The 60,267-nt window shown below is 36.3% G+C and overlaps 2 protein-coding genes and 2 pseudogenes across 3 annotated transcripts; 3 read left to right on the top strand and 1 right to left on the bottom strand.

Moving 5' to 3' along the window:
- The first annotated feature begins 7,719 nt into the window (after positions 1 to 7,719).
- LOC132632670 (chitin-binding lectin 1-like) lies at positions 7,720 to 8,997 on the top strand. The gene has a single exon (XM_060348705.1). It carries the CDS (start codon positions 7,755 to 7,757, stop codon positions 8,838 to 8,840), a length of 1,086 nt encoding a protein of 361 aa, XP_060204688.1. The 5' UTR covers positions 7,720 to 7,754; the 3' UTR covers positions 8,841 to 8,997.
- Positions 8,998 to 14,057: 5,060 nt separating this feature from the next.
- Positions 14,058 to 23,449, top strand: LOC132610178 (putative UDP-rhamnose:rhamnosyltransferase 1; annotated as a pseudogene).
- A 2,302-nt stretch (positions 23,450 to 25,751) lies between these two features.
- On the bottom strand, positions 25,752 to 42,773 carry LOC132632659 (mechanosensitive ion channel protein 1, mitochondrial-like). Of its 2 annotated transcripts, none has more exons than XM_060348684.1 (8): positions 42,543 to 42,770; positions 40,087 to 40,917; positions 39,694 to 39,971; positions 37,792 to 37,892; positions 37,121 to 37,228; positions 31,343 to 31,564; positions 28,977 to 29,111; positions 25,752 to 26,352 (listed from the first exon to the last, which is right to left on the bottom strand). In XM_060348684.1, the coding sequence occupies exons 2-7, from the start codon at positions 40,836 to 40,838 to the stop codon at positions 29,010 to 29,012; spliced, it is 1,563 nt and encodes a 520-aa protein (XP_060204667.1). In that variant the 5' UTR covers positions 40,839 to 40,917; positions 42,543 to 42,770; the 3' UTR covers positions 25,752 to 26,352; positions 28,977 to 29,009. The 2 variants fall into 2 exon arrangements, with proteins under 2 accessions (XP_060204667.1, XP_060204675.1); XM_060348692.1 differs by lacking the exon at positions 25,752 to 26,352 and adding an exon at positions 26,877 to 27,518 and having other exon boundaries at positions 42,543 to 42,773.
- Positions 27,091 to 28,457, top strand: LOC132610169 (putative UDP-rhamnose:rhamnosyltransferase 1; annotated as a pseudogene).
- Positions 42,774 to 60,267: the final 17,494 nt, after the last annotated feature.

Raw genomic sequence — 60,267 nt, 5'->3', positions numbered from 1 at the left:
AAATGGAGAGTAGCAAAAAGAATTAAAATCTTTATTTATACTTTGACGAATTAAAAATTACAATTTTGTATTAAATCTGTTATTATTTCTATATGAAAAATACTAACAACAACAACATACAACAACATATCCAGTTGAATCCCACAATGTGGGGTCTGGGGAGGGTAAAATGTACGCAGACCTTACCCCCACCTTGAAAGGTAGGAGGCTGTTTCCAAAAAATACTAAATAGGAAAAAAATTATTGAAATCTCATAGTAGAAAAAATGTACAAATACGAGGATAAAGATGTCAAAGTACTTAAAAATGCATAACAATAAATATGGTTCAGCAAATCATGAAGTATATTAAAAAAAACATTATAGTGTAGAAATATATAAGGATAAGGCGTAGTCGAATATGAGTTAAAAGTTAAATGACATGCAAATAAAATGTCATATAGCAATATACGTAGTAATAACATCATCTATAAATTATAGAGTAAGAATTGAACTTTATGAATTTTAAATTCTAAGATAGCGACGTGATAGTAATTAATAGGTTTTGAATTTATATGTTTGTATATATAACTTCTTAAGGCAAATATAAAATTTGATTCAGAATACTTGATCCGGCGAATACGTATATTGGCTTCTAAGTCGCCCATTATAAACAAGGCACAAAAAGAGAAAATTGAAAAATCATGCACAACAGTTAAAAAAATATTTCAGGAATTAGAAAATATACGTGTACCTTATATTATAAGAAGAGTAGTGGACGATGATACTACATCAAATGACAAACTAATAGTCATAGCAGCAATATAATGATACTAATAGAGATAAATAAAATTTTAAAAAATAAGGAACAAAGAAGTTATTTGATGACTATATAATTGGTTTTCTTTAAATTTATAGTTATTGGGTATACTGTATTGAGAAATAAAATTACAATTAAAATTTAAAATAATTGATCTATTATGTTCAAATAAACCACATTATAATGCGCGGGTACGAATATTAGTTGAGAAAAAAACTCAAACTAGTAGTGTAATAATTTACTTCATCTATTACTCTTTGATTGCTCACTGGAATAATTGGATGGTTATGTTAATTAAATATAATCAGATCTCTTATCCAAAATGGGCGGCTCCCTTCCATTAGTTCATGCTCAAGTAATCACCGATATAGTATCAGATGGCTGCCACATATATTTGTGTATTTTAAAGATTAGGATCTGTTTTAAATTTACTTATACAGCTAGATCTCTTACCCAAAATAAGAGAGCGGCTCCGTTCCATTAATTTATGCTCAAGTAATGATCAATATAATTTTAGATGGCTGCCACATTTCTTTGTGTATTTTAAAGGTTAGGATCTGCTTTATTATTGATTAAATTTCTACTATTGGTAAGACTTAGAAGAAGAAAAAAAATCTGGACAAAGAATCTGTGACTTTCTTATTTTTTGATATATTTTTGCACTTGTTCAATTTAATGAACATGATATTTATTTTTAGACAAGAAATTCCCTTATTATTTTATGACTTAGAATATTTATTGAGATATCTTGTATAAATGTTTATTTAAATATTCATTATTTTCATATATAATAAAGATGAATACAATATTTTCAGAATTTGAAGCTCCAACTAAACAAAGATCATATTAGTCTCGATACACTTTTAACCTGATATATGCATTATTTAGTTTACTAGATTATTTTCATTTCTTTTAAATTTTGAAGTAACTTTTTCAATCTTTTTGTCTCTTTGGTTTTTTACCATTTGATTATTTATTCACAAGTGTGGTGTAATTTGACATGTAAATGACTATTATACTGAGATCAAGTTATAGGGAAAAATTAAACAAATACTATAAATTGGATAAAATGAAAAGTTAACGCACTATGTCACTTCTGTATTACTTAAAATAGTTATTATAGAGAATAAATATAAAACAGATCGTAACCTTTTAAATACACAAAGACATATGGTTGCCATTTAAAGCAGTATTGATTATTACTTGACCAAAAACTAATGAAGCACAGCCACTCCTGTTTTGAATAGTATTAATATCAAAACGTGCTAATGGCTGATTGCTTGATTAAAGTAGTGGCTGCATTTTTTTCTGCAGATTTTCCCTAACCTTTATGGCTTTGCGCACTTCACAATAGGTCTAGATGTAGAGCCGGGGCCAATCTTAATACAATATTAATTCGAGAAGATTTGTGTAGGAGGCCACTTTCAAGTTTCAATTGAGAATAAGGTCACTTAATTTCTTTTTCAATTATTTTTTGGTAAGGATTTTAAAAAAGGGGAATGGGGTATATTTCATAATTTTAAATTTTTTGGAGATTTTAAGTTATACACTTAAGTTCTTATGACTTGTAATAAAATATACAAAGCCCCTCTCTCTTTCTCCTAAAACATGCGTATGTCCCCTTCTCTCTCTTCACTCTCTTCTCTATCAAGACCAATCTCTCCAGTCGATTTTTCTTCTCTATAGAGCCCAGAAGCTCTCCAATAGTCGTCCTCAGGTATGTTAATTAATTTTGCATCAGTGGCAAAGCATTTTAAGATCCATATTGCCTATTTAAAAATATGGTTTGATTAATTTTTTTTCCGATCTCGATAAAAATCTAGTGTTCATAAAGTTCTACTTTTTTTCAAAATCTTTGAAATTTTGCCTGTTTTTCCGTCGAAATGTGTGTTATTTATACTTTTTTTGCTTGTTTCGATCTTTTTTTTTTTTTGTGCTTTTGTTTTTTGTAAATTATGGTCTATTAATGGATTGTTGGTCGATTATTCTTATTCCCTATCTGAAAAATAGGCAAAATAAAGTCAGGCAAAATAAAGTCCCTATTTGAGGATGGTTCATATACAACAGCCACATCCCTATTCAAGATGGTTCAGATACATGATTCTGATACAGCTAAGAGTTGAGAGTGATGGTTCTTATATCGTGGTTCAACAAAGTCTGTATTGTTTATATATAGATCATAAAAATGCCCAGGTGTAGAGGAAGAAGAGGAAAGCTACTCCCCCATTCTGGTGATATGGTTCAAACCCGTTCTACTGCGGATCATAAGGATAAAAAAAGAAGAAGAGATGAAGAAGTTAGCCGAGATGTAAAAAGAAAAAGAAGTGCACAAGCTGAGAGTGAGTCCTACTCAGACCCCATTGATGAGTGTAGTATTGATGGTGATGAAGGAGATAGAGCTGACAGTAGAGTTGAGAATGGTGGTTATGTATCCGAGAATGGAGGAGTTGATCAAGAAAGATAAAGGAGGAGTTTGATCAAGAAAAGAAACAATGGAGGAGCTTGTTCAAGAAAAAAGACAATGGAGGAGTTTGAACTTTTGGTCGATTTTATATAGGGAAGGATGTATTGTTAAGGTTGTAAATTTAAGAATTTTTTGTTTTATTAGCATTATAGAGAAATTTGTAGTCCGTCAGTCGAAATAAAGCCAAGTGTGTTGGGTCAATTATAAGTCAAACCAGAAATAAACCACCTTAGTTTATAATAACTCACTGCTTAGGACAATTTTAGATCATTTTGGTCGATGATAAACCAGAGAAATAAAGGCGACCATTGGAATGAAAAGCATGCTGAATTTGCACTAGTTTAATGGATTTTTTTTTAAAAATAAAATAAAATAAAACCCCAACCCCAAATTGCACAAATCTAAGGGATCGTGGATAGGTATATCATAAACCGACCATCGTCAATAGCTAACAGTTATCATTTAGGCTCAACTTCACGCATGGTCAATAATTATCCACATGTTATATATAGAACAAGGACAATATTTGTCTACAAATCCTTAAATAATAGAAAAAAGGACATGTCATTATTTAAACTTTATAATAACACTTTAATACATTATATGAGAGTCCCCATCCATTGAGCACATGATCAAAAGAGTTTTAAGACAAGTAATGGTACTTAAAAGGCCAATATTTGTCTAAAAAAAAGTCATAAATAAATAAATAAAATAAAAAAAGGATATTAAACATTATAATACCTCTTTAATACATCATAGGAGAGTTCCCATCCATTGAACACATGATCATAATAGTTTTAGGACAAGTAATGATACTTAAAAGGCCAATATTTGTCTAAATAGCCATAAATAAATAAAATAAAATAAATAAAAAGACTTGATACTATTTAAACATTATAATAATACTTTAATATATCATATGAGAGTCCCCGTCCATTAGACATAGGGCTGTTCACGGTTTTGGTTAAAACCAAAACCAAACCGAAAATTTAACCAAACCGAATAAAAAACCCGACATTTGGTTTGGTTTGGTTTTAAATTTTAAAAACCAATAATATTTGGTTTGGTTATGGTTCTATTAAAAAATAACCGAATAAATAACCGAACCAAACCGATAAATTATATACATAAATTTTATAATTATTTATATGTATAATATTAGTTTTTCATAAATAATTATAAATATTTTATACCTTTTAATCATTAATTTGATTTTTGGTCTACTTATTTCACATGATTGTTTAAGGAGAAAAGAACAACTCTGTAGTCGAGACCCTAGCCTTGGGGATAGGGTCTGAAGTTTGGGATCATTATACAAAGTTTTTTTAATAAAATGGGAGAATTGAGGGCAAAATGCAAGTACTGCCCCAAAGTTTAGGATCATTACACAATTTTTTTTTATTTCATATATTTTAATTTTAATTTTAGGTAGTCTTTATGTTTAATTTATAATATGTATGTTTGTAAGAACAACTAAAAGCTCTTACGCTCTACTTTATTTCTAGGTATGTGTATTAAGATGACAAAAATGGTGCAGCCACTACTAAGTTAGTTTTAGCTTTATATGTAATAGTTTAGCAACTTTGAATAACTTGAGTGCTACACTATCACTAATACTGAAAATGTTTCTATGATGTATGTTCCACCTTAAACTATAAATAAAAGTTATCGTTTGAACCAAAAAAAGACATGTCTTTTTCAACTTTTTAATGTTTTACTGATAAGTCTCATGGCTGCTAGTCATAAACTGAAAAATTGAACCAAACCGACAATAACCAAACCGGTGGTTATTATTTTATTTGGTTTGGTTATGATTTTAGACATTTAAAAACCGACTAAATTGGTTTGGTTATGGTTCTAATCAATAACCGACCCAAACCGAACACATGATCCAAAGAGTTTAAGCACAAGTAATGGTTATTCTTAGAACAAGGTTGTGCTTTGAGAATAATAACTTGTTGTCAGACTAATTAGATAGTAGTGTTATGATTATCATTACTTGTCCTAAAACTCTTTTGAGCATGTGTTCAATGGATTAAGACTCTCATATGATGTATTGAAGTGTTATTATAATGTTTAAATAGCGGTATGCCCTCTTTTTATTTTATTAATTTATGGCTTTTTTAGACAAATATTGGTCTTTTAAGTATCATTACTTGTCCTAAAACTCTTTTGATAATGTGTTCAATGAATGGGGACTCTCATGTAATGTATTAAAGTGTTATTATAATGTTTAAATAGGGACATGTTCTTTTATTTATTTATTTTAATTTAATTTATTTATGGCCTTTTTTTTAATAAAAATTGGCCTTTTAAGTATCATTACTTGTGCTAAAACTCTTTTGATCATGTGTTCAATGGATGGAGACTCTCATATGATTTATTAAAATGTTATTATAATGTTTAAATAGTGGTATGCACTTTTTTATTTTATTTCATTTTATTTATTTATGGCTCTTTTTAGACAAATATTGACCTTTTAAGTATCATTACTTGTCCTAAAACTCTTTTGATCATGTGTTTAATGGATGGAGAATCTCATATGATGTATTAAAGTGTTATTATAATGTTTAAATAATGGTATGTCCTTTTATTTATTTTTTTAATTTACGGCTATTTAGACAAATATTGGCCTTTTAAGTACCATTACTTGTCCTAAAACTCTTTTGATCATGTGTTTAATGAATGGGGGCTCTCATATGATGTATTAAAGTGTTATTGTTATGTTCAAATAGTGGTATATACTTTTAAAAAAATTATTTATGGCTATTTAGACAAATATTGACCTTTTAAGTACCATTACTTGTCCTAAAACTCTTGTGATCATGTACATGTTTAATGGATGAGAACTCTCAAATGTTGTATTAGAGTGTTATTATAATGTTTAAATAGTAGTATGTCCTTTAAAAAAAAATTGTGGTTATTTAGACAAATATTGACCTTTTAAGTACCATTACTTGTCCTAAAACTCTTTTGATCATGTATTCAATGGATGAGGACTCTCATATGGTGTATTAAAGTGCTATTATAATATTTAAATAGTGGCATGTACTTTTATTTATTTTATTTTATTTACTTATGACTTTTTAGACAAATATTGTCCTTGGTCTATATATAACATGTGAAAAATTATTCACCATGCGTGAAGTCGAGCCTAAATGATAACTATTAGCTATTGACGACGATCGATTTATGGTATACCGATCCACAATCCCTTAGATTTGTGCGATTTGGGGTTTGTGGTTTTTTTTTTTTTTTTTTGTGTCCGTACACTTTTCGTCATCACTATCAAGATCATCCTGTCACCTTGCTCATACAAATTCAATTCCAACATTTTGAGGTTTCCTCCCATCCACCTATGTAATCACCACCTACTATAATATATTCTGCAATCGACGCCATAATAAATCTGTAATAGACTACGGTTATGGTTTATGACTGTAATCGATACCATAATAAATCGATAATAGACTACAGCTATGGTCTATGACTGCAATCGACGCCATACTAAGTCGTTGGGGACTGATTTTCCGATGAAAAGCCGAAGCTTTTGTCGGAATTTTCGCCGGAAACGGGATCTGAATCGGGAGCTTTTGGAGGGAAATATTTTTTTTTTGGTAATTAAATTGTTGGGGCTTGGGGGCCAAAGTGTAGTTTTCAAATTTTAAGGCTGGGATTTGACACAGCACATCTCTGACATGCTGACGTCATAAATGGTGGCCAAAGTACCAATTTTTGAAGACTTATGGCCTTTTGGCAAAATAACTTTTCAATATGGCCTTTTGGCCAACTTCCCCTACTAAATCAAACGGAGCTCAACCGAACTTGCTATAGTACTAAACCAAGTTTAAATTGATAATTGAAATTCAAATGCGATTGAATTTTATAAAATAAAACTTTCAAATAATGTAAATAAGCAATTTAGCAATTAAATTTAAAAGGTTTTACTAAATTAAAATTACATTAAGTTTTGAATTCGTAAATTCAAATTTTTATTACCTAAAATGGGATTTTTCAAACAATTAAATGAATAGTTAGGCAACAAATTCAAGTTGTTTACTGAATTAAATCTCATTAAGTTATTTTATTACATTTTAAATCACCCCTAAAGTAGTCTTAAGTACTAATACCGAGTATGTAGTTAAAATGTTCTCACTCCATTTTATTTCTCGGTTGTGTAAACAGATCTTTTAGTAGTTAATTGCTGTTGATTAGCAGCAATTTATTTTATATTCTAAAGTCTTATGTTCTGCGCAAATATTATTTAGTCTAGCTATTATTTGAAACCACGCACTAAGGATATTGTCCTTTCTATGAAACAAAGTTAACATAATTTATACTATTGGCGTCAAGTTTTTCTCCCCATGATTCAAAAAGTTAATGTCTATTCTAGCGAAGCGAAAGAGACTGCTATTGGGTGCCCTGAAATTTTTGCTATATATACTTGAGCAAGAGACCACGTATAACCAATTCAGTCATCCTTATCTATACAAATGATGAGATCAATTAGCCTAATTTTATTGTTCCTCCTAATTATAATTAAGGTCTCATCAGCTGGGGAGCTATCTCTTCCTCTCAACGAAACCCTTGGCCTTGAACAAGGGGAACAATGCGGATATCAAAGTGGCTATAAAAAATATTGTCCTCCTAAACAGTGTTGTAATCGATGGGGTTTCTGTGGAACCACACGCGGTTATTGTGCCGCACAAAACTGCCAAAACCAATGTCCAAGACGGTGCGGCCAAGGCTCTGACATTCTAGCATGTCCGCCAGGATTCTGTTGCAGCAAAGATGGCAGGTGTGGAACTAGTTCAAGATATTGTGCTCCTGAAAACTGTCAAAGCCAATGTAATACGACAGCACCCCCAATCCCAGAGGGACGATGCGGAAGGCAAGCTGGCGGTGTATATTGTCCTATCGGACAGTGTTGTAATAACTCTGGTTGGTGTGGAACTACACCTGATTATTGTGATCCTGATAACTGTCAAAGTCAATGTTATACTCCAGTCGCACCCCCACCTTCGCCCTCACCTCCACCTCCACCCCCATCCCCACCCCCACCTTCGCCCTCACCTCCACCTCCATCCTCACCCCCAGCTTCGACCTCACCTCCACCTCCACCCCCATCCTCACCCCCACCCCCACCTTCGCCCTCACCTCCACCTCCACCCCCATCCCCACCCCCACCTTCGCCCTCACCTCCACCTCCATCCTCACCCCCAGCTTCGACCTCACCTCCACCTCCACCCCCATCCTCACCCCCACCTTCGCCATCACCTCCACCTCCATCCCCACTCCCACCCCCACCTTCCCCCTCACCTCCACCTCCATCCCCACCCCCACCTTCGTCCTCACCTCCACCTCCATCCCCACCCCCACCCCCACCCCCGTCAGGACGATGTGGAATTCAAGCTTTTTTTCGAGCATGTCGTATTGGAGAATGTTGTAGTGTATTGGGTGTGTGTGGAACCACATGGGCCTATTGTGCTCCTGGACTGTGTCAAAGTCAGTGTTTTCTAACCTCGCCCGCCAATAATCGTATGAGAGGTATTGAAAGCTTAATGCTTAATGTTGTGTAGATGCTAGCTCTTGTATTTCCAATTACTAGCTCGAGGATGTACTTTTACTCCTCTATTGGAACTGGTGAAGTGATCAAATATTAATGCATGTAAAATAATGCATATGAAATGTATTAATTAATATAATAAATAAAGGACTTTTGTCTAAATTAAAATAGCGAATGAGGTTCATTCTATAAGATCTTTACCGTCACGTTTCATAAATTATGCTCATACTACCATTCCTAGCTAGCGACCGTCAAACCGCACTCGCCACCTTTGATGAAATATTAGAGCATATGTATAAAAATATCGACATAATTTCAGATATGCTAATGTGTGTATATATATTTATTTTTTATTTAGAGGATTTTTTGTTGATGCACCAACCAAATTAAATAAGTTAAATATCAACATAATTTACTTGTGAAAAATGGTTATGTGAACCTTTTTATTAATATTTTTAAAATTTTTTTGTTAGGAGATGTTTTACCAAATTTCTGATTTGTTTTTATAATTGATTGACCAACCTAATATGTAGATGAGCATGCCTAGCTACCTGATTCCTACTGCAGTCTCTACTTGGAAGGAAAAATGGCAAGAGATATTGCTTATCAAACTTGGCGAAGTTAAAAGCGTCAATATTTTTTAGGCTTACCTTGAGAAGATAATATACATTATCCATACCAACAAATTTAGAGCAACACCAGCTACCTGGTGAAGGGGCATGGGTTCAATGCACATGTGCTCCTCTTCTTTAACCATATATTTCAACGCTATATTTATTAAAAAAAATGTGGTTATCAGATGCACTTCTATAAGTGATGTTGGAGGTTCAAATCTATTGTCTTTTCTATGTTTCCTTTCCTTTTGGATAACATGTATAGTGTTCATTCTTTCGTTCTAATCAAGTATTTTCAATTTTTATTTTGTAAGCGTTACATTTTATATGATTAAACCAAAATGCAGTTCATTCCAACATTTTCAACACATAATGTATATCTATATATATATATATATATATATATATATATATAAAACATTGTTAAAATTTCAAAAACAAAAAAGAAAATTAATTTTGAGCCTATGATTTCAAAAGTATAATGATTTTAAGAACCTAAATATTAAAGCTGCCACATAAAAATCCAGAATCTATTTCTTCGTAATAATGCACACATTTTTTTTTTTTTGAAATTCTAAGACTTAGCTTTAACCATTTCTGTGTTAGACATCATCAATGGCTTCAATCAAAATTGTCCATGAGTTCACTTTTGACGTCAAGTTTTTCTTCCATGATTCAATATATAAATGATTCCTGTCTCACACCAAAAAACATTAAAAAATCGCACAATTGAGAGTATTATACCAACAAAACAAAGTTAATGTCTATACCAGCAAAGTGAAAGGGCGCTGTTGTGGCAGCCTGAAAATTTTGCTATAAGTACTCGAGTATGAGACCACATATAACCAATCCACTCATCCTTATTCTCAATTAGCCATGGAGCTATCATCCCTTCCTTTGAACGAACCCTTAGCCTTGAACAATGAGAACAATGCGGATATCGAAGTGTATATAAGCAATATTGTCCTCCTAAATAGTTTTGTAGCTGCCGCGGTTTTGTGGAACCACAAACGGTTATCGCGCCAAAGAAATCTGCCAAAGCCAATGTCCAGGACGGTGCAGCAAAGGCTTTGGCATGCTCGCATGTCCGCCAGGGTTCTGTTGCAACAAATTATATGGCTGGTGCGGAACTAGTTCAAGCTATTGTGCTCCCAAGAACTGTTAAAGCACAATATAATACGCCAGCACCCCCAATCCCAGAGGGATAATGCGGAGTGCAAGCTAACGGTGTATATTGTCCTATTGGATAATGTTGTAATAACTTTAGTTGGTGTGGAACCACACCAGATTATTGTGATTTTGAAAACTGTCAAAGCCAATGTAATACGCCAGTCCCACCACCACCCCCATCCCCTTCATTCCCACAGGAACGATGCGGAAAGCAAGCTGCTGGTAGAGCATGTCCTAAATGTGTTGTAGTGAATCTGGTTGGTGTGGCACCAACGAGACTATTGTGCTGTTGGAAACTGTCAAAAGTCAGTGCATCGATGCACATGCATACGATGCAGAAAGCAAGCTGCTGGCTATCAAGTATGTCCTAATTGTGAATGTTGTTGTGAATCTGGTTGGTGCATGTGGAACCACACAAGCCAATTGTGCTCCTGGAAACTATCAAAGCCAGTGTATCGATCCGCAAGGACGATTTGGAAAGCAAGTTGCTTTACGAGCATGTCCTACTAGACAGTGTTGTATTGAATCTAGAATTGGTGTTGAACCACACGAGCCCATTGTGCTCATAGAAACTGTCAAAGTCAGTGCATCGATCCAACTCTTTTTTTCAAAAGTCTAACCTCGCCTGCCAAGAATCACGTTAGAGCAGAGGCGAATTTAGTATTTCAAGAGGATTGGTTCACCATTACTTTTAACATAAGATATAAAATTTTATAGTGACATCAACTTAGCGAGCAAAACATTAAAAGCTGCTTAGAAATTTAAAAGAAAAAAAAGATGCAAAAGTGCATTTACTAGGATTGGGGATACCTTAAGGGATTAAACCCAACACTTAACCAGTGCTCCACACAGTCTTGTTTTACTATGTATTCCTTCAGTTAATATTAGACATATTTTAAGAATTACATATATAATATACCGAGTTAAGTTGGTGACCGAGGGGTTCACATGACCCATTTTTTCAACATAAATTCGCCCCTGCATGAGAGGTATTATATTCTTGCTCGACCCGTCTAGATGCTACCCTTTATATTGGTATTGATGAAGTAATCTAATGCGTGTAATCATATTAATGCATATGAAATTAATTCAAAATCATTAATAAATGAAGGACTTTGTGTGACGACCCGTTTGGTCATTATGCGCATTTTCACCATTTTACCCTGTTGACCCTTCTCCTAGCCCCGTTAGAGTGGTTTTGACCAGCAGGGATGGGCAACACTATTCCCGAGGTCATTGGGCGAGTTTGGTAGGATTTGAGGAAATTAGAACCTTAAAGTGGAAAATATTTGACCAATAGTTGACTTTTGGGCAAACATACCTCTTTCGAAATTTTGTCGATTCCATGAGGTTCGGAGAGTCATTTAGGAAAGGGTGGGGGTGTTTGGTTCAGTTCCCGAGGCTTTTGAGGACGTTTTGTACCCTTGGTTTTGGCCGTTTGGGGGTTGCTTGAGTCAAGACGACCTCTGTTGGGAATTCTGAGGGCACGGTTGAGTTCGTAGCACATTTTTACTTGTGTTTGCATATTCAGTTTCTATCCGGGAGGTCTCGGATGGATGTCGGTATTTTGGGTGAACTTGGTGAAAACTAGATTTTTCTAGTTTTCTGATGTGTCGCTTCTGCGAGGGTTTGTCCGTGTCTGCGAGCCCGCCCAGGAGAGGCCTTATCCGTAGATGCGAGTCCCTATTGAGTCGAAGGTGATCTGGTCTAGGTTCATCTTCGAAAGGAGCCTTCACCCTAGCATAGGATAGTCTCTCCTCTTCAGCAGTCGGTCTATCAGTACAGATTGGCTTACCCAAATAACTAACAATTCTGCCTAAGTTTTCAGTCAACCAATATTGCACAAGTAAGTTGGGAAAGGTTACCCATATAGGCAAATGCCTAATGGACTCTGCACCCATATTAAATTCTACAGACCACCTCTTTAACACTATAGGTCTATAATCAAATGTATAGGGGCCATGCTCAAGCACATCCAAAGCATCATCCTCAATATTGAACTTAAATATGTAATATCCCTCATTGTGAAGAAAAACCCTAGGAGTCCTAACAAAATTCCATATGGCATAGACAAATTTAAGCATTTGTTTGCATGGGTAGTTTTTACCAACAACATACCCTATCAGTGCAAAGTCCCATTTCCTTTTCTGCTGCTCTAAGTCATCTAGATTAAGCTTAACCACCTTTTGACCATCCTTAAGCATCAGAGGAAAGTAATTCAGCTGTTTGCCTATTTTTGGAGCACGATTATTTCTTCTAGGCTCAGGTGTGTCAATTGGAGCTCCTTCAGCAGTGAACATCAACTTACGAGCAGTTTGAGCTGCAGATGTACCTCCATCTGGGATTGGATCAGGGGTAATTGCTGGTGTGGGAGGGATAGGTCTATACGATACCATTTTCGTCGGTGCTTTTTGTATCTTCGAAGCTAAGCTCGTACCCGACAACCATTGCGTAAGCTGCACTGGTTCCAGCACTTGTGGCATTCCATTCTCAAGCGTAACACCTCTCCGTGAGCTTCGATGGTTCTACTTGTTTATCACTGGGTGTAGATTTGACCGGAGCAGTGGTAGTGGTGGTGTTTTGTGCGCACGTTTTCTGGCCATTTGGCTCACGTTAGCAATCGTCGCTTAACGTGCACCAAAGGACTTTTCAATTTGTGATCTTAATATCGTAGGGTTGCTAGAGATTACTCTACAGTCTATGGTACTATTATTTTGGTGCACATATGGGCATGACGGGGTCCTGTCCCGTCTTTTTTATTCCATGCACTCTATGTAGAGGCTCGTAGACAGATGTATATAGTTGGATGTTCCATAACCATACCGGTTCATATTTTTGCAGGCTTTTTCGGCTTTTGTGTGTGTGTGTATATATATATATATATATATATATATATATATATATATATAGGCATAGTTGATGACGATCATATAGATGAGCTTTTATTTCTGTGGATTCATGCCCTTATAGATTATAATATTCATAAGTTATCTTTCATGGTCCACCTAGAATGATGATGAGAAGCATGTTAAGAGGTGCTCAGTAGGTTAGCTCCGGGTTCCCGTCGTGGCCCTCCGGTTGGGTCGTGACAAAGGTGGTATCAGAGCAGTTCGTCCTAGGGTGTGTCTACGAGCCGTGTCTGATAGAGTCTTATTTATGGGTGTGAAGCGCGCCACACTTATAAACAGGAGGCTGCGGGGCATTTATTGACCTTTCTTTCTCATCTTAGACCGTGCGATAGAGCCATGTTATAAGGACTTTTCTTTCCTGACCGTATGTTATGATTTCAACGATGCCTGTGAAGAGAAAAGCGACGGCGGCCCAGAAGGGAAAGTCAGTGGCAGGTAGGAGGACTGAGCAGGTGTCGTCTATAGATATAGAGGAGGGCGAGTCCTAGAATGGGGTTCCATCTCGGACCTCTCACACTCCGCCCTCTCCAGAGGATCATGGAGGGGCCTCAGCTCCAGCTCCAGCACCCCCAGTTCCTCCATCGGATGCCTTATGCCAAGAGGTGAGAGAGGCCATTCAGTTGTTGACCCAGTTAGTAGCCACTTAGGCTCAGCGGCATGGTGTGGGCCATGGTAATAGGGGTCAGAGGAAGAGGGCCAGGTCTTCAGGGTTTGACAACGTGTTCAAAGGGAGTCAGAGGCAGCAGTATTCTAGGCACTCAGGTTACCCAACTGCTAGTGCGCCTCCACAGTTTCCTAGACCCAGGTTTGATAAACCCGCTCGTTTTGGGCCAGCTCACAGTCCTAAAGCTTCCAGTTTTCAGATCAGGAGTGGTTCCAGTCAGATGAGACCACCTTTACCACGATGTATTCAGTGTGGTAAGCTACATTGGGGACAGTGCCAATTAGGTTCAGCTGTTTGTTATGCCTGCGGCTAGCCAGGCCATATCATGCGTGAGTGTCCATTTCAAGGTGGTAGAGGTATGGTTCAGCCTACGGGATCAGCAGTTGGTTCTTCATCATCGGTATGCTCTTTGGGGCAAAGCTCACAGACACCAGAAGGCCGCGGTAGAGGTAGAAGGGGAGCATCCAGTTTGAGCGGTCCTCTGGCTGGGTGATAGGATCTGGAGTCTTCCCCCGATGTTGTCACAGGTATATTATCAGTATCTTCTCACAATGTATATGTATTGATTAATCCAGGTTCTATATTGTCATATGCTACTCCTTATATTACCGATCGGTTCGGGGTGAAACCCGAGTCGATTAAACCTTTCGAAGTGTCTACACCCGTTGGTGACCCACTGATAGCTAGAAGGGTATATAGGGATTGTGTGGTTATAGTCTGTGATCTTTGTACTATGGCTGAATTGATTGAACTAAATATGGTAGATTTTGATGTTACTATGGGTATGGATTGGTTGGCTTCATGTTATGCCAATGTTGATTGTAGAACATAAATGGTTCGTTTCCAGTTTCCAGGAGAACAGTTCTAGAATGGAAAAGTAATACAGCATCTCCGAGAGGTAGGTCATTCCCTATCTCAAGGCAAGGAAGATGATTGCTAAGGGGTATATTTATCATCTAGTCCGGGTCTAGGACACAGAAGAGAAGCCACCGACTTTTTCAATCTGTCCCAGTAGTTAATGAGTTTCCAGATGTATTCCCGGATGAGCTTCCAGGACTTTCACCAGAACAGGAGATTGATTTTGCCATTGATGTGTTACCGGATATGAGCAGTTATGTAATGAAGAAGAGGAGGAATATTAACAATCAGGTAGATTTTTGGAGAATAAAATTTTGTGCTAGATACTATTACAGCGATTAAATGGGAAAACGAGTAAAGGAGAAGGGTGGTTTTTGGAAGAACGATAAGGAAAATTATGCAGATCTCTTCAATGAAAGATTAGACCCATCCAGGGCCAATACATCTATAAAAGTATATGACCCTTTATATGTGCGTGCAGCCGACCAGACAAACACAGAAGATGAACAATTATGGTTAAGATTAGTCGCGAAAATTACTGGGAGTATGTACCTGCAGGAAAAAAAAAAGCTCAATGGGATGTCAAATGCAGAGTAGTGGGTTGACACCTTAAGGGGGGAAGACGAAATGACAAGTATGAGATCAAAAGTATGCCTTGTTAGAGGATGGAAAAATAATAACACAGGAAATGGAAATCAACTCAAAAGGACATTACACTAGCAGGCCGATAAGGTGTAAGACGATTTGACGATAGACATAGCCAGCCAGTCATATGCATGACTAAATAAAGATTGGGAAATAGTACTCTAAGAAAGGAATTACTCAAAGTTTTAAGCTAAGGGTATAATGGAAAGGTCAGTAATGAAGGAATGATCAGCATGAATGCTATAATTGTAAAGGATCATATAAGCTATCTATGGAATTGTCCAGTTAAGATGCCCAGTTCTCTACTGGCACCTGAAGATCAGTACATTCATAGAAACCTGAAGAATATAGGTTACCTCAGTAATGACCCCCCCCCCCCTCCCCTCACCCCACCTTGAGATAAATAAGTAGATAGGACACACTTTTCAAACGTCCCAGGATATATATTATGAACATGTGTGCTAGACCTTTAATAAAGTTGGGAAGACCAGTTAGTGTGGCTTGGAATTTGCATATCCAGATGGCCGTATGAAGCTCTATAAGAATGGGAGAGTATCATATGGTTTGAGATTTGGAATTTCATTCTAAAGAGATTTATAAGAATTATTAAGCAAGACAAGTTTACCCTTGGATACTTTAGACTTCATAAGAATATACGCAGGATGGGCTGAAGAGCTTCCTAGATTTATCCTTAGAATTGTAATCTGTATATCCAGTCTTTTACACGTTTATGTTCCGCAAGTGTATTGATAAATCCCCCACAGTTGTACCAATTGATGATATCTGGATTATAGAACAGTTATGGTATGAGAAAGTTCCTACTATCCTCTCAGATTGCCAAAGTTTTAGGATTGTGGATTGAGAACCAGAGATGTGACCTCGGTAATAGTACTATGAAAGAATGTGAAAATAGAAGAGATGACTTGAGAAGCTAAGAGAGATATGAGATCTAGATATCCGCATTTGTTTCCATTACCAAAGGAGATCTAGACCAAGACATCATAACCTTCAGGTATGTACATGTTGCAAGTTACTATCATTGGTCGTGTGGGGCCATTGTTATTACTGATTGTTATAGCCTTGGGTGGCATTGTGTTGTTGGGTTGCTGTGTGGCAGGTTGGTAGTGGTACAGTTACAAAGGAAGCTTTGTCAAAATTTTCATAGATGTTCTGAGAGCCTAACATTCGAGGATGAATGTTTCTAAGGGGCGAAGAATGTTACACCTCGAAAATTATCGTGTCATTTAGCGTCCTAAGTAAACTAACTTAAGTCCGGAGAAGTCATGGAACCCTTATAAGGTTAAGGAATCCTTTTAACAAGTGTTAATCAAGTGGCTAAAGGTTATGGGATCAAGTGAATCGAAGAAATTAAGTTTGTTGAAAATTTGGGAAGACTTAGCAGAATTTCGACAGGAAATTTTGGTCCAAATTGAGAGAGACATATCTCCTAGAATAGTAGGAGTTACGGAATCCACAACCTATGTAAATTGAAGTTCTGCGAGTCTTCTTTCCAATGCAACTGACAGATCACATTTCTGTAAAGTACGGGATGAAGTACGGTCCGTACAAAAATGTACGTTCCGTACATTTTGGACGTACTTTACTTGAAATTTTCAGAAAGTTGAAAAATTTGAATTTTTTTTTACCTCCAATGTACGGGATGAACAGTAACCCATACTTTGCCCGAAATTTCTAGAAATTTGAGTCGGTGGATTTTATTTTTCTCTAAGGCTATAAATAGATGTTTCCAAGACTTGGGCCTCATTTTTACCCCAAAATAAATCCCTAATGTCTCTCTAAGATTCCCTTAACATCCATAAATACTCCAAATCATCCCAAATCAAAATCAAGAGAAGATCAACCTTGAAACCTAAGTTAATTTATAGAAGTTAGATGTTCTTGCTTTCACTTAGGGTTGTGGGGATTAAGTATTGGAGCAAGTTGTGTGAGTTGAAATTCTTCAAATTCAAGGTATGTTCTTCACCTTACCTCTTATGTTAAGTTGATTTGAAGGTTTAGCAAGTCTTAAAAGTGGAAAGAGTTATGAGGAAAAGTCATAAAGTGTTGTGTTGTAGTTGTTGGTTATGAATTCGAAAAGAAGTTTTTGAGAGATTTGAGTCTAGTTTGAATGTAATTTCTTGGGTATGATATTATTGATGTTGTTTGATAATTATGCAACTTTATTGAAGAAATAAAAGGTGAAAAGAAGTCCAAACATGAGTTAGGAACTATGTTGAGTTCAAGGACTGTTTTGAGCATCTTGTGGTTGTATTGTTAAGTTAATTTCCATGAATATGAGCAGTATCTAATGTTGTTGATGAGATTATACTCCTTGGTTGGGAAGAAATAAAGTGTATATTGTTATTGTATATTGGTATACTTTGGGCTGTTTGGAGTGTATTCTTTATATGGACAGTAAAAGGAGTATTTAAGGACTTTTGTCAGCTTGTTGTTGTTATTGTGGGACTATTGTCCATGTCGAGGTGATTGGAGAGTAAGGGGAAATGCTGCCCGATTTATTTTAGAATCAAGTTATCGTGGATATACATGATATACTAGCGCCATCTAAAGATACCAAAGCTTATAGTTCTTGATGTTCTCGTGATATTATTGAGCTTGTTTCATGATTACTGATGTTAATCATTGATGTTGATCTCAACTTATGATTTTGTTCCTTCAAGGTTAGATATGTTCATGATGATAGCTCCATAATGATAATCGGAGGTTTACAGACCTTACATCACTCCAATAGATTTATAGCTTTTATTTGGGCTCTCATGCATGCTTTACATATGTATGTATTTTCTCACACCGCGCTACTCTATAGTCAGCCGGGCAGGCATGTAGATGTGCACACCACTGCAGTGGGCAGCTTATAATATCATCCAGGATGCGGGATGATGATAATATGATGATAACACTGTGCCTATATGTCCAGACAATATACTATATATATATATATATGTATGTATAAGATGTTTTTTTTAAAGCTAAGTATGCATGACATCCGCCTTAAAAGGCATCCAGATGTACTGGTTATCTCTCTTATCTCATGTTACTTTCCACATCTTTATTATGTTATTATTCATGATTTACATACTCAGTACATTATTCGTACTGACGTCCTTTTGCTTGTGGACGCTGCGTTCATGCCCGCAGGTAGGCAGGGAGACAAATCAGATCCTTAGGAGCTTCATCAGCGATTGTACAGGGGGGCTCCATTTATTTCGGAGCTACAGCCTATGGTACTATTCTTTTGGTGCACATATGGGCATGGCGGGTTCCTGTCCCGTCTTTTTTATTCCATGCACTCCATGTAGAGGCTCGTAGACAGATGTATATAGTTGGATGTTCCATAACCTTACCGGTTCATATTTTTGTACATCATTTTTTGCAGGTCTTATCGGCTTGTGTGTATGTATGTGTGTATATATATATATATATGGGCATAGTTGATGATGATCATATAGATGAGCTATTATTTCTGTGGATTCATGCCCTTATAGATTATAATACTCATAAGTTATCTTTCATGGTCCACCTAGAATGACGATGAGAAGCATGTTAAGAGGTGCTCGGTAGGTTAGCTCCGGGTGCCCGTCGTGGCCCTCCGATTGGATCATGACAGTAAAATCCCCATGTAATTCAAGCACTTGATTTAATGTGTTGTTGTACTCATACTACATTTATTGCACTTTTTGTGCAGGTTCAAGTTAATGTAATACTAGCAGAGTCCGTGAGTGAGTTTCCAGCTCGAGGTCGTGTTCCTACAGTGGCCACAAGGTGTATTTTCTCCTATTTTATTGCATTTTTATTCAGTAAGACTATATATCTTTCTGACACGGTGTATTTTCATTTCCAGTTCTCATGACAAGCATAGCCAGTCACGCATTGAGATGTATTTGGGTTACGTGTCCGTATTCTACTAAATTATTATATATCTCTACCTTGATATTTATTGGTGTTACACATTAATATTTTGTGTTGCATCCCTTCTTTGCGTTGTTTATCGAATGCCTTGATTCGCCTTATTTGGGATAGTGATCGGTGCCATCACGGCTAATGAGGTCACGACACATTGCTGCAATTTACATACCAGGTGACTAATTCCACAAATCATGGTCAATTATTTGTAGTTACCTTTTCAATTTGCACTATTGATAATTCGAAATTAAACTCATAAGAAATAATTGGTTCGATTTAAGAAAGGACCAGCGGTCCAAAGTAGTAAACACTCTAAACTAAAATCACTGCAAAATGGTCCTACGTTTTTTGGCAGTACACTTTGACAATCACAAATAACAATGGTACTACTGTAATAAACAAAAACTTAAGAGAATGGTCCTACGTTTTTTTGGCATTACATTTTGAGAATCTCAACATGTACTACAGAAATAAACAAGAAAATAATGCAACGATTTACGCATGTTGTTGAGAATATGTATTCCGTTATATTCAGGGACATTTATCCCTTTTTACGCACATCAGGCAAAGATAGAGAAATTAAGAGAAAATTAAGAAGATGAGTAAAGATAGTATTCACGCTGTAATGGTTCCATGGTTAGTATTTGGTCACCTGCACATATTCTTCCAGCTTTCTATTGCCTTAGCTAAAGAAGGAGTTCATGTTAACTCTTTCCTAGTCTTATGGATTGATGGTGCAAGTATAAAGTTTGATTACAAAATTCAACTACATGCCCACCAACCTCTTTCCAATATTTTTTTGGAAGAAAAAGCAATATATGAAGGGTCCATCAACAGCAGCACGTTTATTTAATGTTTGAATTACACAAATATTGGTGCTTGGTTGTGGGCTCTCCTGTACTACTTACCACTAGGGGTATACAAAGAAAGCCAATAAATCGTTCCAAAAAGATTGTCTCTATGCATCATTCCAATTGAATGTCGGTGGGAAAAATTTAAATAGTAGTGTTTTCACACTGAAAAATCAGGAAGGCTCCCGGCATTTCAATGGAAATCTGTTCCCCACCGTGTGTTTTTCAGTAAGCTGGCTCGGTGGGAATGAGGATGGGAAAGTCATGTTTATAAAATTTGGGAATAGCTTCTGCATATATACTGAAGCGCCAATTTCATAGATAAGTTAATCTCTTAAATTGGTCATTTCCTTTAATATAATATATGCAGTAGCCTCAATATGTTGTAAAACCTCAGACTTGCTTCAATTGATGTTGCTGTGTATAGCTAAAAAGAGTCATATTTTATTTGATTAACTTATTTACGTAATAAGCACTTGAGAACACGTGCAAAAACTATCAAAATATGAGCTAACTATCAAAATATGAGCTAGATGTGTCTAATAGGAACACTTTATTATCAGTTCAGATGATCAATATTGAAAAATGTCATAATTCAAGTATCAAAATGAAATTTACTGAAAAGTTTAAAGTGTTATGAATGTATTCGTCCATCCCTCTATATAGAGGGACACTTATCCCTTTATACCCACATCAGGCAAACATAGAGCAATAAGAGAAAAGTAATTAAGAACATGAGCAAAGATAGTATTCACGTTGTAATGGTGCCATGGTTCATTTGGTCACGTTCTGCCTTTTTTCCAACTCTCCATAGGCTTAGCCAAAGAAGGAGTTCATGTTTCTTTCATTTCCACTCCTAGAAACATTAAGAGACTTCCAAAAGTTCCCCCTAACTTAGCACCATCAGTAAATCTAGTGGAATTTCCATTGCCAGCACTTGATAGTAACCTTTTGCCCGAAGATGCTGAGGCAACTTTGGATATTCCTTCCGATAAAGTTCAGTACTTAATGGTAGCTTATGATCTTCTTAAGCAGCCCATCAAACACTTCATTACCCGTGAAAAACCTGATTGGGTCATCGTCGATTTTAGCCCCTATTGGGTAGCTGAGATCGCTCGAGATCTTGATATCCCCATACTTCAATTTAGTGTGTTTACTGCTGCTACCCTACAATTTTTCGGGCAGCTTGATTCCGGTCATGAGGTTCAGAAAAAGAATCTAAGCCATTGCATGAACTTCACCTATCACCACCACAATGTGGGGATTTCCAATCAACCGTTGCTTACAAAAAGTACGAAGTCGCGGAACTATTTGCTGCAATTGCTGCAGAGAATGCTTCGGGAAAATCATCTATGGAACGCGAAGCTATAGTGGGGAAATGCTAGTAGAGCTATGGCTCTACGTACATGTGCTGAATTTGAAAGTGAATACTTGGTACTGTTGGAATTATTCCTCTTAATCTTTATTCTTTTGTTTTAATAATGCAAAGAAGAAAGAATTATTTCTTGTGCGTCCATTTCCCTCTCTCACTTCCTTGTCCTATGTGAAAGACAAAGTGTCCCTCATTTACTAGAAAAAGCTCTTTTCTTCTCTTTATTTGATAAGTTTCTTATTTTGTGTTTTAATTCAAGTTCAGTATCAATATTGTGCTATTTTGCTAATAGGTACAACCTAGAAACTACAAAAAGCCATTGATTCCTGTCGGATTGCTACTACCAGAAGAATTACCGGTGAATGAAAGAACTCTTGCTTGTCAACCAAATTGGAAGAAGATCTCCAAGTGGCTCGACGAACAAAAGCCAAGGTCGGTGGTATTTGTGGGATTCGGAAGCGAATGCAAGTTTAGCAGGAATCAAGTACATGAAATAGCAAAGGGGATACAACTATCAGGACTACCGTTTATGTTGATACTACAGAAGCCCCGTTGGGCTTTAAACGACATTGATGCTTTGCCGTCGGGTTTGTATATATATACAACATACAACTATCCATATACAACTAGGATTCTGGCTAGTACTTAACAATAGACCACCAAAAATAAATTAGTTGAAGTGAAATGTTGTAGCTAAATTGAATACTTTTGCTTAGAGCTATAAAAATCTGGATAATAGTTAGCTTAATAGCTACAACTAGTTTTTCATAACAAGATGAATATAGCAACAAATTTATAGCTGCAAACTTTGTTGTAGCTAATCATAAGTTTATGCTGTTGATTTGAAGTAAGCATAGCTATTGTAATCTTTTAGCCACAATCAATACAATTGGACTTTAAATGATAATGATGCCTAGTCATCAGGTTTTGTTGCCGCAACGGAGGAGAGAGGGTTGGTGCAAATTGGTTGGGCACCACAGAAGGAAATTCTTGCACATCCGTCTATTGGAGGATCCCTCTTTCATGCAGGATGGGGTTCAGCCATTGAAACTTTACAGCATGGTCATGTTCTTGTGGTGTTGCCTTTTGTTTTCGACCAGGGATTAAATGCAAGATTGTTAGTAGAAAAAGGTGTGGCGATTGAAGTGAAGAGGAACGAAGAAGATGGATCGTTTAGCGGAAATGACATAGCAATGTCATTAAGAGAAGCGATGGTTTTAAAGGAAGGAGAAGAGCTTAGAGCTAGAGCAAGAAAGGTTGCTGCTATTTTTGGAGATCGGAAGCTTCATGATTCCTACGTCAAAAACGTTGTTGAGTATCTGAAAAGTAATGTTGAAATGAAGGTTTAGTCATCAACCAACAAAATAATGTGTCTTTTAGAATATTCCATTATTAGGTGCATAGCATTTATGCTATCTTGGTGCATGTCGTTAACTAAGTTTTTATCGTGGCTATGTTCGTAGTGTTTTTGTGAATGTATTTAATAAGTGTGAGTGAACAAGTGTCCATTAGGCGATTGTGCTCTGTAAGAGTAGAGTTCACTCAAACACCTCCCTGTAATGTGTTCTGTAAGAGGAGAGTTTCTCATGAAATGAGCTTAATGTTTATCACTCAATTTATACGAAATAATTCGTTTGTTAGTTAATCCCAAAAAGAATGATATTTTCTATTTTTAATAACAATTCAACTTTAAATACCCTTGATGAAATTATTTCTAGTCACACAAATTTCTCTAGTTTATTTTAGATCACAAGTTTTAACAATCTTCCTTTATTTTTTAAATTTTATGCCTAGTCAAACACCCTCTTATAAAATGAGATGAGGAATAGTATATTCCAACATTTCCTATTTTTGTAGCATGGAATCAATTAGACAGCCAAGTTGTGTTGAAGATAACTGAATGATTTCATTTTAACATTCGTGTATATTTTTCTTGTAGGCATTAATTGTTAAAGTGATTAATTATCCACCAATAATTATTATTTTTAATTTGGGGTTAATTAGCCATTGCCTAGTACTATTGTATATCATTGTACAAAAGTACAGGAGGGGGACCAAACCTGAGCTCAATGTCATGACACAATTGACCAGGGACAATCTTTTAAAAAAAAAAAAAAAAGGCAGCTCAATGATAAAAGCATCTCACATGCCCGGAGAAACCTCAAAAGGGGTGTGATGTAGATAACCTCTGTTGAATATTGGTTTCAGTTACTACAGTAATTTTCTTGTTAGAATAATAAGTAAATTAGTTTTAGGATGAGTCTACTTTATTTGAATTTAAATTTTAGAAAGAGATTAGGTTGTTGAGTTTTATTAGACTTTTTAAATTGTTCTGCAAATTTTCTGTTGTTCAATTGGCTATTTAAAGTGCCTTCATGCTTAATAAAATAATAGAGAGACTTTTTCAATCAACACTTTCACACCTTTTTACTGCCCCATCTTTTAAAGAACCAACAATTGGTATCAATAGCCTCCATTGATCTTACGAGTTCATACAATTTTCAAAGACCATTTTTAACCAATTTTCAAACATGGCAAGCAGCAGTCTCCCTCTGATTGCCCAAAAATTTTCACTGACCAATATTATCAAATTTGGTCAGTGAAAATGAAATCGTAACTTGAAGCCTATGATCTGTGGAAAGTCGTAACGGAAGATAGACCCTTACAACCACTCCCTGAAAATCCTACCCTTGCCCAAATTAAATCTCATTCAGAAGAGAAAACCAAAAAATTCAAATCCAAAATTGTAATTCAAAATTCAGTGGCAGATTCAATTTTTTCGAAAATCATTGCTTGTGAGACAGCAAAAGAAGCGTGGGAAAAAACTAAAAAAGGAGTACCAAGAAAGTGACCGAGTCAGGCAAATACAAATTTTGAATCTCTTAGGATGCAAGAGCATGAGACTTTATTAAGTCTTGGTCTTGGTCACTACCCAGTGTAATCCCACAATAGTGGGGTCTGGGGAGGGTAAGATGTACGCAGCCTTACCCCTACCTGGGTAGGGAGGCTGTTTCCGATTGACCCTCGGCAACCCTCCTCCTTTATCCGGGCTTGGAACCGGCAATGTGAGCGAGCTCACACAGGCGGAGTTATGAGACTTTATTAAGTATTTTGAAAAAATCTCTTTGATTGTTAATAGAATCAGGTTGCTTGGTGAGGATTTCAAAAATGACAGAAAAGTAGAAAAAATTCTTGTGACAATTCCCGAGAGATTTGAGTCTAAAATTTCATCTCTGGAAAAGTCTAAAGATCTCTCTACCATCTCTGTTGAAGAACTAATAAGTGCTCTTCAAGCACAAGAGCAAAGAAGAGCCTTCAGACAAGACAATGTTATTGAAGGTGCTTTTTATTCTCAAAACAGAAAAGAAAAAATTAACTATCCTATTTGCAAATACTGCAAAAAGAAAATACGCTGGGAAATTTTTTTGTTGGTGGAGACCTGATGCAATATGTGAAAATTGCAAACAAACAGACCATATTATGAAAGTGTGCAAATTTAAAAACAATCCCCAAGCACAAATTGCAGAAGCAGAAATTGAGGAGGAGTAACTATTTAAAATTGCGGCAACTGAAGCAAAGAAGGAGTGTTGAATATTGCTTTCAGTTACTGCAACAATTTTCTTGTTAGAATAATAAGTAGATTAATTCTACAATAAATCTACTTTATTTGAATTTAAATTTTAGAAAGAGATAGGTTGTTCCGCAGATTTTTTGTTGTTTAATTGGCTATTTAAAGCTCCTTTGTGCTTAATAAAATAATAAAGACTTTTTCAATCAACACTTTCAAACCTTTTTGCTGTCCATCTTTTAAAATACCAACGGCCTCACTATACAAATCAGACAAAATGTCGTCATATTTGATCCAAAATGGTCAATGTGACTTGTACGAAGTTTGAATGGTTCTCATATGCCAGGAATTTGGTCCAAAGTGGTCTTCAAAAACTTCAATAGATCACAAATAGTGTTTAAATATGTGATGCAATACAAATATCACTCCCAATCAGTTTCTAAACATCAAAGAACAAAAAGTATATTCTCAGACCACAATTTGAACCACCGATTTTTGAGTCTATCAATTCCAAATAGGTTTTCCAATTTCCTCAACTTTTGCTCAACCCACTCTTCATAAATCTATAATGAGAATGCAGTTGAGGCACAGATATCATATAAGAATTGCGGATGGATTGGAAATTACTCTAAAAATCGAAGAAAATGAATAAAGGAGGTTGTCCAGCATCTCTTCTTCATTGTAGGTTAAGGATGAGATCTCGTGCCAAATATATACAAAATGGGCTATTTCTGGTAAGCTTGAAAATATGGACGCATTTTGGTTATGAGTTTTGGACCGGCTGATATAAGGTAAAAATTCCAAGAAAAACTAGCAATTTGAAGTACTACCGTAACCATAGCTCAACATTAAAATCATATGACAAAGTTAAGAACTTCAACCAAAACTTCCACTGGAACCAGCTTAAAATCCTCCACCTCCACGACCGAATAAAGGTCTTCCTCCAGGACCTGCACAAAGTTAGCAACACACAAACTTAAAGAAAACATGTAAGAAAATAAATGGACAAGCATGACGAATAAATACAACTGTTTCTATTGTGGTGCCATATTCTAAGTAAAGAACTTCTATAATAAAAAGAACCTGTGTTTTAGCCATATAAATTGACATTTTGGCGATAATAACTGGTGCTTTTTTGTCGGTAAAATTCCAAGGCCAAGCTTTCGAGCATACAATACACAAACATGACCAGAATACATCTTAAAATGAACTTAATTACTCTAACTGACCAGTTGACTGGAAGCTTCCTCTCTTTCTGGCTTTCTATATAGTAGTAATTTATCCCTTACCATGTACTTCAGACAAACATAAAGCAAAAAGTCTGACTCCGCATAAAAAGAAAATGAACATGAGCAGAGATACTATTCACCTTTGAAAGGTGTCATCACTAGCATTTGGTTACCTGAACCGATCCTTCCAACTGTTTCTTCTGTTGCTTTTATCCTACGGCTTTGCTGCCTATCTGTCTACTATCTTTTTCTTCTCTTTTCTTTTCTTTTTTTTCCTTTTTTTTTTTTTTTTTTGATATCATGCTTTGAATATTGTTTTTCTCTCGAGCCGAGGGTCTATCGGAAACAGCCTCCCCCCACAAAGGTAGGGGTAAGGTCTGCGTACATCCTACCCTCCCCAGACCCCACTTGTGGGAACACACTGGGTATGTTGTTGTTGTTAACCCATCCTTCCAACTCTCCATAGCCTTGGCCAAAGGAGTACAGGTCTCTTGCCTGTCCACTCCCGGGAACATTAAGAGACTACCTAAACTTCCTCCTAACTTAGCACCACTAGTAAATCTAGTGGAGTTTCCACTGCCATCACTTGATTGGAGCCTTTTGAGTTTGCCCGAAGATGCTGAGGCAAGTATAGCCATTTCTGCTGATAAATTCTATACTTGAGGGAAGCTTATTATGTGCTTCATGAACCTGTCAAACTCTTCATTTGCTGATTAAAAAACCCGAGATAGTTCGAGAACTGGACATCCCGCTCGCTAAAATTCAGTCCACTGCTGCTTTATGGGTCTCTCAGCTGGGCCCGATCAGGTTAAAAAAGGATCAAATCCATTGCCTGAACTTTTGACATCACCATCACCATGTGTGGATTTTCCATCTATGGTTGCTTGCTGTAAACATTTAGCTTTAGAGAACTTATTGTTGCAGTGCACGAAGATAATGCTCATGCAAAACTTTAACAGGACATGATGCCATAGTATAACACACATGTAACTGTGGCTATACGTGCATGCACTGAACTAGAAAGTGATTACTTAGAGGCACATAGAAAAGTCTATGGAAAGCCAGTAATGTTGGTGGATTGCTACCACAGGAAGAATTACCAGCGAATGAAAGAACTCCTGCTCGTCAGCCATAATGGCAGATCTTCAAAGGGCTCGACGAAAGCCAAGATCAGCTGAGTTTATGGGATTCGGTAGGGAATGTAAGTCTATCAAGATTAAGTATACAAAGTAGAAAACAGAACACAACTCTCTGGACTTTCAATTCTGTAAATACTACAGAACCCAGCTGGGATTTGAACAATATTGATGCTTTACCATCAGATTTCGACGCTGCAATGGAGGGGAGAGGGTTGGAACACATTTTCTGGGCACCACAGATGAAAATTTTAGCACATTCATCTATTGGAAGGTCCCTCCATGTCAGAATTTGATTCAGCCATTGAAACGTTACACATGGACATGTTCCTATGGCGTTGCCTTTTGTCTTTGACCAGGGATTGAATGCAAGATTGCTAGTAGAAAAAGGTGTGGTGATTGAAGTGAAGAGGAAACGAGAAGATTGATTGTTTAGGGGAAACAGCATAGCAATGTCCACAAGAGAAGCGATCGTTTCAGAGGAAGGGAAGGAGCTTAGAGCTTAGAGCTCGAGCAAGAAAGGATAGTGCCATTTGGAGAACGAAGCTTCATGACTCCTACATCAGAAACTTTTGTCGAGTATTCGAAAAGTAATGGTGAAATTTAGGTTTAATCATCAACCGGAAATGACAAACAATTTTTATGTTCTCAGTGCATGCCAATTTATAATCTTGTATAGGTTTTGTACAAACTAAGATAATCTACAACTGTATTTCCAACTGTTCAGCGATTCCAATTTATTTGTTACAGATAATGCATTTTTCCCTTCTTCACATTATTTACCATTCTTACACCGCATGCACTCCTTGACAGTGATGTAGGTAAAACTGTTTTAGTTATTTAGGATGCACCAGTTAAATTTAAAATGCACGCCTATATTCTACAGGTTGAAGAAACTGTTTTGCCCCTTTCAAGACCTATCAACTGGCTTTCTAAAGGATCCAGACTTTATTTTCACGAAGGTGAAACAGGTTGAATAGCTCCTATAGTGTTTAAGATGCTTTATCAAAATATTACACAAAAACCGGCTAACTACACAAGCTTGGAAAACGAAGTAAATGGCCATCTAAACAAGTTTCTTTGCCACAATACAAAAAACAAACTTAGAAACTTTTCTGGGTAGAGATATTCACAAGCTGCAGTTTCACTCATTCCTTAAGACTGCACAATGTGTTGAGCAGATGAAAAAGACATATCAAGGGATCTAACCTCAAGGCTAAGACATCTTCATTCCGATGCAAATCACTGACTCCAAGGATCAGCCAGTGTGCCCCCATGCTGCTTGACTACACGGGCTGCTTGCAGAAGAATATCCTGCTGTGCTGAAAACAATTGGTCCTTGCTCTAAATTCAAAAAAGACGGCAATTATTAGCTGAATGAAGTGAAACTCATAAACAAGATCAATTAACAGCTGACTGAAGAGTGATATTGGAAGCAAAAACTGATCAGTGATATAATTGCACATGGAAATTGTCAGATACACAATGAACATAACTACTTAAAGATTCAACGCTAAAGATCATGTCAGCATTTGTTCCAAATATCTTGTTGTGTATCAATTACAGAAATCATAAGGCTGACCTTAGAAAGAAAAGATTTGCTTCTTTTCTGTTATGTGACGAAATTTGAGGCGCCAATTATAAGGCCCTAATTTGGAAAAACAATGAAATGCAGAGGCCGTGTAACCTAATAGGTTCTTCTAGATAATTAGATCTACTATAATCACTTTGTCCTAAGAAGTTCTAGAAATGGTTCTAAAAAATACACCTCGATTTATTCTTCTTCTTTTTCTTTCTTTCTTTTTTTTTTTTGTTCTTTTTTGAGAAAGGTAATAATATTATAAATCTTCAGCACAAAGCCTATGCTGGAAGCCATATTTATAAGTTCAAAACAAGCCAAAGTATACATTTCATTGTTCATCTTTCAAGGATCCAATGATGTCTAAAGAGAAGTTAGATCTTGTAAGAGTTCTTCTTTACACCAAAATGAAAAGTAAGAAAATCAGTTCATCTTAATTTTCTGGATAGAACTACTTCTTCCTTCAAAACATCTCAAGTTCCTTCCCTTCCATATTGTTCACCAGATACATGCAGGAATTTTCTTCAACCACTTCTTCTGCCTCACAGTCCCTCCCATCCCATGTTGTTCCAGCATTTCATTAGTGTTCTGCAGTAGCCTTTGGCATGACCTATTTGATCACTTTCATGCTTAAACATAAATTCCATAACTGAACTGTGAACTCACAATGTAGGAATAAATTGTAAATACTTTCTGAAACCTTCCCTCATAGATAACATTTGGAGCACAACTGCGTTCCCCTTCTTCTCAGGTTATCATGTGTCAGGCGTGCTCCCTTAACAACAAACCATGTAAAGCAACCAACCTTGTATGGTATTTTTACTTTCCAAATATGCTTTGAAGGCCAAATATTTGTATGTTGCCCAGTGCCATTGAAAGTAATGTAGGCTGATTTAACTGTGTAAATTCCACTTGTGTGCTGCGTCCAAAACAATCTATCTTCATTTGCTGTGATTCCTTGAAATTGCTCCAGGACCTTGAAAAGTTCAACTATCCTATTGACCTCCCAATCATTTAAGAATCTTCTAAGATTTACATTCCACCCGTGTGGTTCCCGAACTTCTTGAATTGTTGCATCAGGTATCTGAGTCAGATTGTATATGTCAGGGAAGAGTTTTTTAAAAGGTTGGGAACCAATCCAGTTATCCTTCCACAAGGGTATTCTCTGCCCATTTCCAACTTTGCAGCTGAAATTATTTGCAAGCAAGGCCCACAGTTTCCTGATGGATTTCCAGAAACTAACATAAAAAGGAGAGGTAACCATTTTAGAACACCATTTTCCTTCATTCCCATATTTAACACAAATCATCTATCTCCACAAAGCTTGCTTATCAAAATTGTACCTCCAGAACCATTTCATAAGTAATCTGGCATTATGCTGCCTCAAGTTTCTTATGCTTAATCCCCCTTCCCTCTTACTGGTAGTAGCAATACTCCATTTGGCTTGATGATAACTTCTCCTTTCCTTTCCCGATAAATATCTTCTCAACACATCCAATCTCTTTTCCACTTTAACAGGTAAGGGAAACAGAGGTAACATGTAAGTGGGCAAAGAATATATACCTCCAATTATTCTTTTTAAACTTATCAATGATTGTCTCTATTTCTGCCTACATTTTTAACTTGTTTATCCATTAAAGTTCCTTTTCTTTTTGTTATTTTTGTTTTCTCCTGAAAGGGGCAGGTTCTATCTAGGTTTTGGAATACACCACCATAACTGAACTCTCGCCAATAAAAAATTGAAAGAGAAAACTTGCTATCAGAAGTTCAAGGATCTATCCACTTAAACGGATATTATCAAGTTCTGATTGTTGTTCAAGTGTTACATGACTATTATGAAAATAATCTAAAGAAAATTATCTCGTAATTCAGCATTAAACACAAGATAAATTGATTAATATTGTGCTAGTTGTTACAGTAGACATAAAGCTCAAGCAACATATATCAAATGAATTTCACAATAAAAGTAGGAAAGACTGAAACAGAGAAGGCATACCGCATATCTTAAGTTGCACCCAAGAGTTAGCTCTGCATATGTTTTTTCAATTTTAGACAAGTAGCAGTATGGTGCCTCCTTTTCCAAGAAAGCATTTGGATTAGATTTGAGCATGCTCTTTACATCATCTGATATCTGGACAATCTTATCAAAGTCTTCGATTTGGAAAGGAACCGTAGTGACCACGGCACGCCATTGAGCACGCGATTTATTCACAATCACCTGATGTTTGCACAAACCATTCTGTCAACCCTCCACTTTTCTTTTGTGTCCTTTTCTTTACTATTAGTTTTTAGGGCCCGAACGGGGAAGAGAAGGAGGAAATTTTAAAAAAGTAAAAAATATCAGAGCACAAAAGACTAAAGGTGTTAGAGACCCATAGATTAAGAATCTATAAAATGATTATGTTTCACTTTCACACAAGATAGAGAGATGAATCAACTTTCAGCGCCTTCGCACAAGAATTATAAAATGCTCTCTCTAAGTGATCCATTGAAATGACCAGCCTAAGAAAAGAAGTATGCACATAGATGTAGTAACACGAAGATAAAAATTTTAGCAGATTCGCAAAGCAGCACTTCTCACAACACTAAGATTCTGGATATCTGGATGTATCTGACGCGTTGCTTTGCTAGAAGGTAAATGGAAGTTGCCTTAAATTATAGGCAGCTATCCTGTTCAGTAAATAAGCTAAAAAATGTAATTCACGTGATCCAGCACCAGCAACAAACTTCAGACCTTCAAATCATCGATGGAGATACTAAGGATGTTCACTATTTAAAACTTACACCCTCCAAAAACCCTACCCTTTATTTCGTTGTCTCTGAAAAAGAGAGAACACGGTTGTGAGCTTTCTCAAGTAAATGAAGACAGCTGATACTAACTGAAATATCTAGCAGTGCTTGTATTTTTTCCATATGCTAATTAGACAAGATGGTCTAATGAAGTGTCTGGAATAACTCAATCTAGCTACGAATATAGAGAAATTTGATGAGCTATAGCAACAGCACCTATACATGTATAGCCTCTCGTTTTTAGTCAATTTTTGGTACACCCATAAGGTTCCTGTGGATAGACTAATTGGGTATCATTGTAGTTAACTATGTTTTTGATGTAGGTAGTGAGCTCATTTGTAAACTGCTCATGTTCGGGAGTTAATTTAATCCCACATCGTTTACATATTCAATATAGTATTTACCTGATTCCCTGGCAGGGGAGGGGAAGGGAAAACGAAGGCCAAAATACACAGATAGCCCCTCAAAGTTGGCACGATATTTTGTGGGGTAGAGAGGTTGTTTCCAATAGACCCTCGGCAAATCTGATCCTCTACGTCAATTAGAAAATATAACACTCCTTCTAAGAAGATGAACTCTGACTTAGAATCATACTCCTTATCTTTACGAGCAAATTTTTTCCACAGCACCTTTTCAAATTCACTCTCATCTAAGCTCTTTGCATTTTGCCATTTTCAGCAGCATGAACTTGTACCAAATTTACTATTTTTTCTTCTGTGGGCTTCCTCAGGAACCAAGCTGGGTTTCTTCCCCGAGCCTTTTTGGGAAATAGAAAATCAGAATTACATTTACTAGCAAGCTAATATAATCAATTGTCGATTATAATTTTCCAAGCGCTCTAAGCTGGCAAGGTAGAAAGATAGCAGAAAAGAAGAGGCATGGAGCAGAAGGTGATGAGAGGAGACCTGGTGGTGTTCTTATATCGGTTCACTCCCTGTGTCTCCGGCAGCTGTCTCCCCAATACAGACATTGTATTCCGTTCAGGTTTATCCACGGGCAGACATATTATTAAGTCAGTCTTGCTTTCCTCTGGTCAACTCAACCAGTTTCTTACTGTTGGGGTTTTTGTTTCTTTGGCGCGGGTGGTCTTGCGGACGCAATGTGTTCAAGAGATACATTTCTAGCAACGTAAAGTGTTCAAAAGGTCACTATAGGATTTGAAGTGCCTAAACAAAAAAATTGTGCCAACTTTGAGGGGCTATCTAATATCTATGCATTTACCAAAAACAAACTATCAAGTATGAAATTCCATCTACTTAAAAACCAAATACAAATTTGAAAATTCGTTGGCATGGCATCTAGAAAGGCAGTTAAAACAACACTACCTTCGCCACTTTCAAAGAGTGTTGACCAAGCATCAACATTAAAAAGCGAAGTTATATACAATATCAGCAGTATACAACTGCAGTATTTGTTAAATAAAAAGTTCGATTGATTTGGAAATGAAACTAATCAATTTTATGTAAATTCTTTTATTACTTTTAAACTGTCAAAGGTTTAACTACATTTGACTTGTGAAACTCTTAAAAAGCAATACAAACAAATTCAAGGTCTTGGTGGTTGATTTGGTTTATTAGTAAAAGGAAAAAGAAAAAAGATGTATTGGCATAATGAAAGTTGATTACATGTATTTGGAAATCTAAACACATTCCTAAGATTTTTTTAGTAAGATGAACATTCTTCGGGAATGGTGGAATATGCTGATCTAGTATTAAGAGGAGGAACATGTAGATGCTTAACAACTGCACCTGAGTCTTCAATTGAGGGGGCATGGAATTCACAAGGATGGAACCTCTCTTTCAGAAGGCTATTACATGACTGGGAGATTGGTAGGGTGGTTCAAATGCCGAAGGTACTGGAGATTTTTCATGGTACTAGGAATGTTTATGATTCAGTTATATGGAATAGTGGAAGCAATAGAAGGTTCTCAGTCAGCTCTGCATACTGTATGCTTTCAGAAGGTACTCACACTTCAGACTGACCATGAAAAGTAATCTGGAAACTAAAAGCCCCCTTCAAGATCACATGTTTTTCTTGGCTAGTTGCCAGGAAAGCTTGTCTGACTAGTGATGCTTTACCGAGAAGCGGGATCCAACTGAGTTTCAGATGTGTTTTGTGCCAGGAGAAGGAAGAAAGAAATAGCCATCTCTTCCTGCACCGCAACAAGATAACTGATATACTATGGCAGTTGTTCCTTTCCTTAGCACGGATTCAGTGGATTATGCAAAAGAATACCAAGGACCTTAACTTTACCAGTTTCAAAAAAAAAAATATCAAGGACCTTTTATGGTGCTGGAACAGATAGAAGTTGTGGTGGAGAATGGCCCAAGCATGTACTTGGTGGACCGTGTGGAAAGAGGATGCAGTAGATTTTTTGAGGATAGAAGTAGTTCATACAAAGAATTAAGCTGAATTGTTTTATGCTTTTCAATTCTGGTTGCGAAGAGAACTATATAGATGATGAGGAATCACTTGTGGATCTTTTGATTCCTTGTAAGATACAATTTTCCCAGTAATCGGTAAATATTTGACTACCAATACCAACTTGGTGCTGATGAAAACAATGTTACCTTTCTCAAAGAAAAGGAGGAACATGTAGATGCCACAAATTACTTGGTTAACAACCTAGATAGCCCCTTAAATTTGGCATGATTTGTTATTTAGCTTCTTGTTTTGCTTTTTTTTTTTTAATTAAAAAAAAGCATGTTATTGAGTTGCTTGATGCACAAACTATTTAGTTCATATGCAGGGAAAGTATGAGCCAGATTGCTATTTTAAAATATCCGATATTGGCAAAAGGGTCTTAGCTATATCAATATTGTTCCTTAGAACTTTCAGCAGTTACTAATGCATTAGCAGTTCTTAGCAGTTGATGATAGCTGAGCATGTTTACAATCTGTTGATGATATTAAGCATGCCTATTCTCTGATAGTTGATATAACTGATTTAGCAGTTGTAATACATGTCTGTGATTTGCAGTACATTACTTGTGGGTAAGACGTTGGGATAGCGATCTCGAGCTCCTTTTTTTAGCTAGGCATGTTAGCCACTTAGCAGATAGCGACTCGACAATACCAAGTGCTTACCAGGTAAGATGAGTAGTCGATGCACCGCCAGGCGAGTTAGATAGGCGGCTAACGCATCGAAGACGGGTAAGACATGTGGGCTAACGAACCCAATGCTTTGTAGCAGTTATTGCAGCAACAGCTTGGTTTTTACTTGTCTTACTCGATACTGTGATTTAGTTGCTTGCTTGTATAATCCTGTTACACTTGTTGAAGCTTTATTATGCTATTATGCACTAAGCTTGTCCCGGGGGTAAGATAAGGGTGGGTCGAGGATCTTACTAGGTCATTTTGACTAACCATTTACTGCTCCGTGTAGATACTATTGAGAGCGATAAAGTTGTTGATCGTCCAGTTCTACAATTGAGGTGAGCCAATGATCCTATCGAGTTGCGTCTCCTATTGTTGTATCTCAGAATCTTAGTTACTCCCTGACATAGAGATAATTTGGGATTATGGGTTTTAGTGGATTTTGTACTCTATTTTATTACCAGAACTCTTTTACATTTAGTACTTAGCATGCTTCTGTGTATTCTAGCAGTTCATAGCATAGCCCGATAAGTACATAGCATAGCCCGATACGCCTAGCGTGGGTAGTAGCTCGTCAGATATGAGTCACAGCCTAAGTGCTAGATTTGGATCATCAAAGGAATCGAACAAGGAAGTTCAAGGCCAATTAACCTTCTCAAGAACTCAAGTTCAGCACATTTTCCTTAGAGGGTAACTAGAAGGGCGTTTCTGTATTGGCTCCCAGTTGTCATAAATATAAGTACTCATATTATTTGTGTTATCTCTTTTAAAACGAATTTGAATGAAGAAACTTTTGCGGGAGCTCAGAATATCTCAGTTCTTACCAACATTAGTCACTTAAGTTAAGCTAAGATGTATGCAGAATTAATTCCTCTTCTAGCTTAGTATTGCAGAATTAATTCCTCTTCTAGCTTAGTATTTAATTTGTTTCTTTTATGTATTGTAATGTTAGAGTTCCAATATTCAATTGCTGCTTTGGTTTCTCCTCTTTACATCTTTTAGCTTCTGAATCTGCTTCAGCTCACGTGCACACCTCGGTCAAGCAGAAGTGTCTACCTGGTACAAACTAACCAAATTAGAATGCCTAGCTCTGGTAACTAACTACGTTAGAGGCCTAGCTGACAAATTGTGCCAACTTTCAGGTGCTATCTGGGAAGTTAGCCAAATTAACTTCTAGAAACCAAAAGGAGAAAAGTTGAACTTGACCAGTTGAAATGTGAGTACCATGTAACCTTCTTTTATATAATAACAAATGATGGGTAGAACATCGAAAATACGAAGCGAAAATCATTTGGGATGGAAGAAGAACAGGAAAAAAAGTTCCAAAGCAGTCTCTCAAAATAACCACGAGGAAGTGTTAGCCATGAAGGGGTAAAACTGGAAAAGTAAGCAGATATTATTAGTAGCTAGTTTTTTGTTTATATTGATGCTAAAGAGAATATTCTTTTGAGCTAGTTATTTAATTCACTTTAGTAAAACTAGAGAAAACGCCTTTAAAGGAACTAAAGATATAATAGTGGGCTTACATCTGTACAGTTCTGCACCTTATATAACAAAGGGCACAGCTATAAGTCATCTTAAGCTTCTATAGTTTTAAATTTTAATTTTAAAAAATCTTAAGAGTCTATATGCAGTACCTAGTGCTTACGTGTAGCAATTCACGACCATGCAATTTAATACTGGGTAGAGATCTAAGATAAAAGGTCTCTCAAAAATGATAACTTCCCCGGAGAACGACGAAGAGTAGCTGGAATTTGTCAGCTCCTTAGCTTTATAAGTTTTTTGTACTTAATCAGCTGACAGTTCCCTCCATACCTTAAAGATATCTCACTTCATCAAAAAAAGGAAAAAAGAGAGCAGTGGAGCATCAAATAACTAAGAAACTTCACCTGACTGGAAAATAGTGAATTTGGGACAATAACAGGGAATTTTTCTGCAGTCAACAATGATGTAGTAGTGAGCCCCATTTCAACCACTTGACCTTCCACTGATCCAGCCTGCAAAAGTAGTTATCTGTTAAGCAACTAATGGAATTATTAAAAATCATGTTGTCAGAAAAACAGGATACGGGCTCCGATAGATCTACTCATTAGGAAAACATTCTCTCTAGATCATGTTGTCAAGATCATGCTCAACACCAGCCGCAAGTCTTCATATTTTTAGCACTCCATTCCATATCTTTTTCAGTCTTCCTTGCCCTTTAACTACGTCATTATTACAATATCATGCTAATAGATGTATCTCTAGAACTTGAATGAATAGTTTATAAGCCCGGTTAAATGTGCCAAGTTAAGTCTCCTTTCTTTTTTTTTTTTTTTGAGAAAGTAGAATGTGCAAAGTTAGTCTTCAAATAGTATTTTCATTATCCACCATTCTGTAATTTATCTTACTCTAAATAATCCAAAAGTTTTTCTAACAACTGTTAATATACTGAATAAAGGCTTTTCATGTATTTCTAGTTCTTTGCATGAATCGTGCCAAATCCTTAGATACTAGCAATTGCAATAACAACAAAAGGAAAAGGAATTTTTATTAACAATTAAGAAATCTTTTGACATACTTTTATCGTGTCACCAACTGAAAAAGGTTGTGAAAGCTGTACGGAGAGTCCACTAAGAACATTACCAAGGATGTCCCTAGCAGCAAAAGCAGTAGCCACCCCTGCAGTATTTATAAAAAGGCAAAAGTCAAGAATGAATTGGAACATAAATGAGGGATAATTAAAAAATTTATAATTATTCAACTAGTCATTGTCCACATAGCATCTTCATATATACCTATGTACCAGCACAAACTAATATGTTCTCTATCGGTATCATTGTTGACATGATTGCTAGTTTGCTACTATAATTGCAATACTACTTATACCTCTGAACAGTGGAACTTATTTAGTACCCTAATTACTACTATTGTTTTATCCCTTTCCTTTTTCTTTTGGATAAGTAGCAATTGGGTAAGATCAACCAAAGTGGGTAGCCTTAACTGGATGAGTCTGGTAATTATCTATGACTCCTCATGGTCCTATAGAACCCAACATTTCCCTGAATAAAATGATTTCAAAATTTATGCACATTTTCACATGGGCGCCCGTAAGCAAATCTGTCCACTGTTGTATATCATTATGTTTGGTCCCATTCTTACTGTGGGAAGTCAAGATTATCTAAAGTTGATACATCATCAGTACACTGTAACAACATGATTAACATGTATTCTTATGTAGAATGATGGGGGAACTTTTCGCCACACATTGCTAGAAGCTACATCAAAAGGTGACTCATAGCAGTTCCCCACACACAGGAAAAAGTTTTTTTTTTTTTTAAAAAAAATAATAACGACTACAACCAGGCACCAAAGGAAAAATGGTAGGTGATAAAACTTCAAGCACTAAGAAAAGGATAACAAAGTTAAAGAATTTTGGACTACTATGAATAAGAAGATCTGAGAGGAAAACGAGGATGAGGAGCAGTTAAGCCTTCTGGGATTACACTATAAACGTAAAAAGATATGCATCGTGACAGAACCAAATGAAGCAACCATCAAATATGCTAATGATTATGCGTGTCTTCCGTTAGGTTAGAGAATTTTCATTAGCAAGATTCCATGGTTAATCAGTAACTGAAAAATTCCATTCGCAATAGGGCAAAGGTGCAAATATACCCCTCAACTTTGCGATTTAGAGCAGATATACCCCCTTTAAAAAAGTGGTGTATACATACCCCAGCCGTTGCAAAATAGTGCAGATATACCCCTGCCATTACACAAATAGTGCAAATATACTCTTTTCGCTTACGGGATTTTATTTTTAAAATCATTTAGCTTATTTTTTAATTTAAAAAAATGCCATGTGGCTTTAAAAAAAAAAAGTCTACTCATTTTTTTTGAGTAGACGTATTTTTCTAAAGCCACATGGTAAATTTTTTTCTAGTGGGTCCGGTCTGGTTCGTTTAAAAAAATATCTCCGTGGCTTAAAAAAAAAAAAAGTCTGCCCATTTTTTTAAACGAACCAGACCCGACCCACCAGGAAAAAAATATCATGTGGCTTTAGAAAAATATGTCTACTCAAAAGAAATGGGTAGACTTTTTTTTTTTTAATTAAAAAATAAACTAAATGATATTTTTTTTTAATTAAAAAATAAACTAAATGATCTAAAAAAAAATCCGTCAGCAAAAAGGGTATATTTGCACCATTTTGTAACGGCAGTGGTATATTTACACCACTTTTATAACGGGGGTATATCTGCTCTAAATTAAAAAGTTGAGGTGTATATTTGCACCTTTCCCTTTGCAATAAATGGGCGGGTCATCAACCCGTCCAGACTTGGGTGGATCATGTTTCATGGGCTAATTTTGCCTCCCCTAGATTAGAGTATTTAGCAAACTAAGCGACCTTTTGTTTGTAGGAGCCTTCTCACATCATAGATGATAGAACAAGGCAGGTGGGAACCAAGCTAAGAAAACTCACCTCCAATTCCACCAACGGTCAAAATAGATTGTACAGCTACTCCACAAACTTCAGCTAAAGTCATTAGTCCAAGGATGAAGAGGCCAACGGATGAGATTCTGTCCAAAGTCAACAATCGATCACGGTCACCTTTTTCAAGGCTCTTGACAACCAAAGCTCTGCTGATCACATTTGTTTTCCATCGTTGTAGAAACCAGACAAATGAAAGAATCGCAGCACCTCTCCAAGTCTCGAGAAGGTATTGCGATGCAATAGTGCTTGGTGCCACCATCACAGCGCTGCACATATATACAATTCAACAATAATGATATAACCGATCGTCAAACTGAAATAATATGGAATAAAACAAGAAATATAATATGGGATAAAACAAGCAAGAAATATATTACTAACATCTGTGAAAATGCCATGAAAGTGATCAAATATCGAACGGGGTCCTCCATAGCACCCCAGATACTTTTCTCATATGGAACTGGCCCCCATATCGAGCTTCCAGGCAACAAAGCAGCTGGTCCTTGCATTGAATACTTGTGAAATCTCCTCAAAAGCCTTGGCAGCACCACCCAAGCCATTAAGGTACCAGTTAAAGTGCCACCAACAGGAACAATTACATCTCTCAGATAAGGGTGTGCATCAAGCACCTTTTCAACATAAGGAGTCATTTCGGAAGATGCCTCTTTCGCCTTTTCCCCGGTATAAGTCACAGCATCTACAGCAGTTTGCCAAGCTTCCTTAAAATTACCAACCCATTCACTTCCACTAACACCACCTGTATCTACATCAGACCCACTTGCTCCAGTAGAAACTCCTGAACCTTTAGGAGTATCTCCTTTACTACTATCAAACGACGAATACCATCGATTATTCAAAATGGGGCTAGCCACAAGAATTGATTTACTTCCCCTCAAACTTTTAGTATCAAATCTCCCCCTGAGATATGAAGTAACATGACTGGTCCCACTAGCAGAGTGTATACCCCTTGCATTAAAACATTTTGGGGCAGCATAAGTTTTTGAATAGGTGGGCTCTCTAGCGTGGCGATTACCATTTATGCAAGCATATGAAGGTCTGACATCAATCTGATTTGCTAATTTAAAAGAGGAACTAAGGGTTCTTTTCAAAGTTGAAAACCTAATAGCAGCCATCAATGTGTAGAGTTTGACCAAGTAATGTATATCTCAAATGAAATTCTTTGAACTTCAACCCACAATTCTCATCTTCAATCTGCAACAAGTATTGAGCCAAAAGTTACAAATGGGTAACAATAAACAAAATCCTAATCAAAACAAATAAAAAGGATTGCTCCGCTTGGCTGTGAGGTGAAAGAGAATGAGAAAATTGACTGACCAGTAGAAAAAAAGGAAAAAGAAAATTAAGATTCATATACGTGTATATATATATATATATATATATATATATATATATTGTAGAAAAAAAGAAAAAAGAAAATTAAGATTCATATACGTGTGTGTGTGTATATATATATATATATATATATATATATATATATACAGTAGCTATGGTAAACACTAAAAAAGCTTGACGCAGAAGTATATTGTATTTCAAATTAGATCAGGCACACCTACGAACACACAAGATCAGCAAGATACCTATTACCTACTACATTTACGGCTGGGATTCATGTGGTACCTATCAAGATAAAGCCAACATATACTGACAACAATGTCACGTTTTAAATATAGTTAAGGCAAGCTTGCCCCATCTGCAAGGTACATTTCATTTCATCGACCTCATCATTTGAAGTAATAGAGCAATTCTGGCTCCGTTTTAACATAGTCAAATTTACATTCAAATAAGAATGAGAAAGTAACATATGTTATATTATGTAAGTACTTTTATCATTAGAAAAGCAAAAGGAGATATCAACCTATAGCATGAGCCCAAACATCATGGAAATTGTAATTTTCCTAAAGTTGGGGAACCTAAAGTAAAATACTTAGCAGGCATAGCATTTAGAGTTTATCAATACATGTAAAGTGAGGTAAAGAATTTGATATGATTTTTTTCTTTCACTTAACCTTATGTATTTAGGTTCAAGTTTATAGTGTCTACAATTTGTGTTTTCCAGAAGGCATAATACATAGATAGACACCTTTTAACTTGGCCTCAACTGACAACTAAACACCTCAACTTTGAGAATGCACATCTAGACACTTTTTAACTTGGCTTCAACTGACCACTAAACACCCCAACTTTGAGAATGCACATCTAGACACCTTTTAACTTGGCCTCAACTGACAACTAAACACCCCAACGTTGAGAATGCACATCTAGACACCTTTTAACTTGGCCTCAACTAACAATTAAACACCACAGCGTTGAGAATGCACATCTAGATACCTTAACTTGGTTTTAATTAACCCTGTAAACACACTTTTCCGGATGTGCATTGTTCATTCTCAAAGTTGGGATGTCTAGTTGTCAACTGAGGCCAAGTTAACATGTCTATCTATGCATTATGCCTTTCTAGAACCATGCAAAAATCTGTCATTTAGATGGCATAATCGACTGTGCAAGATCGGTTCATTTAGGCATATTATCAAACACCCTCCGTGCATAAGTGAGCAAATCTGATTAACTACCTGGTACCCCCAAAATCGTATTAACGATAACTAGCTACATTTAAAAAAAATAAAAAAAAATAAAAACTTAAATTGACAAGTTTGAACCCAAAAAGAAAAAAGAAAAACTCATCTACAAACACATGCATTTGCAGAATTTGCCATTAATAGTAACAGATAATAGTATAAGTAACTTGGTTCGTTTATGGCGAATGAATAGAGCAAAGTTAACAGTAGAAGAAAAAAAGGCTTAATTTAGCAATTTACCTTCAAAAAGCAAAGCTTAATAACTCAAATTGGTGAAATAGAAGATGGTGTAAACAGAAAAAATTATAGAGAAAGAAAAGGGTGACTTGATGTGCAAGATAGTGAGGAGAACATTTTACCGAAACAAGGAAAAAAGACGAAACAAGGAAATCATGTGTTTTTTTTTCTTTTTCTTTTTTCGACAGCAAAAAATGGAAATAAAAATTATTCACTTTTTTTTTTGAGATATTTTTTCACTCTATCGAAAAAAATCAGTGTTTCACTCTATTACTATTTTGGGACAAATATTTTTTTTAATTAAGGTAAGCTTATTTTAAAACGAAGGAAAAAAAAGTAAGGAGGGAAATTATGGATTAGAAAATGTCATAGTAATGGCATGTTTTCTATTTATATTAACCGTGCTATATTGGTCATATCAAGAATTGTTTTAAAAATTATGTAAAACCCTTTGATGTGATGTGTTCTCAATCTGAATAGATTTGTATAGTAAATTAAGAATCAAGTATAAAATACTAAAAATGTACTTGTAAATAATACTTGTGTAGACACACACATAACTTCAGAAGAATTCTTTTATAAAAAAAAAAAAAAAACATTTACTGATTACACGTATTGTGTACTCTCTCTATTTCAATATAATTGGTTGTTGGGGTGTGACACCCCCTTTAATAAAGATATTTTAAGACATTAATCAAAAGGTACTTTGCTAATATTATCCTTTTGATTTTTTTCAAACTTTTCTTAAAAACTAGATATAGAGCCTGTTTGGATGGGCTTATTTTAAGCAGCTTATAAGCTGTTTGCAGCTTATAAGCTGCTTTAGATAAGCTAAGTCAAACGGGCTCAATTATTTTTTTGAGCTTATTTTAAGCATAAAATGACTTTAAGCTAGCTAGCCAAACACTCAAAAAAAGCTGAAAACAACTTATAAGCAATTTATAAGTCAATCCAAACGGGCTCATAGTCAATATTAGGATTTGATTATGATGATTAGTAGTTAATGAAGCAATATGCAATCCCACAACTTGCACATTTTGGTTCAGACTTGACGGGAAGTCGGATAACTTTTTTTGACCAGCCTCCCCCTTTTGTTCATCAAGCTCTCTCGGATGACTATGCTGGGAACACGCACCTTCGACATGTGAAAAATCAAAGACCAACTGGAGAGCACACTACAACGACTTTTTGTTCCACATCAACGGTCTCCACAGCTTCAATAGCGCAGTCATCAACCTTTCTTAACAATCCTTTAGGAAATCAATGGGACTCTATTTCTCCCATGGTATCTAGTGTAGGATTTCCTTGTACTACTATTACTACTGATGTAGATGCCTTTGGGCATCAGCTCCCTGTGTACTCTTAATTATATTAATATAAAGTTGTCTTCAAAACTCAAAAAAATAAAAAAATAATATATATATATATATATATATATATGCAATCCCAACATTGACATATGCTTTTCACGTTGCTTGGCATAAATTCATCAGATTGGTTTACATTAGGAAATTGAAGTCAAATTTTTGGACCCAATTTTGACATCAGTTTCGTCGAAAAAAAAAAGTTTGAGAGTTGGAGCCAAACTTTAACTTGATAATTTCAGCACATTTAGAAACCTTAAACCCATTTCTTCTTAAACACCCTAATAAAAATTTACTTGGAGCAAATATTTTAAACATTTCCCGCCAACATTTATCCTACAAAAAGGTTTAGTTTTCTAAGTGCTGATTTAAAATGGCTGCAACACAATTTGATCTAAATATTCCATTTGAGTATGATACAAATGAACTTCCTGACCTCAATGTTGACACAGATCATAACGTTGATGAATATGCAATCCCTGACTTGAATCTGGATCCCAATGAAGGTGATGATACACAACTTAGAGTAGGATTGCAAGAATCACTGGAAGAACCAAATCTAAATTGTGGTACATGATTTTTTTAGTATTGATTTCTTTGTTTTCAAAATGCTTGAACAATTTACTTCAACTGCATTTTATCTCTGCTAGGATTTTTTTTTTTTAGTTAAATTTCAGCCACGTGGCCATTTTATTAATAAGTAAAAGTTGTCAAATAAAACAACAAAAAGTAAATGAAGAGTGCGAAAGATAAGAAACCTAGTCTAAAGAATGGGGAAAGAGGAGGTGAGCTCCAATCTTCTAGATCCTCGTTCAATTGCTACTCAAGAAGCCGGATAATCTTGGATCTGCAGCTGAAGATGGAGAATGGATGATGTAGAAACCCATTTTGTGTTGTTTGAGTTATCTTCGATTTCACCATTGTGCATATTCTTCGCTTCTTGTTGTTTCTTCTGTGTTGTTTCCTTAATTTCCTTGTGGTTTGTGTGATTTGCTGTTGTTTCCTCTGTTTTCCATATGGTATGTTGTTGCACACCTCCATTTGCTTGAATTTCGCCTTCTTGCCCGCAAAAACCTGAAATATTGTGCTTGAAATTATTGTTCTATCTCATCTTCAAGCTCTGCGTGTTTTCCTTCATCTTTTTGCTTTTTTAATCCTCATGTATGGACATTGTAGCTTATCGCCATTATCAATTTCTTTCCTTCACTTTCCAATTGATGAAAACTACTATATTCCACATTTCATTTATCCAGTGTTGTATTTGAGAGATAATCAGCCATTTTGTTGCCCTCCCTCAGTATATGTGTGATATGTAGTTGATGATTTGTAATTGTTCTTTGAATCTCCTCAATCCATCTCACATTTGCCAAGGTGGTTTCCAAACTCCTTGTATCACTTTTTGTAACAATAAAGTGTCTATTTGTATCATCACCTGAGTGTACTGTTCCTGTCACAATATCTACATGCCTCCAATATAGTTGTTTCCTCTGCTTCTGTATTGGTGGTGCTATGGATTTCCTTAGCTTCTGCATAGACCAAATCCCCTCTTCCATCTCTTAGGCAAAACCCATAGGAATTCCTCCCTGGGTTACCTCTTGATGCGCCATCTGTTTGTAGGAACCCATAGGAGGAAGTTCCCATAACACCTTGACCATTGTGACCTTAGGTGTATAATTCTCCAAGAAACTCAATATATCAGGCCATTTATGAGGATAATTTTGTAGTGATGTCCTTCTAACTTTGAGTAACATATGAACATTGTTTGTCACCTGATATATGACTCAATGAAGGGAGATAGCATTCCCTTTGTGCTTCTTCTGATTTCTTCTTCTCCAAATCTCCCATATTATCATGCATGGAATAGCCTAAAAGTATGCCTTCATACTCTTTGACCGGTAGTGTCCACCATGTGAGCATTACTTCTCTAAGATGCATTCCTTCAATGTTTATACCTGCCAAAAAAGAGAAATAGGACCAAGTCTTGTTAGGTAGGGGTGGGCATGGTATGGTAGATACCGATTATCATACCGAAATCGAAAAATTTTATATCGCGATTTCGGTATTATAGTATTTGGTATGGTATTTGGTATGCATTTTTAAAAAGTTTGGTATTCGGTACGGTATTCGGTATTCATAAAGAAAATACCGAAATACCGAATGTCATACCGAAGTATATAATTACATATACAATTCATATATCTTAGTACTATAATACTAACAAATTTATAAACTAATATTATTAGAAAACTAATTGTTTAAACGTTGGAACTTTGACTATTCTATCTTGATTTAAATGTCTTTTTTTGTGTAACTGATTTACGAAAGGGATTGCTTGTACTTTCTTTTGAATATTTTTACATGTGTAAGGTGTTTAGTACATAATAATTGAGACGTTTCTAAAGTAGCGGAAGTCATAATTCTCCACGATATGAGTATATGTAAGTCGAAGTCCGACAAATTATGGTACCGATTTACCGTACCGTAAAATATCGAAACCGAACTTTAAAATACCGAACCATACCAAATTAATTTGGTACGGTAATGGTATAGTATTTTTAGAAACCGAAAATTGGAAATACCGTACCATACCCACCCCTAGTGTTAGCTGTGTAAGAGTGTAGAAACAGGTGTGTCATTATCTCCTGTTTGGGGTCATTGCAGCACCAACATATATATGGTAATGCAATACCCCATCTCCTCATGATATCATCAATAGGAATCTTAAATTTCCACATCCTCCATGTGAAAAAAGACATCTTAAACTAAAGGCCTTTAATTCATATGCGTGAGAACAAACTATTTGTCTCTTCCTTTTGTCTTACATATTCCCAAGCAGTCTTTACTGTAAAATTTTCTTTTGTGCTTAGCATCCACCATGGTTTATCCTTTTCCCCATTTTCTCTTGGTGGCAGCACTTCATGAATGATATATTGAACTAAATCAGTAAGAAGCAGCCTGTTTAGTTTCTGTTCATTTCATCTTCCTTCTGTAACCACTTCCTCCGCTGCCTTAATATCTTCATCCCAATAAAAATCCTTAGGGTGGCATGGTAAAGAGCTCCAATGTCAGTCCAATTATCAAACCAAAATAGAGCATACCCTCTATTCAATTGCCACCAAATTTGATGCTCCACTTTATCCCTTGCTTCTAACATCTTTTTCCATATTTGAGAGTCCCCTGATTTCCATGGTACTATCACTTCATTCTCTTTCTTGCAGTATTTGTTCTTCATGTAATAGTTCTATAAAGATAGTTTTGTTCTGTAATCCCACCACAAGTTACAGAATAATGCCATTGAGACATCATGCATTGATCTAAAGCCTAGACCTCCTGCATTCATGGGTAAGCACAACTTCTGCCAAGATGCTCATTGTCTATTATTTCCTCCAACACAATTGGACCAGAAAAATTGTGCAAAAAGCTTGTGTAATTGCTCTATTACATTTAAGGGGAGGGGGGTTGACTGCAGATAATTGATGAATGGGAATAATTTGTAGTACATGTTTTATCAAAACAACCCTCCTCCCAAAAGATAGCAGTTTACCCTTCCATGCCTGCAATTTGTTACTAACCTTAGTGATCATATCCTTGTAGTAATCCTTCCTTTTTCTTATATGGAAAATAGGATAGCCCAAATATGTAAAAGGAAATTGTTTCCTTCCCATACTATTTATCCCTTCTGCTTCCACCACAATATCCATAGTCACATTATTATGTAAGTATATAACACTCTTCTCTTTGTTAATTTTCTGCCTTGATATATTTTCATATTTATTCAACACATCCATCACCAGCTGTAGAGTCCCTACATCAGCAGAGCTGAAAATGATCATATCATCAGCATAAGCTAAGTGATTTAGCTTTTAGCTTTGCACTTTCTCTAGGCATCCCATATCCATAGAAATACAGATTTTCATGTAGTGCAATTAGTGATCTAGAGAGTACTTCAGCTGTAATGATAAAAAAAAAAGGTAGGAAATAATAGATCTCCTTGTTTTACTACCCTAGATGCACTAAAAAAGCTATAAGCTTGACCATTTGTTAGTACTGAATGGAAATTGTTTCCAATGATTCTTTACACCATGTCAATCAACCTTTGATTGAACCCCACTTTCCTGAGAACTTTGGTGAGAAATAGCTATGATACCCTGTCATATGTTTTTGCCATGTCTAGTTTAATCACTATATTAGCATGCTTAGCCCTTTTCCTAATATCAGTGACTCATTCGTATACCAACAGAACATTTTCAACAATACTTCTCCCCTTTACAAACCTTTCCTGTTCTGGTGATATAAATGAAGACAGTAAATGCACCATTCTTTCATGAATCAACCTAGAGAAAATCTTATTCACAAAATTACTTAGGCTGATTGGCCTCATATCTACAAAGGTGCTAACATTCTGTTTCTTTAGGTGCAATACCAAATTTGTATGAGTAATGAATTTTGGCAACTCAGCACCCCCAAAGAAGTCTGGAACCATGTTAGTGATATCATCCCCTATTATATGCCAAGCTGCTTGAAAGAAAAGCCCTGTAAAACCATCAGGTCCCTTGCACTATCAGCATTTAGGCTAAACACAACTTGTCTAACTTCCTCCTTAGTTGGATCTTTTACCACTGCTTCCTTCTGATCCTCAGTAATCAACACAGGTACTTTGTTTAGCATATCAAAATCTGTAGGATGAGTTTCTTTACTGAATTAATTCCTATAGAATCTGATTGCTTCTTCGGCTATATCATCCATTGACTTCAGCCATTCCCCTTCTTCATTCTGAATTCTTTTCAGCTGCAATCTATTTCTTCTACCCTTCACATAGGTATGAAAAAACTTGATAGTTCTTTCCCCGTCTTTGAACCAGTTCATGCCTGCTTTTTATTTCCAGAATTGCTCCTCCAAATGTAGTTGTCTATTAAGATCTACTTGTACTCTGTGTAGTCTTTCTCTATTTGTTTGAGATGGATTTTTCTCAAATTGCACCTCATGAGCTTTTATCACATCTTCTAAGGTTTTAATATGCTAGAGTATGTTGCCAGAGTGACGTTACTCGGAAAAAGATCACTAAACTAAAGAGGTAACTCAGTTGGTTTTGGATTAATTGATGATTCGGAGTCATGCAAGTCATTCTTTCCTAGTTTTGATGATGGTCCTTTTTCTTCCATAATTGATGGTATTGGACCAAAAGGAGGTGGTAAGAATAATGGGCTCTTGCCATTGAATTACACTGATCAAACCAAGTCGGGTGGGCTTCAAAATTGGTTGGGATTTGAAAATTCCCAGTATGAAGTTAATTCAAGGCACCAGAGTGAAATGGTTTCCAAGAGTGACTCTGTTGAATTTCATCTGCCTGCAGAAACTTATTTAGTTCTCGTGATCATTCAATTCCCCAAGTCTTAATGGTTATGCATGCAGGAATTTTGAGTAAATGAGACTTGGCAACTGGAAATGTGGCTGGTGGTAATGAAAGGTCCTTGATGAGTCTAGAAGGTCTGCCTTTTACTGCATGTTTCTTATGATCAGTCCGAAATGCTATTGTTACGGTTCACTTTTACGCGGGGCATAAAAGCTACTTCGAATTTGTGGACTCTTTTGGATTTTATGGTTTTTAGAATCGCCACCTAATTTATAAGGAAAATTAGGAAAACAAATTTAAAGGATCTATTCAAACAAGAGAAAAAATCTTTAAAACAAGAGTCTAAGGTAAGGGTTCTGGTGATTACTTGGGGAAGGTGTTGAGACACCCCGATATTAAGAATCCGTAAAATACGGTTGACCTTCGAGCTTCAATGTGTGATTTTGTAATTATTTGCTCAAATAGTTTAAAGTCATGTATATATCTTGTCATGCATATCATTTTGAGATATTTGGCAAAAATTCCTTCTGTTTCTTGAGGAAAAGAGTTGAATTCCTTTTTGGAAAATGCGTATAAGATTAAAGCGGTCATTTCATTTCCGGATCAAAACACACTCAAGATTTCTCTTAAGTAGAGTTCCACTTAATTGGTCCCAATGTTATGTACCCTTATTCTTATAAGTTTTATCAAAAGTGTTCCAAGTGTAGATCATTTATAAAAATACCATTTGATCTACATAAGTTCGTGAGATTTTGGCAAATGTATTTATTTTCCAGTGAAGGTCAACTATATTCCATCTTTTGAACCTTTGCCTCAAACTAAGGCCCAAGTAAAATTCCCTTTGTTTCTTAAAAAATGGGCTTGACCCAAAAGGGTTAGAAAAAATCTTTCAGTCATTTGAACCTTTGAAACCCATTTCAAAATCATTTACCTTGAAAATCAGATTTTTGTATTATCCCATTGCAAATTTAGCTTCAAGAAGAAGAACTGTATTTATCTTTTCTCAAAAAATACCCATTGTTTCTAATTCCAAATTTTAAGAAAAAAGTTAACCTTTCCAAATGTATACTTCGCTGTTTCCACTTTTTCCAGCTTTGTAAGAAAAATATGGCAAAGTCATTTCTCGTCCCAATTGTTGAGAATATAATCATTTTATCTTTTGTGGGGTCTAAGTTTGGAAATAGTAACCGGGTTCCTATCCGTTCTAAACGATGTAAGTGTCATTTTCCTAATTCGACTAAGTCATAATCAATAGGGTTTCAATATATTTACAAGTATTCATTGACAACCATTTACAAATACATGTACAAAATAAAGAGAGGGGAAGGCTGGTGGACCTACAGAGCCCACCAGTTAAGCATTTTCATCCATAGTTGGGCCTTCAAATTTTGGCTCGGACTCGATAGAAAGAAAAAGGGTTGGGCCTCTGGCCCAACAAGCAGAGGACTATGCAACTTCGGCCCAATTGACCCATGTTGTATAGGTTTCATGCAAAAAGGAGATGGGAAAAGGGGAATTAAAGTTAGAAGACATCTATACTTAGTAACCAATTCAACATAAATTTAAAGGAAAGGCATTCAAACCTGATCACTCATGTAAACAAATATATCTCGAGTATAGCATAGTTATATCTATTGTAGCAACATAAAGCAGATCGAAAACCAGGCTGATGGGAAAGAGAAGCCCAAAAATGCTTAAAGGGAAAAAAAAATAGAATAGGCCCAATGTGAGGTGGAGTGCAAATGATAGCCTAGAAAAGCCCAAATTGGTTTTCATGAAGAAACAGATAAAGGGACAGGCCCAAGTTAACATTCGACACAAACACTTAAACAATTTTGATGATATACCATTAGTATATAAGATATACAGTCTCATATACACTAAGGTATACATGGGCTGGCATATCTCATATATCCTGTGTATATCATGCATCAATATCACAAAGCCAAGAAAGAGAAGAGAAGCAAAAGGGTTTGTTATCAATTCAATATCAGTACTCCCAGATATATGCACATATATAATGGCACACTTTGACATAATACTCTACACAAGCATTTATTGACAGGAGAAACTCATGACCAGTATAAGAATAACATGCAATGAACCATTTGCCTTACACAAACCATTCCTAGTCACCTTTAAGCCGCAACTTAATCTTAGACTAAACATGTGTGTAGTTCAGTAAGAAGGGAAAGGGGAAGCAGTCCTGTTGATTTATTCTCATATCTTATATTTTTTATACTTGAGAAAAAACACAGGAGAACTCAGATTGTTTTTTCTTTTTAAAATTGTTTCAACCATGAAGATATTCAAGCATGGATAAATTGTAGTCTAAACTATCCAAGAGGGAAGTAACTCTCCAATCCCTTAAACTGCAAGATGGGATAGCCACAGAATAAGAGGCAACACAAACACTAGAAAATAGGCAAACTTGCACAACCACATTTACTATCCTTGCATTTAGACTTTCCAGGTTCCATTTTAACAGGTAAACACACATAGCTTTCCCTTTTTATGCTTACTAGGACCTTAGAGGATCCCATGAGTTTTAATCCAATAAGAAAGAACCCTAGCAGCCTGGGATAAGCAGTAGTAGGCTGAGTGAAACTCAAAGCCTTTCCTAAACCATCCATAGCCGTAGGATAGTCACTTCTTATCTTGTCACAAATCAAGTGACAACTTCGTAAGGTCCCTTTATATTTAAAGTGATCATTTTAAGGTCCATCTCTACAATAACCAAGCAGACAATGCTATCATTTTTATTATCGGAGATAGTCATCTGATGTAAGATTTATGCCCTTTTAATCTATTTAACTAGTTATAGTTTCAATCATGTTTTTCATCCATCAGACAGTCTCAAAAACAGGTTCTCAATGCCATTTTGTAAGATAAAGAGACTATCAAACACTTTGAACACATACTAACAGTAAAACCATATTTTTCCCATGTTGAAGTAAATTTCAGGAAATCAAAGTTGTTTACTACCTACAGTTGACTGAAACAGATTGAATTTAGACATTTTGTTTAACCTATGGTTGGCTTACACATACTCGTAATGATTAACTTGCTACTAGGTACTTAAGCTTATTTGCACATACAGTGTACATGGATATACATAAATTAAGCATGTTTGAACCAGGCAAGATAAGTATTTGCAAACACCAGGCTATGCTAATGGACTAAAGCCAATTAATCAACTCATGAGTACATCAGCATAATGAGCATTTCCACCAAACTGAGTTTTGAGCCAATTAAGTATACATTTGATCACCAAATCTACATGCTTGAGATAAATTGTTCACCCTTTAGTCAACAAAAACATATAAGATATGCACTCTCTTCATTTTAGTTTAAGCTTTGTACACACAGATCAGTATTTAGCATATCCAAAACAGTTATCATACTCAAACCTCACACTCATACTTTCCTATTGTACTCAAGCTAATCCATTAACATGATAACACATATTCGTCATCAGTTAATCCTCACATTGGTACAGTTTCTCAAGTCAAATAAGCTAACACATGAACTAATACATCAAGGCTAAGCTAATTAACCAAATGTAATACAAACTCATAAGTTAAATAAACTAATTCATATGTTAAATCATCTAATTAGTCTTGTATGCTGGTTACATGAGGACTAACCTAACTCTAATTGCATCAGACTAACCAACAGATCCTTTATCAAGACTAAATGACCACTATATTATGCTAATCTAGCACATACTTGATTATACAACAAGCAATATTAGACTAAGCTGAACAGAACACCCAAATAGGCTAAAGGTTAAACTAACCTAATCCAATAAGCATAAACATACAACATTCACATGAACTAAACATGCTAATGATTAACCCACTACGGATTTTACTAATTAACAACTAAATTGAAGCTTAAACAAATAATCATGCTAAACTAATCAATAAATAGAGTAAAAGAATAAACACACATGGCTAACTTAAACACAGAAAAACAGCTAAATAAACTAAAATAACTTGAAGGAAGAAGAATTACCTTTCTTATGTGCAGCCTTTGATCAAGATTGGAGTTGGAATCCTTTGCTCCTTCCCCGAGACTCAGCCACAAAAAAGAAATAAAGTTTTAGACTAGAAAGACCTAATTAGTTAAAGGTTTCAGCAGTTTTGCTAAATCCCTAAGTAAATTAGGCATTTTTTGCTCTTGTTTGAGACTTGTGAGGTATATGTGAATGTGTAGGGTGGGTTTCTTTATATAGAACACCAAAACTCTAATTTCCGTGTTGATTTCTATTGGTTCTAAGGTTTTGAATTTCTTGTTATGTCATTTGGGTTGACGAACGCGCCAGCTGCTTTCATGGATCTTATGAACAGGGTGTTCAAGCCTTATTATTATTTATTCGTCATTGTCTTCATTGATGATATTTTGGTATATTCCCGTACTGAGGCTGATCATGCTGAACATCTCAGAATAGTGTTGTAGACCTTTAAGGATCGCGAACTTTTTGCGAAATTCTCAAAATGTGAGTTTTAGCTTAAGTCAGTGGCGTTCTTAGGCCACGTGATCTCAAGTGAAGGTGTTAAAGTTGATTCTCAAAAGATTGATGCAGTAAAGAATTGGCCCAGACCCACCTCAGTATCAGACATCAGAAGTTTCTTGGGTATGGCAGGTTATTACAGGCATTTTGTTGAGGGATTTTCTTCTATCTCAGCTCCGTTGACTAAGTTGACTAAGAAGAAAGTCAAATTCCAATGGTCAGATGCATGTGAGCAGAGTTTCGAAGAGTTGAAGAAGAGGTTGACTTCTGCTCCAGTTTTGACGTTACTAGAAGGAACTAAAGGGTTCGTTGTTTATTGTGATGCTTCAAGAATTGGTATCGGATGTGTTCTAATGCAGCATGGTAAAGTTGTGGCTTACGCATCTAGATAGCTTAAGGCTCATGAAAAAAATTATCCGACTCATGACCTAGAATTTGCAACTGTGGTTTTTGCACTTAAGATATGGTGTCATTACTTGTATGGAGTTCATGTGGATATTTTCACCCATCATAAAAGTATGCAATATATTTTCAAGCAAGGAGAGTTGAATCTTAGGCAGAGAAGATGGCTCGAATTGCTTAAGGACTATGATATGGATATTCTCTATCATCTAGGGAAGGCGAATGTTGTAGCCGATGCTCTCAGTCGGCGTTCATATGGGAAGTTTAGCTCATGTTGAGGCAGACAATCGAACTATGACAAAGGAAGTCCACCGCTTAGCAAGCCTAGGAGTTTGACTTTTAGACTCTGAATATGGTGGCGTTGTTGTTCAGAACAAAACTGAATCCTCCTTAGTAGCAGAAGTGAAGGAAAAACAATTTAGTGATCCCTACCTATTACAGCTGAACACAAGACTACGGCCTTTGAACAAGAGAGAGATGATGGTACTTTGAGGTACAGAGGCAGACTATGCGTTCCAGACATAGATGGGCTCAGAGATCGGATTGTGTCTGAAGCCCACAATTCCAGGTATTATATTCACCCAGGTTCCACCAAGATGTATCATGATATTAAGGAGATTTATTGGTGGAATGACATGAAGAAGAACGTAGCATATTTTGTGGCTAAGTGTCCAAATTGCCAACAAGTGAAAGCCGAACACCAGAGGCCTGGTGGGTTGGCTCAGAACATAGACATTCCCGTCTGGAAATGGGAGATGATAAATATGGATTTCATAACAAGTTTACCTCGTTCTTTTTGAAAGCATGATTCGATTTGGGTGATTGTAGATCAGCTTACCAAGTCAACTCACTTCTTGCCAGTGAAGACTACAGACCGCGGTGCTTAGTTTACTGCGGACTTTTGGAAATCCTTTCGGAAAGGATTAGGCACAAGAGTGAACCTCAACATATCTTTTCATCCTCAGACAGATGGCCAGGCAGAGCGTACTATTCAGACTCTTGAGGACATGTGTCCTAGATTTCAAAGGTAATTGGGATGACCATTTGCCTCTCATTGAGTTTTCTTATAATAACTGTTACCACTCTAGTATCCAGATGGCACCGTTTGAGGCCTTGTATGGGCGAAGATGTAGGTCGCCAATTGGTTGGTTTGAGGTTGGTGAAGCAGAGTTGTTAGGGCCAGACTTGGTCTATCAGGCTATGGAGAAAGTCAAGTTGATTCAAGAGCGTTTGAAGACGACTCAGAGTCGCCAAAAGTCCTATTCGGACATGCGGTGTAGCGACTTGGATTTCCAAGTTGATGATTGGGTGTTTCTGAAAGTTTCGCCTATGAAAGGCGTTATGAGATTTGGGAAGAAGGGGAAGCTTAGTCCCCGCTATATTGGGTCATATAGAATTCTGCGATGGATCGGGCAAGTGGCTTATGAGTTAGAATTGCCACAAAAGTTGGCTGCTGTACACCCAGTATTTCATGTGTCTATGCTGAAGAAGTTCATGGGAGACCCGTCTCTAAGCCTATCAACTGGTTCGGGTTAACCGGTTAAAACTGGTAACCGGACCGATAAAATCAGAACTGGAACCGGTGGGATCGGTTAACCGGTTCCGGTCAACCGTTTAATAAATACCGATCCAGTTTTGATTTTTTTGGAACTGGAACCAGTTAAACCGGTAAAACCGGTCGAATTAATATTTTTTTTAAATGTAGCCGTTGGGCTGTGGGTTGGACCGTTGGACAACGGTCCATTTGCAAAAATGGCCGTTGCCAAACGGTTCCAAGCCCCCATTTTGGTCCCCCCAACCCCCCAAACTTTTTTTTAACACTTTAACCCATCCCCCACCCCTATATAAACCCCTCTCTATTTCCATTTTAATTCACACCAATTCACTCTTCTCTTTCTCTCAATCTCTCAGTTATAGTTACTTTGCAACAATTAGCCACTTTAAATTTCTCTCAATTAAATATTATAAAGTCTTATTATAGTTTCAATGATTAATTTTGCAATTATAATATTGTTGGTGGAGTTGGTGATTTTGCAACAATCTGAAGTAGCTTTGGTGGATTTGCAATTCTAGCCTCCTTCACTTTATTGGAAATTAGTCTGGCAATTTGGTACTTTCGTTCCAACTCTATCTTTATTTTTCGCAATTTAATTCTAGCAATTTAATTTGTTGCAATTTATTTTGTTGTGATTTATTTGAGTGTGATATAAATTAATTCTATTTAATAATGGCGAAGAGATTTAGACGTGGTGCCGGTAGTAGTGGTATTGTTAGGGGTGGGTTTAATGAGGAAAAATTTGTGGAAGAAACACCTAATTTAGGTATTGATGTTGGTGGAAATAATCCACTTTTAGATCATGAGCAATGCAACAACATTATACCGACACTTTTAATGAAATTAATGATGATGAAACACAAGCCCCTGAAAATCCTGTCACGCCCCGAACCATGGCCTGGACGTAACACGGCACTCGGTGCCTGACTGCATGTGACCGAGCGAACCACATGACTTGCTGAATTATCATGATACATAACATAAGCGGAATATAACGTGAATGCATGATGAGCCTTTATAAAACGTAGTAAGTCATAATGCTTAATAAAAATACTTGTTTAAACATGAGTGCGGAATATAACATGAATGAGCCAAAATGGCTATACGACTCCGAATGTCTGACATGACATAACTGACTTGTCTAGTCTATGAAACCTCTATCATGAGTCTGACTGGAAAACATACTTACTGGGACAAGGCCCCCAGCATACCTTAGATGCATGACTAACCATAAAACAAAAGTTGACTAAACCCCGAATGAGATGGGGCTCACCAATAAGCTGATACGGATGCTGTCCTACTGAGCAGATGTGTCGTCCTGTATATCAGTACCTGCATCGTGAAATGCAGGCCCCCGGGCAATAAAAGGGGACGTCAGCACATTGAATGTACTGGTATGTAAAGCAACTGAAAGAAATAACACGGGACAAGGAATAACATGATAAGAGCTGAAACTGAAAACCTGGACATGAACATGAGCATGAGCATGAGTACATATATACATAACATAAGTAAAACATGATAAGTAGGGAGAGCATTTCATAAACCGACATGTGAAATCACCACGTGGGTACGTGGAGTCTGGTACCTCGCCGGACCAGCAGAGCCCTCATAACTTGCCAGAGTATAAGGTGGTAAATCACCACGTGGGTACGTGGAGTCTGGTACCTCGCCGGACCAGCAGAGCCCTCATACCTTGCCAGAGTATAAGGTGGTAACGTGCCTGATGGATCCATTCAGTGTAAAATTAAGGTATCGTCTTATCTGGGCGGAGCGATCCTTGTCCTACGGTGGCTACGTAGTTTCAGGCTATCTGAGCCTTCTCGGTAATTTGTGCAACTCCCAAAAACATTAACATAATATAGTTGGCTAAGAAGCCCAAAATTTTCGTGAATTAACTTGTACTTGTCTTGTAATCACGATTTCACGAAATAACTTGTAAACATGGTTTCATGAAATAACTTGTAAACATGGTCTCATGAAATAACTTGTATTTAGCATTTATGTATCTTGTATCATAGTATGAAAACAATCATATAATATAGTTGCATGAAAACTTGTAGACATATAAGATATTCATGAAATAATCATCTTATTTAAAAACATGCATGCAAGAACCCATGGAATACAAAATATGGGTTTTCATGGATTACGGACAGATTCTCAATAATCATAATGAGTATCAAGAACACAATGATAGAATAATAGCAATTCAAACATAATATAGTCATAGACATGGACCTAGGGTTATCATGAGCATAGTATAGAATAGAAACCCTAGTTTTGTAAAGTTTCATACTTTATGGATTAGGAGGCGTGGGGAAGAACGATGATGTTCCCACACGTAGATAGTAACTCTACATACCTTAGTCGCTCCAAAACTAGAATTAAAGACTTGAGCTTTGAAGAAGATTTCCAAAATCTTGAATTCTTGAACCTTGAGATGGGTTTTCTTGAAAACCCTAGTTTATGAACAATGATTTCTTGCTTCGATTACAAGGATATACTTTAGAATTGACTTGGAATGATTAGAATAGGCTTAACTTAATGTTCTTGATGATGGGAGAGAATATAAGGTCGTTCTAGGGCTTGGGGGTGTGAAGAATGAAGTGAAAAAGCCTTAGAACGAAGTTTTAAAATTACTTTCGGACCCATTTTACGCTCAATTTTACGTCCCGTATAATTTGTACGGACCGTATATCATACCGTAAAACCATTCCAGTGATTTGGACATTCTGGACCAATTATACGGCCCGTATAATTTTTACGGTCCGTATGTTCCACCGTATAATATTTACGGTCCGTATGTTTCCACCGTAAACTGACAGAACACTGTTTAGTAAAACGGGCATAACTCTTTGTACACAGCTCCGTTCAAGACCCATAATATACCGTTGGAAAGCTATTTCAAAGGGCTACAACTTTCATCAAGGAAGTTGTCCCAAATTCCAAATTAATAAAGGGGTTATGGTCGTTGTAAGTAAGACCTTCTACAAACTCACTTGCAAACATGCCCCGTAGAGTGGATTTCAACTTTGCTTTGCCCAAAGGCTCTTCTCATGTCTTGATTGGGTTTCAAGCACCATTTATACACTACTCAAATTGGGTTCATTATACCTCCGTCTTATGAGACAAATCTTAGCCCGAATGCACGAGGTGTTACAATATCTCCCCCTTGGGATCATTCGTCCCCGAATGATGGGTCATGGTCAAGGATACGGCTGGACATGGTTTGAATACATGAACATGAAAGAAACATGACATAAAACATAAGAGCTTGATATGGTTAGGTGGGAGCATGGTCATGGATCATGAGAACTAAATATGTGATTACATGGAAACATGTACATGGGGAACATGAAACTGAGTAGCACCTATATGAATGAGAATCATGAAACATTCGTCCTCGATTTATGACTAGTGGTTAAGAATCGCCATTAACTCTGGAAATACGCACGAACATGCCATGATTACCTGGGCGTGAGACATATGACGTGGGACATAACTACATGAAGACTAGATGACCTAAATACATGAGTGCTAAACTTTTATAAGATACAAACACATGTAAACATGAACATCAACATGAGATCTGAATATCGAAAACATGATTGTTACAACATGAAGGTTGAATGCTGAGCGCAGGTAGGATCTGAACACGTAGGGACTTGATCATAGATGTTCATGTGTTACCATGATAGACATACGAGGTAAGAGTACGACTTAGGCTCTGAATGTAAGTGCAACTCCGTGCGAATGAGATAGAGTTAAGTCATATACTAGGAATATGATCCTAACATAGGTATTCATAAAGCTTTAGCGTAGGCATGACATGATACATCAAATCTGAGTAGAATATTTTTGAGATAATTAGTACCATAGAATACCTGAAGGGATCTCACTATGAACTTGGAACATACCTTACTTCGAACCTTGCCCTGTTCGCTCTGAAACATAAATATGAATATCTTGGCTTACCTTGCTTATTATTGTAAGCGGATCATTAAGGAGTGAGAGAAAGGGATCATTTATACGAATCAGGCACTTCATCTTTGAAGATAGACGTTGCATGGGTATATCAGACTAAAGAACATAACATGAAACATGTATACATCGAAATGGGACTAATATGGTAAAAGATATGAATACATGAGTAGCATGGCATGGAGCATGATAGACACGATGTTTACATAAATACTTCGAAGCTACATACCCTGACATTTGGACATTAGATCATGAATACTGAAGTGTGAATAAGACATAAGTGTGACTTGCATGGAGTATAAGTTGTAGGCTTTACTCTTGAGTACTTAGAGACATAGCGATGGATAAGTTACCACTTTTGGAACTTGGCTATACTTATAGAATGGGACATGGTTAAACATAGTTTACTCTTATTACTGTAAGTCGACACCCTCATTATAAAATAAGACTCATGAGGGAAAGGATCATAGGCATGAATGCTTCGTTCATCAAGAACCTAAGGCATAAGCAGAAAGTTACCTTGAACTTAAATAGGGCATAGGTACTTCGGAAAA

This window comes from Lycium barbarum, chromosome 1 (genome assembly GCF_019175385.1).
Source record: "Lycium barbarum isolate Lr01 chromosome 1, ASM1917538v2, whole genome shotgun sequence".
Classification (NCBI taxonomy): domain Eukaryota; kingdom Viridiplantae; phylum Streptophyta; class Magnoliopsida; order Solanales; family Solanaceae; genus Lycium; species Lycium barbarum.
The sequence above is the reverse complement of the archived record's forward strand: the minus strand, read 5'-3'. Positions and strand labels throughout refer to the sequence as shown.

Bases quoted from the DNA above. Each gene is read 5' to 3' on its own strand.
- LOC132632670 (XM_060348705.1), top strand. From the start codon at position 7,755: ATGATGAGATCAATTAGCCTAATTTTATTGTTCCTCCTAATTATAATT.
- LOC132632659 (XM_060348692.1), bottom strand. From the start codon at position 40,838: ATGGCTGCTATTAGGTTTTCAACTTTGAAAAGAACCCTTAGTTCCTCT. The intron at 37,893-39,693 runs GTGAGTTTTCTT...TAAATACTGCAG, and splicing joins GACCGTTGGTGGAATTGGAG to GGGTGGCTACTGCTTTTGCT. The intron at 37,229-37,791 runs GTATGTCAAAAG...CTACTTTTGCAG, and splicing joins CAGTTGGTGACACGATAAAA to GCTGGATCAGTGGAAGGTCA.